At 40.0% G+C, this 72,089-nt stretch overlaps 1 pseudogene; it reads left to right on the top strand.

The window, feature by feature from the left end:
- The first annotated feature begins 15,590 nt into the window (after window positions 1-15,590).
- LOC119545147 lies at window positions 15,591-70,921 on the top strand (annotated as a pseudogene).
- Window positions 70,922-72,089: the final 1,168 nt, after the last annotated feature.

Below are 72,089 nucleotides of genomic sequence, written 5' to 3'. Positions count from 1 at the left end.
GATCTCTGAATGAGACCTGCTTTAAAAGTGCAAAATGATCTTCCTAGAAAGAACAGCCAGCATTCCTTAGGTGTGAGGGAATCCAAATCATTTCCCCTTACATATATCTTCCCCCCGTGTTAGCAAGTACTTCACATTTATCTTATTCCTTTCCCTCCTCCCTCACTGTAAGCATCTCAAGAACAAGCAGTTATTCTTCTTTCGTTGGTAGCTTCCAGCATATAATAAATATGCCATGAAACTTGGTGACAGATCACTTAATCACAAATTCATAGCAGGGTTCTACTTCCTAACGCCTGCAATAAACTCAGGCCCCCAAGCCCTCCTCACCAATTCTTCTTCCCAAACTTCTAAAGTAAATGATTATTAAAAATTTCTCCCTGTTTATCTGACATGGACAAAATTACACAATAAAGGGGGGGGGGGTATGAAAGGCTGAGTAGATAAGATGAGTGGGATGAGAAAGGGAAAACCCAGAAAAGGGTGGCACCTAGTGGATACTCAATAAATATTTTTGAATGTATGCATACATCCATGAACAAATGAAGCAGTCAATAGACTGCCAGAGGTGTATAAGTTAGGGCTCTTGTTTGGTTGCAATGACAGATACCCAATTAGAGCTAGAACATGAAAGGAAACGTATCGGCACATGGAACCCAGGGAAAGCCACATCACCACGCTGCACAGTGGACCGGGAGTGTGCAACTGTGCTGCAAGAGCAAAGGGGACCAAGCACCCTCTGACCATCTCTCAGATCTGCTCTTCTCCATGTCAGCTTCTTTCTTTCACCTTCTATTGACATTCTACAATGCTCTCCAACAGCTCCCAAATGTTACTTCTACAGCTTCATTCATTACCTGGAAAGAGACTGATTCTAAAATGAGCCCCGAGCCCAAAAGATCAAGAAGGTCCTCCTGGGCCCAGCTTGGGTCAGGTGTCCACCACAGGGCCAGTCAACTGGGTGGGTGGTGTAAGATGGAGCAGCTCCCGTGAGTTACCAGGAGAGTGTGAAGGAGGAAGAAAAGCAGAGTGGAGCTGCTGGGTGTACAATCCCAAAGGTCAAGAATTAACCAGAAGAGTAAGCCAAGATAGACTAAACAAAGGTTCTGAGGCTCTCCAGGATTAGCTGCATTTTAGCCTAATATTCTGCTCATATCAGATGGAATAAAGAAATGTCAACAGCTTGAACTTGGTGGGTTGCTGGAGAACCCACAGCACTCGCCTTAGGTGCCTTCCCAGATGCCTGGTTGCATAGGGGGTTGTGCTCATTGCCAAACCTGTCCACCTTCCAGGTCTCATGCTCTTTGATATAAGGAGATGTTGGGGAAAAGAGGTGATGAACAAAGGAGCAAGGAAACTACAGATGGAAGTACAGGGATCCTGAAGAGAAGAAAGAGGAGGTGGGGTGTTGGAAGCAGACAGAGTGGATGGATTTGCTGGTGGCCCAGGAGCAGGCAAGATCCTGGAATAGATCATCTTCTTAGGTTCCCTTGGGCTCTGGGACACTTAAACTTTTTCAACATCTCAAAATCCCAGCCCCAAGGTATGCCATAAGATAGGCAGTGATGTATTGCGAATCTATCAGCATTTGCACACACCTCTGGGCAAGTCATTGCAAATCCTTATTTTCAACTTCTTCCTTTGTAAAATCGTGGAGCACTCTATATATTTGCCATGGTTTCTTCCCTCTCTAAAGTTATACCTTTTGCCCCTGTGACAACAGTTTGCCTAGGCAGTTGGAAATATTAATTAATTAATAGGTAACCTTGCAGCAAAGAGACAAGCAAGACAGGACTCAATCTTTTTAAAAATCTCTTGAGGTCCCATTAAAAATCTATGCCGAGCCTGTCTCAGATAGCAAATTCTGACCAAATTTCATTATCACTTCATACCTGTGACTTGCTTCCTTGGTAGCAATAAAGAATTCTGAGGCCTTTATATAAATACTGAAATGATTTTGGCTCCGTGCGCTGAAGTATAAAAAGCACTGGTCCCACGGTGATTAGCTGGGTTTTATAGGCAGTGTTTCAAACAAGCGCTGTGCTGCATATATTCGGTTACTGCAGTTATGATTTCATTAGCTTCTCTGATAAATAATGCAACGGCTTTAATGATGCACTTCCCCTTTTAAAAACTAAAATCCACGATGGAAACTCCATTTCATAAAGCAAGGAAGAACAATGACTTCTGCTTAATTTTTATTACTTTTAAATTAATCTGTATGGTTTTAAGAAGGGAAAACCACCTTCAACAGGAAAAAAAAAAAAAAAGAAGAGGAAAGGAAAAGGTTAACCAGTTTTAAAGGGGTAATCATTTCTGGGTGAGTGCCGAATGGATATAGGTCAAGAACCAGCGTGAGGGCCCCTCCTTCCTCAATCAAGCCCTTTCTAGATCACAAAAGGAAAGTGGTCCTGCCAAATTAAAACCCTCCATAACAATAAAACCTGATTTAATGCTGTCATTATTTTTCCATTAAATCTGAAGATCATCTAATGCATGGATGTTATTTTAAACCAACCACGCTAATGCAAATCCAGCATTACTTGTAAATCAGACCTATGCACTCCATCAGTTGTCATTACCGCTATTGACAATCACAATACCTCATCCCCAAGGACACCGTTCCCTCACCCCATGACTCCAGAGAAGGGGGCAAGAATAAAGGAGAGGTATTTCAGTTTCAGAGGGAGAGCTGCGTACTGAAGTGGAGAGGTTGAGTCAGTAACACCCTGGAGGTCTCAGCTTAATTCTGTTCAACGTGTAACCCTTACTTTTCCAGGCCTCATTAAGCTGGGGGGTCGGGGGGGATGGAGGCTTGCATTAAAGCAACCAGGAAATGAGAAGCCCCTCTAAATATTTCAGACAGAGAGAATTTAATGCTGGGAATCACTTATATGGGAGATGGAAGTGAATGGAAGAACTGAGAAGCCAAACTGGAGCTGGTGGTTCAAGGCAGAGATTGGCAATAGCGGGGAACTGCCACAACCTGGCTGGAAAGACAGAGAGAAGACGAAATGGGAGCAGATCCTGTGGGAGGGTTGCTGGGAGGGTTTTGGAAACTCCAGTGGAATCTGGAGTCACAGACAAAGGAGAAAGCACCATTGCTGGAGATGCTGCCTGAGGCCCAGGAATGGAGAGAAATGCATGGGCTTCTCCCTTCCTCCTCTCCTGTCTCCTGCCAGTGCCTCCCATTAGCCAAATTCAGCTAGAAGCCAACCAACCCCTGGGAAATGCAACATCTGCCCCACTGTGATCTGGAGCAGAGCAGGAGAGGGTGAGGAAAGGGTCTGAAGGCAAACAGGCCCAGGGCCAACAGCAGTTGCAATTGCCTGAGTGTCTGGATGCCCATCTCTGTGCTGGGCTGCTTCAAGTCCCACCACAGACCCACAGGACCTTATGGAGGGTTTGGCCTCCTGGTATGACAGCTCCTTTCATCAACCTTAAGTTGTCAGACTTCCAGGTGCTATGGTTTCTTCAACCCCAAAGAATCTGTGGTGTGGTGGGTATGGTGGTCTGGAGTGATGTGCCTCAAGAAAATATCTTCTTAAACTTAATCCCTTCCTGTAGGTACAAACCCTTGTAATTAGAACTTTAGATGAGGTTACTTCAGGTAACTTGTGACCCAGAATGGGTCTTAATCCCATTACTGAAGTCTTATGAGGAAGGTTATATAGAGAGAAAATAGCCACAGAGGGAGAAGCCAGCAACTGAAAGTCAACAGAACCCAAAGAGAAGGAAAAAGCCACGAGAGGCCGCCATGTGCATTGCCATGTGACAGAGGAGCCCAGGACCAAGGATCACCAGCAGCCAGCCCCAAATGCCAGTCTTAGGGAAGAAAGTATCGTTATGATGATGCCCTAATTTAAGACTTCTCCTAGCCTTGAAACCATGAGCCAATAAATTCCCATTATTAAGCCATAGCGTGGCATTTGCTTTAGCAATGAGGAAACTAAAAGAGTGGATATCACCTCTGACTTCCCAGCACTTGGTCTACCCTTTGTGGAGAAGCCCAACGGCCTGGGAGGGATAGACTCCGCCCCCAGCTCCCAGGTTGGGATCTGATTGGTTCTGCTTATGTTGCCCTCTCCACAGCGACCGGTTCAGGGATGAGCATGCAAAACAGGGCTCAGCCAGTCAGAGTAAAGTGTAATACTGCCCTCACGGCAGTGGTTGATTCCAGGGTGGGAACTGTGCCCTAAGTGGGTTCAACTTGGGTCCTCCTTGGGCTTTTATTCTGCAACTTGGGGAAAGAGAAGCTACAGATGAGGAAACGTATAGCCCCAGGAACTGATGGCAGAGATTTGGCAATGAGGCCGAGGATGAAGCAGTCCCATGGAGAAAGGCAGTGCTAAGAGAATCACAGAGAAACCAATCACAGCCATGAGGACAGCATGGGTCTTGAGAACAAACAGACCCATCCTACCTCTAAGCTTTGCAATTACATCAGCCAATTCCTCCCCTCGTGGCTTAAACCATTTGAATTTCTGTTGCTTGCAGCAGCAGCCCTAACTGAGATAGGGAACCAGTTGGTTCTTCAAAGGTTGGGTGCATGGTAAGTATTAGTAGACAATTGTTTGCCTTTATTTTCTTGCATGGCTATTGAAAAATTAAAGCCAAGCTCCCCAGGGGCTGGGAATGGGGTGGTCTGGGGCTGTCCTTGCATGACACCTTGTTATATCTAATTCTCAATATTCCTAACCCTCCCTATACCTATCTCCAACACAGAGCCCACATCCCTACAAATCTTTTCACCTGTGGGTGAGTTACCTAACTTCCAAAGGCTCCATCATGCCGCACACACTCTTCCCTGACACCCGAAGCCTCCATTTTACCTTCTTCACTCAAACCTGGAGTCAGTTGATTATTGGATGTGAGGAAAGACACCAGTTTCATTTTTTGCTCATATTGAAACCAAACCCCAGTACCATCTTGTGAAAAATCCAACCTTTACCCAGTGAACTGCAGTACTATCTCTGTCACAAACAAGTATGCATACGGGTGCTTATTCTTGGGCTTTCTTTGTGGTCTATGTGTTTATCCCTGTTCCAGTATCACCGTCTCTTCTTTTCTCTAGCTTTTACAATCAATGTTGATATTTGAAGGGCTAATCCCCACCACATTCTTCTTTGTAAGACTATTTTGGCTGTTCTTGGCACTGTGCACTTTCTTATAAACCGTGGAATTAGGTTGTCAAGTTTCACCAAAAACAAAACACACACACACGCACGCACGCGCACACACACACACACACAGCCATGACAAAAAGAAAATCTAAGATTTCATGGAAATTAGATTGAATTTATAAATCAATTTAGGGAGAAATGACACTTCTACAATGTTAAATCTACCAAACCATGAAGATATATCTCTTCATTGATTCAGGTTTTCTTTTCAAGAAAGATTTATAGTTTTCTCCTTAGAGTTCTTTTTCCTTAGAGTCTCCTGAGAGGTCTTACAATAAGTTTGTTCTTGGTTACTTTGTATTTGTTGATGCTTTTATTTAAACTGTTATAACTTTTTTATTGTTGTTAGTGTATAGTGTACAGAATGGCAATTAATTTTATGTTGATTTTGAATACAGCAAACTTTCCAATGTGTTCTGTTAATTCTAGTAATTTATCTGTAACTTTCTTTGAGTTTTCTATGTAGACAATCCTACAGTTCTGCTCTTTGGTTCTAACCATTATACATATAATTTCTTTATATTGCCTTACTGCACTGGCGAGGTCATCTAGTACAGTATAGAAAAAGTAAAAATTGTAGCTACCCTTTCTTTTTCCCCTTCTTCACTATTAAGTAGGTTGTTTTCTGAAAGCTTTTTTGTATTAAGCTTTATCCAGTAGAGAACGTTTCCATCTATTCCTAGTTTGCAAAATATTTTTATCATAAATGGATGTTAAATTTTTATCAAGTGATTTTTTTCTATGTCCTTTGAGATTATCATATTGCTTTCCCCTTTGTTCTATTAATGTAGTGGATTACATTCATCAATTTTCTAATGTTAAACCAAATCTGCATGCCTAGCATACGCCAAGCTTAGTCATGAGGTACTGTCTTTTTTATGTATTGCTGAATTCAGTTTGCTAGTGTTTTGCAATGGATTTTTGCATTTACATCCAAGAGTGAGATTGGCGTATGATTTTCCTTTCTTTTAATTTCCTTTTCTGATTTGGTATCAAAGTTATGCTAACCTCTTAAAAGGAATTGTGGAGTGGCTCCCATTTCTATGTTCTTTGGGAAAGTTTATGTAAGATTGAAATGATCTGTTCCTTGAGTGTTAGACAGAACTCACCTGTAAAATAATCTAGGTCTGCTGCTTTCTCTGTGGGGAAGATTTTTAATTACTGATTAATGATTTCACAAGTCTTCTGGTTTTCCACTTCTTCTTAGTCACTTTTTATAACATTCCTTTTCTAAGGAATCAGTCCACTTTATCCAAATTTTTAATTTTTTATCAAAAAGTTGGTTCAAAAAATTCTCTCATCTTTTAAATCTTTAATGCAACTATAACTATCTTTTTCATTCATATTTTGTTTATTTGGCTTATCTTATTTTCTTGCTCTTCTTGCCATAATTTTGTCGATCTTACCAGCGTTTACAAAGAACCCACTTTCAGCCTTCTTGATTTTCCCCATCTTTATTTTGAATTTCTATTTCCACTGTCTTCAGGAGTATTCTTTTGCTCTTTTCCTAATTTCTTAAATTGGATGCCTACTTCATTAATTTTTAGCCTTATTTTTTCTTCAATATAATTCAATTTCCCTCCAAATTCTAGATTAGTTACAGCCTAGCTAACCTAGTTTGGATATGTGGTGTTTTCATTAATGTTTAGCTCTACATGTGTTACTATTCCTATTGTGATTTCTCTTTTACCTTTGGATTAATTAATCAGTGTGTTTTTTAAATTTCCTCACATGCAGCAGGACTGGGTTCGTGTTCACCTGGAGCCTCAGAGCGTGACTGTATTTGGGAATAGGGCATTTGCAGATGTAATGAGTTCAGGTGAGGCCCTGCTGGGTTAGAGTGGGCCCTGATCCAGTGTGACTGGTGTCCTTATGAGAGGAGGGAAATTCAGACCCAGGCTCAGGTGCAGAGGGAAGATGGCCGTGTGAGGAGGGAGGTAGAGCTTGGAGAGAGGCTGCCCCAAGCCAAGGAATGCTGGACAAGGCAAGGAAGAAACCTCCCCCAGAGGCTTCAGAGAGAGCCCCTGGCCCTCTGGAAACCTTGGCCTCAGACTTCTAACCTCCAGAACTGGGGGAGAATAAATGTCTCTTGTTTTAAACCACCCTCTGTAGTAATTTGCTACGGCGGCTCCAGGAAATTAAAACAGGAGGTTTCTAGTCATCTTTTTTTTTGTATTGATTTCTAATGAAATTCCTTTGTGATCAGAGAGCATGTTCTATATAATCTCAGTCCTTTGAAATTTGTTAGGACCTGCTTTGTGGCGTAAAGGTGATCATTTTCATAAATTTTCCATATTTGCATAAAAAGATTGCGTATTCTCCTCTTTTGGAGTTAATTAGAAACATGTCCATTTGATCAAGTATACTTGCACTATTCAAGCATTCTATAGGTTCGTTGATTTTTTTAATCCATCAATATTAAAAGAGGCCTGTTAGAAACTCATACTATGATTTTTTAATCTATCAATTATTAAAAGAGGTCAGTTAAAATCTCCTACCATGATGATGGACTTATCTTTTATTCCTTATGCCTTTATCAACTTTGTGTTGCATATATTTGGCTATTTTATTAAAAATATTCAAGTTTAGAATTTTTATTTCTTCATGGTGAATTGAATCTTTTTTTTTTTTCATTATGTCTTAACACAACCTATCTCTGCCAAATTTTGTTTGTTTCAGGTCTATTTTATTAATACAACTGTACCAGCTTTTCTTGTTTTACTGTTTGCCTGGTACATGTTTTTCTATCCTTTCAAACTTTCTTTTATATGTTTCTATTAATAAACAGCATAAAGGTTTTTAATCCAATCTGACAGTCTTTGTCTTTATCAGAATTGTTTTTCCATTCACATTGATTGAGATTGTTGGTATTTGGATTTATTTCTATCATTTTGTTTTGTGCTTTCTATTCTGATTTTTATTTTCTTTTCTTCCTCCTTTTTTTTTTTTTGTCATATGTTTATGTTGTCTTCATTTTGTTTTTTCCCATTCCAATTTTTCTCTCGAATAACTTGAAAATTATACAGGATTTTTTTTGGTTGATGATTCTTTCTTTAGAAATTTTAACATGAATACTTAGTCTAAAGGTCTAAAAAGATTCTTTGCATCAAAGAATCCAAAAAGACCAGAATACGTCCACTTAATCACCTCACCAATAACTTATATGCAACTCTTGTTCAGTGTTTTTATTCTATCTTTTTTTAGCTCAAAAATCAGACATCATTATCAGTGTTTTACTCAATCAGTATGTGTTTATATCAGCTTTTATATTTACAACTTTATGTGTTTGCCCTTCCTTCCATCATCTCAGATCTTCTATCTGGGATGATTTTCATTTTTCCCTGAAAAAGACACTCCCAAATTTCCTTTAATGGACATCTGTGGGTGGTAAACACAATTTTTGTTTGTCTGAAAGTATCTTTCTTTTTTCTTTAACTTGAAAAGACAATTTCACTGGAAATAGAATAGTAGATGGTTATTTTCTTCCAGCACTTTTAAATATTATTTCACTGTATTCTGACTTTATTGAAGCTATTAAGAAATCAGCTATTTATTGCTGCAGGGGAGAGGTTGAGCCTACTGAGCCTAAGAGTCACCTCCAGAGAACTTCTTTTGTTGCTCAGATGTGGCCTCTCTTTCTAAGCCAACTCTGCAGGTGAACTCACTGCCCTCCCCCCTATGTGGGACATGACTCCCAGGGTGTGAATCTCCCTGGCAACATGCAACATGACTCCAGGGGATGAGCCTGGACCAGGCATTGTGGGATTGAGAAAATCTTCTTGACCAAAAGGGGGAAGTGAAATGAAACAAAATAAAGTTTCAGTGGCTGAAAGATTTCAAATGAAGTCGAGAGGTCACTCTGGAGGGCATTCTTATGTGCTATATAGATATCCTTTTTTGGTTTTTGGTGTATTGGAGTGGCTGGGGGTAATACCTGAAACTGTGGAAATGCAACCCATTAGCCTTGATTCTTGGGGATGATTGCATAGCTGTATAACTTACGCAGTGTGACTATGTGATTGTGAAAACCTTGTGACTCACACCCCCTTTGTCCAGTATATGGATGGATGAGTAGAAAAATGGGGACAAAAACTAAATGAAAAATAGGATGGGATGGGGGGATGGAATGCTTTGGGTGTTCTTTTTTACTTTTATTTTTATTCTTTTTGGTGTAAGGAAAATGTTCAAAAATTTATTGGGGTAATGAATGCATAACTATATGATGGTACTGTGAACAGTTGATTGTACACCATGGATGATTGTATGGCATGTGAATATATCTCAGTAAAACTGAATTTAAAAGAAAAAAAAGAAATCAGCTATAAGTCTATTTCTCATTCTTTTGCAGGTGATTTGTCTTTTCTCTATAGCTTCTTATTTTTTTTGTCTCTGGTATCCTACAATTTCTCTATTTGTATCTAGGTCTGAATTTCTCTTCATTTTCATGCTTGGGATTATTGGGCTTCTTGAGTGTGAGAACTGGTGTTTTATGATTCTTGAAATACTAGGTCACTTTGGCTTTGAATACCATTTCTCCCCTTTCCTTTTCTTCTATTTATCTTGAATTTTCATTAAATGTATGTTAAACCTTGGTTTCACATTTTTCATGCCTTATCCTTTCTTTGCTTTGCTCTATAGAATTTTGTCAGCTCTCTCAGTTCACTTATTCTCTCTTCAGCTCTGTCTTATCTGATGTTTACACCATTCAATTCCTTTTAAATTTCAACTGTGATATTTTCTCAGTCCTAGAAATTTTATCTGCTTAGTGATTTTTAATGATCCCTTTTTCCATATTCAGTCCCTTTTTCACTTCTGTCCACCCCTCAGTGACCTTGTCTTCTATTTCTCTCATTTATTGATCCCACCTCAGCCGTCCTGACCTCCCTTCCGTTGTAAGCGTCCTCTCCCTTACTGTTGCCTCTATAGGATGCTTCCACCTGCCCCGAGATGCTCTCACCTCACTTTCTCCCTCCTTGAAGTCTTTGCTCAAATGTCATCTTCTCATACACATGCCTTATACACATTTCCTGCTTTATTTTCCCCTGTAACAATGTTTACTTTATAAGATTAGTTTATTTAATTTGAGTGCAAATATTTAAGGGAAAGGATTTTTTCTGGTTTTTTTTTTTTTTTCATTGATATATGCCCAGCCCCTGGAATAATACCTGGTATATAATGAACACAATAATCATTTGTGAATAAATGAATAGTAAATGTAACAACTTATCTGTCATGTTCAGTAATTTCGGTTCCTGCTAACTTTTATGCATGACACCTTGTTCCCTTGTGTGTTTTATTTTACTATGAGCTCAAGTTCCTTGGATTATTATTTCTGTGAATTCTTTAAAGCCTGGGTTGAAGGTACGTTAGCTCAGAGAAGATTTACAGTTTCTTCTGTAAGGCACCTTGGAGTACAATTAGCTCACTGCCTTAGCTTGAAGTTTTTCAGACCATATACAACATTGTTGCCATCAGAATGTAAATATGAGTACTTTAATATGCCTCCTTCATAACACATGCAGAAGTCAAAATACGTAAATATATAGATGAATTAATATATATATGAGAACTTACATTCTTGAATTGCAAAAATATGTTTATTTGTATATCCAAAATTAATCCAATACTTGGCCACAAAGAAAATCTTAATTTTTTAAAAAGTATCAATTCTAGAAGTCACAAGCTCCATCATAAACTATCAATAGTTATAACAAAACTAACAAATTTTGACTACTTAGAAATTCAGAAATACCCTTAACTAACCCTTGGATCAAAGATGAATTAAAACTGAAATTTCAAACTATCTAGAAAGCCATTAAAATGGGATAACATAATCTGTGGGTCACAGAAAAAGCTGTACTTTGAAAAAAATAGTAGCCTTACATAGTTTCAAAGGTTAAAGTTGAAGATAATTAGGGCTCACCTGGGGAGCCCCAGGCCCAGGGCCCAGGCCCAAGTGTCTTGAAGACTGCACACAGCAGTTTGCCTGACCTAGGACATTTAAAGTTTGACCTACTCTCCTTGTAAAATCAGGTTTCCAGTACTAAATGTAATCTATACCTCCTCCCTGAAACTCCCTGAGATATTGTTATCTACAAGACAGTCTATAATCCTCCCCTCCTCCCTGTTGATTACAATCAATCCCTCTCTACATTGCAAGATCCCTGCCCCTGCCTTATGCTCTCATACCCATTAGAATGTCGAGCCCTTATAACCAGCTTGTTCAGCCCCCAAAGTGCAGACTATTTCCATGTTGAGCTGTGAACTCGCTGCCATTCAGAGCAGCTCCTTAATCCATTCAGCGCAGCTCCTGAATTCAGGGCAGTGTGACTCAACTTCCCACCCTGTAGGTAAGCCCCAAAATAAAAGCTCATGTCTCAGAACGTGTCTGGTGTTTTCTTTAGTCCTTCAACTGCAAAAGCCCTCTTGGGCTGTGACATCATCTTAATAAATTAGAAAAATAACAATAAAATAAAAAAAGAAAGACAGAAAATATGTATTTTAAGTTAATAAAAGAAAGGAAAAAGATAAATAAAAACAAAACCTCATTCTTTCAAAAGGCCAGTAAAAAAGATAAGCCCTTGTTAATTTGATTAAGGAAACAGAAAAAAATATTCAAGATTGGGAATGAGAAAGGAGACATAACTACTAACACAGAAGAGGCCAAAATAATCATAAGAGAATATTCTGGGCAAATTGATGGCAATGAGTTTGAAAACATAGATAAAATATATAATTTCCTAGCAGAATTTCAGTAGCAAATTTGATTGGAGTGGTGACAATGGAAGAACTTGGAAAGGTGATTCAAAATCCTGAGAATGCAATTTTCAGCACAATAAAGCACAGCACTTCTTAGAGCTGAAAAAATCCACAAAAGGCTCCAGGGCAGTGCCAAAATAAACAGCCCTAGATGAGTAGTGACCCAAAATTCTTGTCTTAAACACTGTATAAATGCAATATGAGGATATTCAGGCCCAAGATTACAATATCACATTGGATCTTATTGGAAGCCCTGGATTCCAGAGCTAGCTCGGGTGCAGATTCATTGAAAGATGCTGAGAAGATCACAGCCCACAAGGACATTGAGTCCCTTTGGAATCAGGGTGCAGAACAGGTTATGAATCAATGTCAAGTAAATCCAGAAGGCTAGGCCTTCTTGATTCCTATGCCTGACTTGGAAATACCAGTCATTTCCCAAGATGTACAAATCGTCAAATCCAGGCTTGTCAAAATCTGCATTCCTGAGCTATTGTTGGTGTTGGCCATTCCTGGGGAAAGTGTCAACATCACGCTCATGTGATTACTGTTCAGATGGAAACGTTTAAAAACTCATGAAAGGAGAAATTAATGAAATGTAGTCTCCAAGGTCAGCGTCATGCATTTCAGTTAAAAGTTTACTTCCTTCCAAAACAAAAAGTGACACTGAACCAGTTTCTGGCGGGTATATGAGCATAGGGGGAGGGACAAGGGTAAGAGTGGGGGTTGAAGGAGTAATTCAAACAGCATATTTATCAAAATGGGCTGCAGAAATTATGTATTACAGGGGAATTTTTTTTCTTGACTATCATCTCACCATTGAACCATGAAAATTGCATCATCGTGCATTGCAGCCTGGTAAGACCATGAAGCAGAGAACCCAGCTAAGTTGGGCCTGGTCTTGTGACCTACAGAAACTGAAATAATAAATATGGGTGTGATTTTAAGCTGTTAAATCTGCGGTAATTTGTTATGCAGCAATAGAAAGCTAATACACACCCCTCTAATTCTCTCCTTAGCCGTTCACTGCCTGTACAGCCTTTGCATCCTCTTCTGCTCTCCATGTGGATAATTCATAGTCGCCCTTTAAGGCTCAATTTGAACATCACCTCTTCCAAGAAGTGTTCTCTTAACTCTCTCCCCTCCATCCCTCCTAAGTGAGGATTAGAAGCCTCTCCTCTGTGTTCCATAATACCTGTGGATACCTACTATTATACATATATATTACATTATAGTCTAATCATCACCGTCTTATTGACTAGATGTGTGCACCTTTGAAGCAAGGGGTTATGTCTTAGTCATATTTATATTCTCAATTGGAAGCATGATGTTCACCACATAGTAAACACTTAATAAATGTTGTGTAGTGGGTTTGAATCTAAGTCCCAAAACTCATTTTGAATAGATCAATGTAATTACCAACTTCAAGCCCCCACTTCACCAGGCTAGAAGGAAACCTAGCCTCATTCCTTCCTTAGTTTCCCAAGTACCCTTCGCCTTTTTACCTCCTCTGCCAAACTGAGCTCCCCAAAGCTAGGATTTTAGAAAACTATAGCCAGACAGCTTTGCTGGCTTCCTCTGCTTTCAGCCCTAAGGGAAATCTTCTTTGGAGCAATGAAGTACAGGCCAGCTACCTGCTTGGGTACGAGGACCACAAAGCAAGGAAATTATATAACTATACACCTCAAAATATTAACCGGTCTCACTTATGGGATGAATGTGTTAATTGGTTGATTGGCTAAATTAGAAAAGAAATGATAATGATGCAAGTGTATCGGAGCAGAGGGAGTGTGTTAAGTGACCTGGAAGTATTTAGTCTCCATCCTAAAGGAATCATTGGGCAACTCCGCACCTGAACTTAGCAGGAAGAACCGGAAAAACACGGGCAGGTAAAATCTATAGGTAATGTTGAAACCATTAGTTTACATTATCAATTTTAAACTCTCACATTGCAAATCCTTCTCCAAAGCTGCTGCTGACATATGAATGTCACCTTCTGGGGGACACTTTTTCAGCCCCCCATCTCAAGCTCACTTGATTTTAGTGCAACTGAGGTGGACAATTCTATGCCTTTCCTAGCCCAGTTTTCCAGCCTCAAGCCTTCCTCCCAAGCCTGGGAAGACAACTTGGACTTCTCAGGCTCATCCCAGAAGGAGAGGGAAGTAAGCACCCTTGAGGCAACACTCCACCAATGGAACACAGGAGCTAGTGAATAATGTCCCAGGCTCCTGCCATTCAGAGGGACAGCTGTGATGTGCATTCTTCCCAGTTCCCAGAAGTCCCCAGGGTACTGAGCCTGGGTTGCCCGCAGTGGTGACCAGCCCAATTACGCACATTTATTGACTTTCCCTCCTCCCCTGTCTTCCCCACTCCAGCACTGTGGCTTCCTGGAATCACCAAATTAACGCCCTGTTACAGGCTCTGCTTCTAGGAGAAACCAAACTAAGACAATCCTCTTTCCAGGGCAGCTTCCCCTGATGAGGACAACAAGCCCCAAAGCTGGGTTGGGTTGGGTGAGGGGGATGGGAGAGGAGGTGAATAGATACCCCGTAGAAGTAAACTGGATACTCAGCAAGCCATAACTGAGAATTGGTTGAAGGTCCATTGCTTCTGAAAATAAGAGGAAATCCCAGTGTTTCCAAAACCATAACTTTTCATTGTTCTGTCCTCTCCTAATGACAGTGAGAACACAGAAATCTCTCCCTGGTAATCAGTTCACATACAGAGCCACCATGATGAAGGGGCTGTAAATTGGCCAGTGTGAATTCAGCTGTGCCACGTCAGGACCAAGTTCAAGAGGAGGAGCGTGCTGCTTCCAGGATGAGGGTATTGACAGTTCTCTGACCGCAGGTGGATGCGAAGAGTGCAAGCTCAGGTTCTTGACAGCATTGCTGGAGCAGTAAACGCGGAGGCACCAGTCACTCTGTAACCTCACCCTCAGCCTCCCAAAGTGGGACAGCGAAAGGAGAGGAGTGCTTAGGCAGCTATCTGGGAAAAGGAATGATGCTAGCAGAAGCCACGTGGTGTAAGCAATGAGGCTGCTGGGAAAGACTAGAGCATCCAGAGCAAGTCAATGAGGTCAGACTCAGGGAAGGGGAGAGCCAGGGAGGGATGAGGTCAGGCATTGACAGAGCATGTCCAGCATACTCAGCACTGGGCTGAGAGCTCGACTTACATAACCTGGGCTTTCCAGGCCACTCCCCAGGCTGCAGCATTAAAAACTGGACACAGGTTGATAGTAAGAACCTCACTGAACCTGCTCTTGCCCCTACCTGCTATTGCAGGAGTTCCAGCCCCCTCCAAAGGCTTTTCAAATTTGCTTGGTCTGCCCAGAAGGGTCAAACGTGGGCTTGATATATCCTGGCATTCAGCATATGGCAATGATCATTTTCTTCCTCTCTTGCTCTAACCCAGCACTACAAAAAGTCTATAAAGCCACAGGAAGATGAGGGCACCACATTTAGCCATTGCTTCTGGAGTCCACCATCAAGCTGCCCCCACCATTGGGTACAACAGACAATGTGGCTGATTTGGTGACATACTGGTGCCATCTCTGCTGGCCCCACTCTGAATTACACTGGGATTCACAGTCTCTGTCAGTGACTACTTATGCCTCCTCCTTGGGGAGTCATATTACCATTGGGGGGCACCATGGACACTTCTGCCCAAGGTCAGCTCCCTTCCCATAGTGTCACAGCCATTCTCCCAGCTTCTGCAGGCATATTTGTTATCCTCAAGTTACTAATGTTCACTGGTGCTCAGCATCAGTGGAGGAAACATTTCTTTCCCCCTTCATTATTTTACATTTGGTTGGGGGTATTAGAAAAACAATGATGGCCAATCTTTGTTAAGCCAATATGGTAGGCACAACAATTACCCACCACCACCACCAAAAATGTTACCTTGCATGGCAAAGGGGACTCTGCAGATGTGATTCAGTGAAGGATCTTGAGATGGGGAGATTATCTTGAGTTATCCAAATGAGCCCAATGTTATCAGAAGGTGTGGAGCGAGGTGCTACACGGTGCATTGTGGGAACACAGACTCAGACACAACAGAAACTCTCAGGGAAGGCTGTGTAGACTGAGACTATCTGCAGGAGGGTACCCAGTGCTGGGACTCTCTCTCTCCTGATTTAGCCAACCCCACAGCCTCCTGTGCAGTCCCCTCTTTCACAAGCTCCTCGAGTCCAGGGCCCCACTCTTTTGGGATTCTCCACCCCTCTTTGTTTCTTCTTGTTGTCTTACAGACTATGTGCTGATGCGTCTTCTCTATGCTCTGTCCCTGTGGAATCTGGAGAGGATGTCTGTGAGCTCTGGCCACAGGGTGAAGACAGAAGGAGTGGCTGCCCAATTGCAGTCTGGTGTCCCCACCGGTAACCACTGTCGCTCATGTCCTGCATGTTAAGCTCATCAAGGGGAGCGTTAGTTGTTCACAGATTCAGCACTGTCCTGCTTCATATGAGAAGAGCTCCTTCTCTTAAAAGCAGAGTTGTGACTATGTAAATAAACTACCCTTCTGTCCTGGGGCTGAGTGTCCTTTGATGCTGTCCTGGGTCTGACAGAAGAGCCAACAGACCAGCTATGATGGATCTCCCTTTGGCATCCTGGAGAAGTGACGCTAACTTTGATTCCAAAGGAGAGGGGCACACGGGTGTGGGAAGGATGGTTTTTAGTTCATTGCAACCTACCTTTCCTCTGGCTTTTATTTCCAGCCTGGGCCAGGAGATGATCTGGGCTACACACCCTTTATGGGGGCACAGGGTAGGGGATGAATCCATGCCAGAGACTGGATGCCAACACCTGGAGCACCTGGAGCAACTTCTTACCCTCAGGCCTAAGCCTGGGAGAAGGAGTGAGTTCACTCTCACAGCTACTGGACTGGACCCCCAGAGTCACCCCCACTACTCCTAAGGTCCCCCTGATCCCAACCCCTTGCTTTGGACATGATTTTCTGACTTTATTCGGCATCTTCTCTCAAGCTTGACTTAGTCACCACAACCATGGTGGGAGTTGGTTCTAGTTCCCAACAGCAGCTGTGCTAAATTACCACCAACAACACACATTTACTCTCTTCCAGTTTTGGAGGCCAGAAGTCTGCAAGAAGTATCACTGGGCTAAAGTCAAGGTGTCTGCAGGGCTATGCTCTAGAGGAGAACCCCTTTCCTTGCCTCTTCCAGCCTCTGGGTGGCGTCCACTTTTCCTTACCTTCCTTGGCTCCTGGACCCCTCTTCCATCTTAGGAGCCAGGAGCATATCTCCTTCAGAACCCCCTCTGCTTCCATCGTTACCCCATCACCTACTTCCTGTTCGGTCCCACATCTCCCTCTGCCTTCCTCTTAGAAGGTCACCTGTAGTTGTATTTAGGGCCTACCTGGACAATCTGGGATAATCTTCTCACCTCAAGATGCTTAATTTAATCACATCTGCAAAAATCCTGTTTCCATGGCAAGCGACATTCACAAATTCCAGGGACTAGCACTTGAATATCTTTGGGGCCATCAGTCAGCTTATTTCAGAGACATCTCCCACTCCCTCTCAGGCCTGGGGAGGGGACTGGAGTCATGAGGGAGTTGGCTAATGCATGGAAAGTTTCAAATCTGGGTCTTTGATCCTCTGAAGCCCAGGCTTTTCCCATTCTTTCGTGTTGTCTTTCATGAAATAGTCGTGAACTTCTGGATCTAGGGTTACAGATTTGCCCAGGATCCCCAAGATGGAGATAGATTCCAGAGCTACAGAGCCATGTAGAAGCCAGAGCCTGCAGCAAGGGTGACAGGGACAGCTGCAATCCCTCCTCTCACTGCAGCCCTTTGCCAGTTCCCGCTATGCACATCACATCATTCCAAGCACTCTGGAGGCTGAAAAGGTGGAGGAGAGTACAGGCAGGTCAGCAGAGCATACAACTGGCATCAGTTATCCCAGTTATCCCAGGAGTATCATTTTCACAGAGAGCATGTTTATTGCATTATTAAAAAATACCTGTGTTGGGTAAATGCTAAGTCAAATAACCCTGCACCTCCAGCTCTGCCCTTTTTGTGTGTCATCACATGTAAATCCTACTTGCATTAATCTCACATGCATTTGGTGAACCACTTTCAGGTCTTCCCAGAGATGCATTTTCTCCTCATCTGTGTAAGTAAAGCAAACGCGAGCAGTGTCTACCTCACAATCACTTACAATTTCCAAATTGTAAAATACAAATGCATATGTATTTTAGGAATTTTTTTCCTGCTGCTTTTGGTGTACAAAATCAGTACAACCTGACTCATAAATGCTATTACCTAAGTCAACCTTCCAAGTGATGCAGGGAAGTGTTTTCAATAATATTCAATTTTTAATTTTTATTTTTTGCATCAGACAGGTGTACTTAGTTTTATAAGAGAAGCATTCCTAAAGAGTTGGCTGTACTGAATATTTTGTAAAGCAAATCTCATTTTAACATTGATTTCCATTATGTCAGAGAGGTTCTCCCAAATCTTTTGCTCTTAATGCTTAATTCTGATGACTACACAAACAAAGAAAGGGAAAGTATGAGTTTCTTAAGGGCCAGATGCTTACCTGGAAAGGATGCTCTAATGAACAGGGAGCTTCAAATTGTAGAACATTTCTGGGTCTCCTCTATGAAATGATCCAAGGTCAGTTCCAACTCAGACAACCTTCAGCTCCTCAGTTCTACCATGAATTTGATGGTGAGGCAAAAAAGGGGCATAAAAATGGACATGCCATGGGGAGAGACCCAAGCAAGGCAGATATTTGCTTCAGGAGAAGAGCAGGAGCTGGGCATGGTTGAGAGGGGCATGTGGGGCACCTGCCCCAGGGTCCAACTTTGTTAAATTAGAAAAGCAGGTGGACACAATGGAAATAAAACACTTGGAATTTGGTCAAAGCCTGGATGGATGTCAAATGCAGATTCTTGCCTCAGGCAACTCAAGTGTGTTTTTTGAGCCTATTACTCACTTGTAAAACAAGGGTAAAAATATTTGCCTAGAAGGTTGTTGTGAGGATTAGACATCATCTGGATGAGGGGTCAGCAAACCTTTTCAGTAAAGGGTCTGATGGTAAAACTTTAGGCTTTGCAAGTCCATTCAGTCACTGCCACAATTACTCAACCATTAGTGTGGAAGCAGCCATAGGACATATGTAAATGAGTGAGTGTGGCTGTGTTCCAATAAAACTTTATTAAAACAGGCAGCAGGCTGGATATGACCCAGGGGCCAGCATTGGCTGACCCTGTTCTAGAATGAGCCTAGTTCACAGCCTGGTCCGGGTGCCAGTTCTGGGCCAATTTGCCCTCAGCTCCATTCCTTGGCTTTCTGTCCACTTCTCTGGATCATGGGGAGGTGACAACTTCAAACCACACTTCCTGTCCTCCTTTGCCAGGTAGCTCTGGATAAGTTTGGCCAATGGGAGGTGCTGGTGGGCATTTGGGGAGGAGCTCACTGTTCAGGCAGCAGATCTGGCAGTGGCCAATGTCTGTGCCCCCTCCGTGGTTCCAGTTCCCACATGGCAGCCCCTCCCTCCATGGTCCCTGCTTCCAGCTCCTGCTGGGGGGAGCTGGCCTCTGGGCTCCAGAAGCACCATCTCTTTCCTTTCCTTCCACACACCTAGGGCTGGTGGGAGCTAATCTCTGGGGTGCCTCGCCTTCCCCTGTTGGCTTTCTAGCTCTTGCAACCCCTTTGTTCTCCATATTCTACTGCCTCTATTGAACTATCTGTCTTGAGCTAACTCAATTTCCTGACTGGACACCCCGGATAAAAGTGTTAGTTTTCCATAAATGGTGGATGTTCTTAAATTCATCTTAGTGTTATGGATATTTTTCATTTCATGAGGTAACATTTCTGCATAATAAATTCTGTAACTAGATTTGTCTACAGTTCCTATAAAGAGACGTGCAGAATCTTAGTCATTCCATCAACAAGCATATATTGAGCATTTACTGCATGCTATGCACTCTTCTAGGCCCTGGAGATACAACATTAAACCCAAGGGTGTGCTAATGAACTAGCTGATGACTTTTGCCATCACCCACTCCAACCCCTTCAGATTCTACACAAGATTTAAAAAAAAAAAAAGACACAAAAGATAATCATAACTAATGATTATTGGGAAGGTAATTTGTGCCAGGCTCTGGTCTAAGCACTTTGCATGGATTAATTTATTTAACTCTCATAACAGCCCAATGAGGCGGGTAGTAACAGAAGTCAAAATAACTCGTCCAGAAATATATATACCTAGGAAGTGGTAGAGCTGGGATTTGAACCCAAGCAGTCTGGCTGCACAGCTCAAAGTTCCTAAGCACACTAAGAAGTATACTGCTTCCCTCCCAAAATAGTGAATGATTTGCTCAAGGTCATGGTCATGACTAGAATCAGGTTCTCGAGTTCTAATTATATGTGCAAACTGGGAATTGGCAGTCTCTGCTATAATCACTAAGACAATAGCAATCCCCTAGAAGAAATAACAAAAAGTTATGATGTGTCACTTTATGGTTTTTAATAAACTCCATACAAGAAGACAGAAGTCAGTAATGATCCTGTCACACCAGCCATCAACAAGACACTTTGAAAAATATCCAACTGCTAGCAAACATTGGAAAATTCATAAAATCAGAATTTGGTAGGTAGGAGATCATCTAGTTAAGTGATTTTCAAACTTCCTTAAATCTTCTAACCCTTTCTTCAAACAAAAGCTTCTTGGGATCCTAGTATGTAAAAGAGTTCACAGACATAAGTACACCTGCCTTGGTTGGGTCAGATGAAAGATGCTAGAAGCCCCCTCTCCCTTCTTGGATCTCCACTTCCCAGCAGTCCTCCAAGCAAATTCCCAGGAGCACAGTTTGTAAACCATCAGTTCCAGTTAACCCCAGACCCTGTGAACCCCTGGCAGGTGGTGGGACTTGCCCAAAGTCATTCAGGGGTTGGTGCCAAGTCGAGATCAAACCCCAGGATCTGGCTCCACTGCCAAGGCTCTTTCCGACGTCACCTCTGTATATCCTTCTGACTTGGCTTTCTGGGAACTGTGAATTTCCTTGCAGCAGGCAACTGTGTGTGGGTTCTGAGCCCATCCACATAGCAGCAGCAGCAGAAGGCAGGGCTGCCTAGCAGGGGGAGAATAAATGGACCACAGCCTCTGCACACTTGATGAACTGCCCTAATTTCTGAGGGTCTGATCGTCTTCAGCTATGTGGCCCAGGCTGCATGAAGGTAATAAACAGAGAAAATAACTCCCTGATCTGCTTGGGGTAGCACTCAAAACCGACTCTGCAAGAAGCATTTCCCAAGATATCAAAAACCAGTGTTTCTAAGAACACTGCGAGTTGTTGATGCAAAATCTGTGTCCCCAGGCCTGCTGCTCACAGTTGTTTTGATGGCATAACAGCGGGGCTAAGACTGCATTCCAGCTCAGAATCAGAGGGGATCCACGGTCCCTCGGTGCTGCACCAGCTCACTGAGGCTTTCCTCTAAAATGACTGGCAACCTCCAGTGGTCACCAGTTAGACTCTTCATGGGGGTCCCAGATCTCAGTACAGAGAAAGGAAAGCCCCAGATGCTCCCAACTTTGAGACAGCCCCCTAGCCGCAGATGCCAACGACACAGAGAGACAAATACTTGATTACTGAGCAAGGGAGGGCTGGAAATAGGATGCAGGCTGGTAGATAGGGTCACTCAAACCCCTCAGGGGATTTGTTATCTGAGGATGCACATTCCCAGTTCAATGCCCAGAGCAAGGTCAGTGAAGGTCATTCATCATAAACCCAAGGTGGGGTTCTCAGCTCCAAAATCACCAGGCAGGTTTCACATCTGCTAGATACACACTCCTCTTTCTTCAAATTTCCTCTGCTCTAAAATAAATTATATTATCTAAATTTACTCTCTGCAGATGCTAAAATGAAGCACATTTTTCCTCTCAGTATTCCTTCTCTCTGAATGATTTAATTTCTTTGCAATTAAAGGCTAGTTGAAAACTCAGACGTCTTTCTTGAATTACCATCAGACCAAGTCTTATAAAGACATAAGGGACTGACAGTTTTCCGTTTATGGATTAGGCACTCTACTTTTCTGGCTTTTAACAGCTTTTCAATCTAACTTGTCATTCCAACGTTCTTCCCATTCCAAGATGACAGGCAAATTGGATGTAGACTGGGCACTTACAGCTGCCCTTCCAGAAACCCTGAGTACCTAATGGTCTGTGAGGTTATTGGCTTGTTTTTTCTAGTAAATCCTTTATGAAATTCCAGTAAATTGGTTAAGTTCATGTCTTAGAGAGAAAAACAAGTCAATGTCCTTGATCGTTGTCTCTCTTTTAGGGCAACCTTCTGTGGGATTGGGCAGCATCAAATTTGGCCAAGGGTCCAAGAACATTTGTCTTCTTCTGATAACTCAAATGGTCTCACTTTTTTTTTTTTTTTTGAAATTTGATTCTTTTCAGAACTCTTTAAACATGTGTTTTTAAACATTTTACAGAAGAAAAGAAAAATAAAAACAAAAAACAAAAAACATTCTTCTTCTCTACCTTCTGGGGCAGAAGTAAGACTTAATGTACTAGACAGCAGACTGGCTTCCACTTTAACCCCTGCCTGGCTCCTGCCCCAGGGCCTTCTTATCCTCCTAGTTCCACAGAATTTTTTCTGTAGTCAAGAGCTTGGCTTATGTATTTACTTTCAAATGACCAACTGTTTTCGTTTCCTGGCTACTGAAGCAAATACCATGCAATGGGTTCACCTAAACAATGGGAATGTACTGCCTCATGGTTTTGAGATTAGAGAAGTCCAAAATCAAGGCATCATCAAAGCAATGCTTTCTCCAGAAGACTGTGGTGTCAGTACTGGTGCCTGTTGACCCTTGGCCCTTGGCTCCTCTGTGACATGGCAAAGCACACGGTGACCTCTCCTAGCATCTCAGGTCTGTTGACTTCCAGCTTCTGGCTGTTTCCCTGTGGCTTTCTCTCTGTGTGTGATGTTCCCTATCTCTCTGTAACCTTCCCTGTGACCATCCTGATTTAGCTGGGCCACACCTTAAATGAAGTAACCTAATCAGAAGGTCCTATTTATGAGTTCACAACCACAAGAATGAAGCAAGTTTAAGAACATGCTTTTCTAGGGTACATAGCTCCAAACCACCACTCCAACTAATTTTTAAAAATTTTTTTTTTATTTTAAAAGTTGTAGGTTTACAGAAATAATCATGCAGATAATACAGAGTTCCCACAAATCACCCCACCTCACATACACAGTTTTCGCTATCATTAACATTTGCATTAGTTTGGTAATGTTGTTAAAAATGATGGACAATACTATTATAATTAAACTATGAATTAGAGTCCATAGTCTACATTAGGGTTCACTCTTTGTGTTGTACAGTTCAACAGTTTTTCTTTAGTAAAGTTTTTATTCTAGAAACACATCTAAAATTTCCTCTTGAACCACATTCAAATGCATAATTCAGTGCTGTTAATTATGTTCACAAAGTCATGGTGCTACCATCACCAGCTTCCATGACCAAAACCTTTCCATGACCTCAAATAGAATCTCTGTACCTATTAAGAATTAACTCCCCATTCCCTACCCCTATCCCAGTCCCTGGTCACCTGTATTCCAGTTTCTGACTCCATGAATTTGCTTTTTCTAACTATTTCTTATCAGTGAGATCATACAATACTTGTCATTTTGTGTCTGGCTTATATCCTCAACATGATGTCTTCAAGGTTCATCTATGCTGGTGCATGTATCAGAACCTCATTCCTTTTTATGGCTGAATAATATTCCACTGAATGTATATACCATATTACTTATCCATTCATCAGTTGATGGACACCTGGGTTGCTTCCATCTTTTGGCAATTGTGAATAATGCTACTAGGAACATCATTGTGAAAATATCTGTACAAGTTCCTTCTTTCAATTCTTCTGGGCTTATATATGCAAGTGGAATTGCATATATAAGCAATCAGTAATACTATACTTAGAAAAATTCCCCTCTCAGCGCTGCCTTTGCTGCATCCCATAGGTTTTGGTATGTTGTGTTTTCATTTTTATACACCTCAAGATATTTCCAATTTCCCTTGTGATTTCTTCTTTGGTACATTGATTGCTTAAGTGTGTGTTGTTAATTTCCATATATTTTGAATTTTCCAGTTCTCCCTCTGTGGTTGATTTCTAGTTTCATTCCATTGTGGTTGGAAAAGATATACTGCATGATTTCAATATTTTTGAATTTATTGAGACTTGTTTTGTGACCTGACATGATCTATCCTAGTGAATGACCCATGTGCAGTAGGAAAAAGTGTGTATTAGGCTGTTTGGAGCAAAGCTAGGTCTAGTTGTTTTATAGTATTGTCCAAGTCTTCTATTTCCTTATTAATCTTCCTTTAGATGTTCTATACATTATTGAAAGTGGTGTATGGTAGTCTCCTATTATTAATGTAGAACCATCTATTTCTCCCTTCTAATCTGTCACTCTTTGCTCATATATTTTGGGGTGCTATTATTAGATGTATTTATATTTATAATTGTTATGTCTTCTTGGATATAACAATTATAAATTGACCCCTTAATCAGGATATAGTTGATTGACCCCTTATTAGTATATAATAACTGTCTGTACCTTGAAATATTTTTTGACTTAATGTCTATTTTATCTGATATTAGTATAGCTACCCCAGCTGTCTTTTGGTTACTATGTGCATGGTATATTTTTTCCATCTTTTTGCTTTCAACCTACCAGTGTCTATAAATTTATGTTGAGTTTCTTGTAGACAGCATATAGTTCGGTTACACTATTTTATCCATTCTTTCCAATCTCTGCCTTTTAACTAGAGAGTTTGATCCATCTACATTTAAAGTAACTACTGAAAATGCAGGACTTTCTTCTGTCATTTTGCTATTTGATCTTTGTAAGTATTATAACTTTTTTGTCCTTCAATTCTTCTAATACCTACTTTCAGAGTTATTTGATTTTTTGCAGTGTACCATTTTCAGTCCCTTCTCATTTCCCTCTGCATATAATTTGCAGATTTTTTTTCATGGTTACTATGGGGCTTTAATTTAACATCCTAAATCTATAATAATCACATTTGATTTGATACCAACTTATCTTCAATAGCATTCACATACACTGTTCCTATGACCCTCCATCCCCCCACATTTTTGTTGTACCTGTTACAAATTATATCTTTATAATTTTATGTCCAGAACCATAGATTTCTCATTACTTTTTATGCATTTGCATTTTAGATCCTGTGAGAAGTAAAAAGTGGAGTTACATACCAAAAACACAATACAAGATTACTGGCATTTATTATAACCCATATGGATACCTTTACCAGAGATCTTTATTTTTTTATGCCTCTCCAACACACTGTCTAATGTCCTTTCCTTTGAGTCCAAGGAACTCTTTTTAGTATTGCTTGTAGGGCAGTACTAGTGGTGATAAACTCCCTTAGCTTTTGTTTATCTGGAAATGTCTTAATCTCTCTGTCATTTTTGAAAGACAGTCTCACCAGACATAAAATTCTTGATTGGCAATTTTTCTCCTTCAGCACTTTAAGTATTGTGTCCCACTGCCTTCTTGCTTCCATTGTTTCTGATCTGAAATTGGCACTTATTCTTACCAGGGCTCCCTTGTGCATAATACCTTGCTTTTCTGTTGCAGCTTTCAGAACTCTCGCCTTGTCTTTGGCATTCAGTAGTTTGACTACAAAGTGTCTGGGCATGGGTCCCTTTGAATTTATCCTGTTTTGGATTTGTTTGGCTCTTGAATGTGCATATTCATGTCTTTTGTTAAATTTGGGGAGTTTTCTGCCCTTATTTCTTTGTATAATCCTTCTGCCCTTTCTTTCTCCTTCTGGAACTCCCTTAATGCATATACTGATGTGTTTGTTGCTTGTTGGTGTCCCATAGGCCTCTTAGGCTCTGTTCTTTTTTTTTTTTTTTTTTTTTTTAATTTTTTTTCTCTCTGCCTCTCAATTGCCTTGTCTTTGAATTTACTGATTCTTTCTTCTTAATCTTAATGATTAAGTCTTTCTTCTGTGACCGCCAATCTGCCACTGAAACCCTCTCTGTAATTTTTCATTTCAGTTACTATGGTCTTCAACTCCAATATTTGTGTTTGGCTCCTTTTTAGAATTGTATCTCTTTGTTGAGATTCTCATATTGCTCACTCATTGTCCTCCTGATATTTTTTAGTTTTTTCTCCATGTTTACCTTTATCTCCTTGAACATGTTGAAGGTCATTTTTTTTTAAGTCTTTGTCCAGCATGTCCAAATTCTGGCCTTCTTCATTCATGGTTTCTGGATTTTTATCTTATTCCTTTGGATTAGCCAGCACTCCCTGTTTCTTTGTTAGTCTTTCATTGTTCAGTGTACATTTTAATATTTTAAAGTGTTAAATCTGGGATTTAGTCATTTCCTTAGGTTTGTATCCAACTAGTGATGTGACAGCTTTTCTTGGGTGCCAGGAACTAACAATAACAAACTACTACCAAAAAAAAAAAAAAAAAAACACCTTTCATAATCTGTGCAAAATGGCTGAGCTTGGGCTGATAGTGTCCTCAGGGTTTAGCCCTCTTATCAAGATGGTCAGCCTGGGGCAAGTGATAAGTGCAGGTTCTGCTCAATCTTTTCTGAGCCTGTGCCTTGTCCTGGGCTTGTACTTGCTCGTGATCTCAGGAATTCCCCTGCTTACAGGAATTCAAATGCCCTCTCTACTCCCAATGAAATAGATGTTCTCCCCTTTCTGGGTACTTTATTGTATAACTTAAAGCAGTTAATTCTTTGTCACAGATTACTTTAACTTAATTGTTTCTTACACTGCTTTGGCTGTTTGCAAGCTGTTTCTTTCTACAGGAAAGTTCCAGGACAGCAAACCCCAGATGAGTTTCCTGGTTCATTCTTTCAGGCTTTAACCCGTAGATTGGCACCAATATACAGTGTGTGCATAGGGGTTACTCTGCTCCCTCCAGAACAGGGCTGGGAACCCACAGTGGCAGCACAGGCCAGCTCCACACTGCACCAAGGAGGAAGTAAATGGCAGGCCAGTAAGGGTTCCATGAGTTTCCCTACTATTTTCAAAGCTGTTTTCTTTATTTGGTACTTGCCCTGCTACTGCAACCCTTTAACTGCTTTCTGGAGTTTTGAGGGAAATGATCTGCCAGTTTTTGCAAGTTGTTCAAAGAGTCTGCAGGGGAATGGCTCCCAGGAGCATCTTATGCTGCCACCTTGGTCTAGTTTCTCACAGTCTTAATGATTAAGACCCTCATTCAACAGCACTGACTGAGGCCCCCAGAGTGGCAGCCCCTCCTGTGCTATCTGAGATGCATTCATGTTCATCATTAAGTTTCAGGCTCCTCCCTTTTTAAAAAGGTGGTCATGTCTAACTAGCAGGCTTTGTGTAGATTTTAATCCCCCTCTCCTTTTACTTGTATTTCTAAGTCTATCACATATTTCCCATGGCATTTTTAAGAATAAAGAGGACAACTATCCTTATTTTTGTGATAATCATTCCCTCATGTTTTGTTCTGGTTTTAATCCCTATTTATGTAGCTTTAAGCAATAAATTTCTTAGTTTTGCCTGTTTTGAAACTTCATATAAATGGAAACATGCATATTTAATTTTTTTTTTTTTTTTTGCAGACAGGAATTGTCTAGAACATGTTGTCCAATTCAGTAGTCACCAACCACTTGTGACTGTTGAGCACTTGAAATGTGGCTAGTCAAAATTGAGATGAACTGGAAGTGTAAAATGCACGATTTTGAAGACACACTTTAGTATGAAAAAAGCAATGCAAAATAGCTCATTAATACTTTTATATTGATTACATGTTGAAAGGATAATATTTTGGATATATTGTTTTAAATAAAATATATTATTAAAACTCCTTTACCTGTTTCTTTTTTCCCAATGTGGCTGTCAGAATATTTAAAATTATATATGTGGCTTGCATTATATTTCTGTTGGATGGTGCTGGTTTAAAAAGCTTTCTGAATTCCTTACATTCAAAATTCCCATAAAAATACTATTTTTAACTCTGTTTGATGGTTGTTTTCTGTCCATTCCAGGTCAATAATTTTGCTGTGGTTTTTTTTCTTTTTTTTTTTTTTCCATTTTGACTTCCTCTTAGTCTAACCCCTTACATTACAAAGTTCTCCCCTCACCCCCCGCCTTTCTCCCCTACTCTCCTACCCTTGATGCAGATGACTCTTTTGACCTTACCACTTTGTCCTAGCACCCTCACTTCTCCCCACATCACCTCTTCATTCCTGCACTTCAAGGCCTGCACTCCCCACCCGCTCCCATCCTCTCACATCCATGGGACAGATTGTCATGGCATCACTCACAGCTGCGTCTTAATTCCAAGAAAACCTTTTATTCCTCATATCATAAAAGGCCTTATGTGTATGGGAAAAAAAAACAAAACTCAGCATCATTTCTATGTCACGGGTTCTTTGAAGAGACAAGGAAACCATCTTGGTTCTCCTGAAATCAAAATGTGATATACAGGGAAAAACACCGGCGTTAGGGCCAGAAGACCTCTCTTTGGCCATGTATGTACATCTGAGCAACTTGCTTCTCCTCCCTGGAGGGCAGAGTCATCTGTGGTCGGAGGGTTTTGCACCCAGTGCTTTCCAGGGTTCCCTCAGTAATAATTTTCTATGTCTCCATCAGACAGACGTTGATTGGTTTCGCTTATCTAAGTCTCAATGTCATCAACAGCAAAGCTAGAACAATAGTAATTTACCTCATGTATAATGCTAAGTCCAGTGTTGGATACTTATTATTTCAGGCAATCAAGGTGGTTTGTGCAAAGACCCATAATACTCACTTTGAGGACATATTTACCCATTTTGATATATATTTCAGTAGTTACTACTTTAAAAAGATGTTCTGAATTTATTTTTACTTCTTTGGATCAAGACTTCTCTCAACATCCTCTCTTCCTGGCTGGTATACAGTCAGTTTCCAATGACAATGCTCAGGCAAGACTCTTTTCGGTTCTCCTCCATCCACCATTACTTCTCTGCCCAATATCTGTCCAGATGTTTTCCCAGCAGTGAAGACAGAATCTTAACTCTCCCTCTTATTCACTTTGGAGATACTGCATCAATTTCTTCATGGAGTCCTACCATTATCTGATATAATTTCCATCCCATCATAGATCCTACAACTGTACTGTACAATATGGCAGCCACCAGCCATATATGGCTATTGAGCTCTTTAAATGTGACCAGTCCAAATTGAGATATGCTAATAAGTGTAAAATACAGACTGGGTTTCAAAGAGTCATTGCAAAAATAAGAAAAGAATGTAAAATATCTCATTAATAATTTGTATATTGATTACACGTTGAAATGATAATATTTTCATATATTGGATTATTAAATGAAGTACATGATTAAAATTAATTTCACCTGTTTCCTTTTACTTTTTTAATGGGGCCACTAGAAAATTTAAAATTGCATATGTGGATTGCATATCTTTCTATTGGACAGTGCTGCCTTATACAACGATCAGTTTTTCTTGCTTTCTCCTCTGGAGTAATATCACAGATGCCCACCTTTCAAACTGCTGCAATCAGTAGGTTGAACAAATGGATAGAAAAAAGCAGTTGTATTTTGTTCATTCATTGTCCCTTAACTTTGCTTGGTGGGGCCAGTTTTATCCCTGCCTCTGGATGAAAACTTGACTTTTTGGTCTCTCTAAGGTTATAGAAAATCTTAAAGTCATTTAAGTTGCAAAACATCATCTCAATCTGTATTTAGAATCCCAAACACACATATTAGTAAAAGCGTCCAACTTCACTCAAAGATTCAGCTGCCCTCCCTTCCCTGGTTACAATCTGCTGTAAAAGAAAGGAGAGGAGAGTGGACAGGAGGGTCAGAGAGTTGTCTCCTACCTCTTCCTTCCCTAGCCCCTCCTTCCCAAGTTGCTAACCAGGGTTTCTGATTTCTCCAGAGTTGGAGTGCACACAGGGAGGGAGGCCTGGTCCATCCTGCTCTAAGTGCCCCACCAGCGTTTAAAGCTGGCTCTTCCTCTACCGGGAAATTCCATAAGCTCTTTTGCAATCCCCATCACTGGTGGAGACAGCTCTTCTGCAATTTCTTCCTTGTGGTTGATGTAGTCTCCTTCAGCTCTTTGTTTACTCCTTCTGAAGCCCTGAGAAATGCAGGGAAAACTTCAACGTTTCTCTCATGAGGTCTCTTCACTCTTCTCTTAAAAATAACTTTTTATTAAAGTTTAACAAACATGCAAGCACAACTGTCGTAAGTGCATGACAAATTATTTCAAAATGAGTATGCATGTGTAACCACCTACTAATCACCTAAGTCAATACATAGTTCGTTCACTTTTCCAGGCCCCAGAGGGCCTCATGCCAGCTCTTCCTCCAGTGTGGCTGCATCTGGTTCTGGGGAATACTTATTCATTCACCCTTTGCCTCCACAAATTCGGGAGGGTGTGCCCAGGATGGAAGCAACCCGTCCTTCACTCCAGCAACCAGAACAGCAAGCAAGCTTAGGAATCTGACAGTTTCCAGGGATCTATAGCAAACTCTCTGAGTGGACTTGTTGGAACCTCTCCACTTGCTTTAGTGTGAGGGAAAGCCACCTCTCACCCCATTCCCTTGGAGGAGGGCATTGGAACTCACAGCATACCAATGATTCTCTCCTAAGAAAGCCTCTCCAAAATTCCTTCCTTCTTCTCCACTCAATGCTGGGGGAGCGGGGGTGGGAAGGTGGGGGGTTGTTCTAGCTGGATCTCAGCTGCCTACTTTGAATATATGATTCTTGATCTGCTACCTCATTTGGTATTTTATATCTATCATCTTAAGAGTCTCAGCCAGAATGTCCATTTTAACATCCTATTTCACCACCATGGGAACCCAATCATCTTCTCTTCTCCATTCTCTCCCTCAACAATCAAAAAAAAAAAAAAAAAAAAAAAGGTGGGGGTATGGAATTTCAGTCTAAGTAGTATATTTAATTCAAAGCCATGGAAGGTAAGTTTCTTTCCTTCTACCTTCCTACCACATTCTGCTTACTGTGGGAAATTCAAAAGCCACCTCTACTAGGTCAAGGCTCCCACCTGCAACTGTTCATACAGCAAGGGCTTTGGAGGATGCCTCTTTGGTGCATATCCCAGCTCTGCCATTTCCTGGCCCCTTAAAGCCCTGGTTTTCCTAATGATACACCTGCTAAGGGTGGGGAAGAAAGGAAACAGAAAGTTCCCTTTGCAATGCCTGGGAAAGGAATGAACAGGAAACCTATACAACTTTCCATGATTTCTCTCCTTCATAAGAAAATTCTCTACTCCCAAATCCCTTCTTATGGCACTCACTTTTTGCAAAACATTCCATGACTCTTCCCCATTGAAAACCCTCCTCCTGGGTCTAAAAAAGCGGGAGAGAAAAAAATCTAAAATAAGGAAAAATAATTTGAAACTCTTATTGATTTGTGTATAGATCCAAGAGCTGGAAAGACCTTGAGATATCATCTCTCTGATCCTGGCCATGATCGTGAAATGTGTCAAGTTCATTCTTCATTTTCAGTATCGTATGAGTGGATATCACTGCCCCTAAAACTCAGATATTCTTTTTCTTTGCCAAATATGCATTTTTCCAAGCAGACTCATTTAAAACTATACTGCACTCAAAAGGACTGATACACGGGTATTGGGGATAGTTTATACAGCAATCTGAACTTGCGGGAAGTTTTCATTGTTGCTGTTTTTAATTCTGGAACTGAATTCCCGTGATTGTTTTTTCTTTTCCTTTTTCTTTTTTTAAGCAAAAGAAAATGCCTCATTGTTATCTATCTTTACCACTGACTTACATGTTTTTCTAAGGATCACCACCATCCTCAACTTCTCAGGGCTGATTCTCAGACATGTTGATCTGCAGATGCAGCAGAATAGCTGAGCAAACAATGAAGAGGCTGTTAAGGGAGCAGACAGGATGCAGCGCTTGGCGTCTGGTACAGGACAGGGAATGTGTTATGAAGCTGCCGAGCCTATTCTAGAATCCCGCACATGTTTTCCGAGGCTCATGCCTAGATAATCCCATTGCAACAGGAAAAATGGTGGCGAAGCTTGGTGTATTCTGACAGCTCAGTGCAAAAGTCTACTGTGGAAAAATCTACACAGGGAAACTCTGTCCTCGGTCATGGACCTTGGCCAGAGATCTTGCAATGTGTGTGGTTAGTTAAAAAGGGACAAGGACAAAAAGTACTTAAGGGTCATATGACCCATCCTCTTGGTTGGGAAAACAACTGATGTAGCAGTCTCACTGACAGTGGGGCATCTCGGGAGGGAAACTTCCCACACCGGGCAGATGCATTGCTCATCCAACATGGGTCTTTTCAACCACCTCCACACGCCTGGCTATCAGGTTTCATCAGATGCACCATCAGGAATATGAAAGGCCAGATATAATAGACACCAAAGCATCGCTCCCTTGAAAGAGAGAATAATGTTTCAGAAGCACCACAGAGTTGCTTCTTGTCTAGGCCAGAGGCTTACTGTGCTGTATAGAAAAGGAAAGTGTCTGTTACTACCTACAGGACATGAAACAGGAGCTATAAAACTGGAATCAGCACCAAAGGATCCATTGTTATAAAATACTACAAAATATTCCCGTTTGTTCTTTCAGTTTCTAGACAAATCTCAGAGCAGAAGCAGCTGTGGTCTTGCCTTTTGATTTCTGACATCCTAAAGCAATTCCTTGACTCCTGAATGTTGCCACATCCTTGCCTTTTGCATCAGATGGATATCCTACATTTGTGTGCAAAAAAAAATTGGGTGAATTTCCTCTTTCCACTCTGACTCCAAATGCCTGAAACAGTTTTGCTACATCAGAAGGAATAAGCAATGGATTCTCTAACAAAATAGTTAGACCCTTTCAAAATATTTTAAAAATGTATATATATACATACATACATATATATATATATACACACACACACACACAGTTATAAATAAACACCTATATACCAGGCTAGGCCTAAAATCCCCAGGGCAATGGAGAACATTTCCAAACTCAGCCACCGTCTGAGTAATGGTAGCTTTTTAATTAAAACAAACCCCTTTCATACTTCACATAGTGATATAATGACAGATCCTTGTGGAAACTGTGTGACATGCAACAACACATGTGAAATGGAAGTAAAAGAAAAGATTAAATGAAAATACATATTTGAGCTGGTTATTAGGAACAGTAACATTTCCAGGAATGGGTCGCTTGGGGAAAGAATTGATTTGGCTGGGAATAAACAGAGCCTCTTAGGTGTGCCCCAAGAAGACGTGATCAGAACTTAATTTTAAATCCGAGGATTGTAATAAGAATTTGATTATTTAAAGTCACTGCCAAGAAAAGGGAGCAAGTATAAGCCAGACCCCAGCGGATGAACTGCAAAATGTATCATGTTACCCTTGGGGTCAGAAGGAGGCTCAAGGACTAGTTAAATATGCTAAAGCTAATTTCTATTGTCTTTTCCAATGCTCTAGCAACGTGAGCCCTTTGATTATACATGCCTCTGCCACAGAGAGTGCAACCATGAGCTCCTGAGAGCAGCGTTCACATGGGGGGCAAAAGGCATCTCTACCTGTTTGTATATATTATGTCCCCCAGAAAAAGCCATATTATTTGATGCAATCTTGTGTGGGCAGACATTTTAGTGGGGATTAGACTGTAATTCTTTGATTGAGTGTTTCCATGGAGATGCAACCCACCCAACTATGGGTGATGACTCTGACTGGATAGTTTCCATGGAGGTGTGACCTTGCCCATTCAGGGTAGGTCTGAGTTAGTTCACTGGAGCCCTATATAAGCTCAGACAGGAGAGAGCTTGCTACAGCCAAGAGGGACACTGAAGAATGCACAGAAGCAGAGCTGCAGATGAGAGACAGTTTGAAGACAGCCACTGGAAGCAGACTCTTGCTCCAGAGAAGCTAAGAGAGGACAAACACCACAAGCACAACTAAGAGTGACATTTTTGAGGAGCTGCAGCCCAGAGAGGAACGTCCTGGGTGAAAGCCCTTTTGAAACCAGAACTCCGGAGCAGACACCAGCCACGTGCCTTCCCAGCTAACAGAGGTTTTCCGGATGCCATTGGCCACCCTCCAGTGAAGGTACCCGATTGTTGATGTGTTACCTTGGACACTTTATGGCCTTAAAGACTGTAACTGTGTAACCAAATAAACCCCCTTTTATAAAAGCCAGTCCATCTCTGGTGTTTTGCAAAAGGGCAGCATTAGCAAATCAGAACAGCATCCCACTAGCAGAAAAAAGTCCTCCAACTCCACTGAGAGCACTCAGTGGAGATGTTTGTAACCCGATGCTTTTGGTCTTCATCTTCCCATTTACAGGCCGATTTTACATTGCTGGACACTCACTGAATCCCTCCTAGACTGATGTCGCTTTTGCAAAAGAGAAGCTATATCATAGACGACATGGCCATTCTGTTTTGGCCCAGACTGGGCTCTAAAATGTGAAGCAGCTGATGGTTTCTTTCTTTCCATAAAGAACTAAAGCACAGCTTTGGTACTTAAGCTTGGTGTTCCACCAACAGTGTGTTCAAATGGTCATATCTGAACATTGTGAAGGGAGGGAGTTGAATGGCCAGGCATGACAAGCCATTTTCTGAGTCCATGCCAGGGAAGACACCCCAGGGTAGGGAAACATCCAGTCTTCAGTACTTGGAAATGAAGAATTTGAAGTTAACAGCCCCTTAGGGATAAATTTGATGTGGAGAGAAGGCTAACGAAAGGGTGATTTTACCCTTTATGTCAGATTCATCCAAAATTAGCTAGGGTCTTAATTTTATATATTGTTATGGATTGAATTTTGTCCCTCAAAAAGACATGTTCAAGTCCTAAGCTCCAGTCCTGGGCACGTGAATTTACTTGTAAAAAGGATCTTTGAGGATGTTCTTAGTTCCGATAAGGCCAAAATGGATTAGAATGAGCCCTGATCCAGGATGACTGGTGTCATTGTAGGAGAAGAAGTTTGGACACAGACAGACAGAGAGAGAGACAGACAGCCCTGTGACGGAAGCAGAAGTTGAGTTACGCAGATTCCTGGCCACCCACCAGAAGCCAGGGGAGAGGTGTGGGACAGACTCTCCCTTTTAAGGGGGGGTACAGTCCTGACCCCAGAATCATGAGTTATAAATTCCTGTTGCTTAATCCAGCTAGTCTGCAGTACTTTATTACAGCAACCATGGGAAACTAAGGCACATATTATCATAAAGTCTACAAATAAATTATGTCAGGTTTAAGCTTCCTGGAGATTAAATTTCAATGTTGTAATTTCCCTTTAAATTATCTTATATTTCCCTGGAACACAAAAGAAAATGCTACAAGTCTCAAAAGTATGAAATTTCAAGGTCAATTGATACTGTGTCACTCAAGGCTTCCCAGATAACAAATAAAAATTCCATTATTTTGTGTGTGTGTTTAATATCTGTCTCCCCTTTCCTGACTACAACTCAATCACCTTCAAATGCAATATCTATTGTTGCAGTTACTTTCATCTTTACCTGAGTGAAGCAGAATCAATGTTCCTGTCCCACAATCCCAATTAAGCCACTACAGACAACCCTGCTGAATCTGCAGGCTTTGAATTTATATTGAATTAATGAGAGCTGAAAGGGCTTCCCATATTACAGCCACACTTAATGCATCCTTGTCAAAAGGAAATTTAATTACAATATTGCACATGCATCGTAGGTTGATCAACTTAAGCAAGGTGACAACCATGAATTGATCATGTGGGTGTGTCAATAAAAATTACAGGAGCTATTAGGTAGTATGCCACTTTTAGATTATTTAATTCCCTAGAGCCTGGATGGTTCAGATGATTGGTAAAGAGATAAACACTGAGAGTCACTTATTTTCAGCTCAATGGTTTAAATAGATCTCTTGGTAATCTCAAAGGCTACTGCCCCCTATCATTTAGTATTTTTGTATTTTGACGGAACTCAGGTCTCCATCTAACAGTTTATTTCCATGTGGATAAATCCAAGGAAAAATGTCTTTTTAATATTTATGTTTGATCTCTGGAGTAAAAAAAACAAAATCTTTTCTGAAAATAAAAGGAAGGGAATTGATAAAAAGGAGTAAGCAAAGCAATATTTGGATATGCCATCTGGGTACTTTCCTGACCTAGGCATTAGACATGCCTTAAAGCACTACCTTTGATGGTCAACTCTAATACTCACTTTTGACTTAGTGGGTTTAACTGAAAAGAAAAAAAAAATAAAAACTTTAAAGTGGTAAAAAAAAAAGAAAGAAAGAAAGACAATCACATCTGCTTATATGAATACTGTTATCAGTTAACCCACATAATAATCTTGACATCATGGTCTGCAAACAACTGCCTTTTATCATCAACAACAGTATATGTTAATTTCTTATTGAAGACAGTAGAGAAAAGATTTCTCAATTCCCTCTTGTCCCCCAACCTAACCAGAAATAAAAGAAAAACTAGGGAACACCCTTAACCCTGAAAAAGCTCTGCCTAGTGCCCTGGAAACTGTGTTCCGGGAAGGAAGGACTTGGAAAGAGAAGACTTGTCTGCAGATCTTCAGCTAACTCAGAAGTCTCCAGAGTAGATGGCACATGGAGTGGAAAAAGAGGTAACTTGCTTAGAGCAGCAAGGCCAGGGTGTATGGACAAGTCAGGTGAGTTTCCCACAGAGGGGAAGAGAAAGAGGGGAAAAGTGAGGAAACATGTAGCCAAGTTATTTTTGCAAACCAGCACAAAGTTGATGAAAAACATAGACAACTGTCTGTCTAAAGTGGATGCCACCACAAACCCAGAAAATTGAATTTTACATTGTCCATTCTTTTCAAAGTCATAGATAGTTCTTGCTTGTATTCATAAAGGTGTTGGGAAAGAAATATTGATGCTATAATCTTACTGCATTCTACCTGGCTCATTTGGAAGAACATAAGAAAATTTGGACAGATGGCATGCGAAATGAGTAAAAACAAACCCATTTTCCCTTTGAAAAGCTTTTGGTGTTAACCACACATTCTGCCAAGAATTAATCACGACATTGCTTAAGGAAATGTAGTTTCAAAGGCATGAATTCTAGAATCAGGTGCATCTGGTTTGACTCCTGCTTCTATTACTATCTGTGTGACCTTGGACAAGGTACTTAATCTCTTTGAGACTTGATTGCCTCCTCTGTTTAATGGGAAAAATACATAACTTACAGAATTGCTGTGAGGCTCAAGTGAGATAGCATGTATAATAGAAATTCAATAAATGACCGATGACTAGTCATCCCGCAATATCATTCTCTCCTTTCTCCTCAGTAATAGAACCCCCAAAGTTTAGCTGGACATCTAGTATGAAGATTATTATTTCTAGCTTTTATTGTAGGTGGTGTGGCCATGTATTTAAATGCTGGTCAATGAAATGCAACAGGAAGAAATGTGAACAAATTCTGGGAAGTGTAGTTATAGGAAGGGGCATGCCTTTCTCCTCCCCTTTTTCCTGCTGGCTGGAAGATGGGCCTGATGGCTGGAGAAGGAGTAACTGTCTCAGACCTGAAGGTGACCTTGGAAACGGAAGCCACACAGTGTGTTGGAGATTGAATCACACCCCCCACAATATTCGAGTCTTAATTGCGTTTCTGTGGGTGTGAATCCATTTGTAAATAGGACCTTTGAAGATGTTATTAGTTCAAGTGTTGCCAAACTGAATGAGGGTGGGTCTTAATCCAATATGACTGAAGTCTTTATAAGCAAAGAAAATTGGAAGCAAGAGGTCAGAAGAAGCCAAAGAATGAGGCAGATCGCCATGTGACAAAGGTAGAGATGCAAGCCAAGGAACCTCAAGAATTGTGACAAGCCACCGCCAGGATGCCTCAGACCCCAGAAGAAAGCACAGCCTGTCAAGTCCTTGAATTCGGATGTCCAGCCTCCAAATCCATGAGCCAATAAATTCCTGTTAGTTAAGCCAACCAGAGTTTGGTATTCTCATAGCAGCCCTGACAAACTAAAACACAAGGGTAAAATAGTAAGATAGAAAGAGCCAGGGTCTCAGATGCCATGGGATACTATAACAACCGTAGACCAGGGAAAACATAAACTTTTTTTGTCTTGTTTAGGCCATCATTATTTGACTTAGACAAACATTGGCCACTAGCAGCCAAATTTAATCTAATGAATATGCCCTTTGTTCTTTGTTCTTTAAAAATATAGAACAAATTGTTGGCTGGGATGGTGGAGCTATGAACCGTAGCATTCTTTAGAGTTTGCACTATGGCTACTTTTGGGTTACACTTTGGAGGTTATCATCTTTCTGTATATTTCCTGTATTTTGCAGTGGGGGGATGGCTGAAGTTGTGGAACTGTGGCCCATAATGTTCTTTAAGGTTGCCTATGTGACTGTTGGATAGTGCTTTGGGAGTTGTCATCTTTCTCTGTGTGTGTTACATATCACAGTGAGGAGGTGGCTGAGGTTGTGGAGCTGTGGCCCAAGGCATTCTTTGAGGTTTGCTCTCTGGCTGCTTTTTGAGTCATACTTTGAGGGTTGTCACTGTTCTGTATGTGTGTTGAATTGCACAGTAGGAAATGTATTAAAATAAATAAATAAATAAGTAAGTAAAATAAAAACATGTTTTGCTCTTTTATTATATGTTTCCTCTAAGAAATTTCAAAACAATTGTAAAGTACAACTGGGATTGCTATTAATTTAAGTAATCTTTATCCAAATAATACAAGATACTCCCTTACAGGTATGCTTAATGATTAGAAGAGAGGTTGTTGGTTAATATGTTTTTATACCCAGTTATATTTATACTGGTACTTTCCCTCTTCATTCAATTTTAAAACTTTATAATAATCCTAGGTTTTAAGCACTGTGCTAGGCAACATTTTCAGTGCAATGAAGAATAAGAGACATTTCTTTCCCTCATGTGGTCACAGACTGGAAGAAAAGACATGCAGGTAAATTTAAATCATCATCCAACATAAGGACAATCACAGATGTATGTTATGAGAAACCCTTAGTAATCCAGGAACACTAATTATCATGGTGTCAGGGAAGGCTTTGTTAAAAGAGAGAGAGAGAGATGAGGTCTGAGCTAGATCTTAAAAGACAGAGAGTAAGATGGCAGACTGGTGAGCTGTATGTTTTAGTTACTCCTCCAGGAAAGTAGGTAAAAAGCCAGGAACTGTGTGGAATGGACACCACAGAGCAATCTGTCTTTGGGCATACTTCATACAACACTCATGAAAACGTGGAACTGCTGAGATCAGCGAAATCTGTAAGTTTTTGCGGCCAGGGGACCCGCGCCCCTCCCTGCCAGGCTCAGTCCCGGGGGAGGAGGGGCTGTCAGCTCCAGGAAGGAGAAGGGAGAATTGCAGTGGCTGCTCTTATCGGAAACTCATTCTACTGATTCAAACTCCAACCATAGATAGACTGAGGCCAGACACCAGAGACTCTGAGAGCAGCCAGCCCAGCAGAGAGGAGACGGGCATAGAAGGAAAACAACACGAGAAGCTCCAAAGTAAAAGCAGAGGATTTTTGGAGTTCTGGTGAACACAGAAAGGGGAAGGGCGGAGATCAGGCCTTGAGGCGCATATGCAAATCCCGAAGCAAGGCTGATCTCTCTGCCCTGTACACCTTTCCTTAATGGCCCTGGTTGCTTTGTCTATTAGCATTTCAATAACCCATTAGATCTCTGAGGAGGGCCATTTGTTTTTTTTTTTTTTTTTAAATCCTTTTTGCTTTTTCTAAAACAATTACTCTAAGAAGCTCAATACAGAAAGCTTCAAAGAATTGAAATTTGGGCACGTCAAGTCAAGAGCAGAACTAAGAGAGCTCTGAGACAAAAGGCAATAATCCAGTGGCTGAGAAAATTCACTAAACACCACAACTTCCCAAGAAAAGGGGGGTGTCCGCTCACAGCCACCATCCTGGTGGACAGGAAACACTCCTGCCCATCGCCAGCCCCATAGCCCAGAGCTGCCCCAGACAACCCAGTGTGACGGAAGTGCTTCAAATAACAGGCACACACCACAAAACTGGGCGTGGACATTAGCCTTCCCTGCAACCTCAGCTGAATGTCCCAGAGCTGGGAAGGGGGAGCAGTGTGAATTAACAAAGCCCCATTCAGCCATCATTTGAGCAGACTGGGAGCCTCCCAACACAGCCCAGCAGCCCAGAACTGCCCTGGGGGGACGGCACTCACCTGTGACATAGCACAGTCATCCCTCAACAGAGGACCCGGGGTGCACAGCCTGGAAGAGGGGCCCACTTGCAAGTCTCAGGAGCCATACGCCAATACCAAAGACTTGTGGGTCAGTGGCAGAGACAAACTGTGGCAGGACTGAACTGAAGGATTAGACTATTGCAGTAGCTTTAAAACTCTAGGATCATCAGGGAGATTTGATTGTTAGGGCCACCCCCCCTCCCCGACTGCCCAGAAACACGCCCCACATACAGGGCAGGCAACACCAACTACACACGCAAGCTTGGGACACCAATTGGGCCCCACAAGACTCACTCCCCCACTCACCAAAAAGGCTAAGCAGGGGAGATCTGGCTTGTGGAGAACAGGTGGCTCGTGGACGCCACCTGCTGGTTAGTTAGAGAAAGTGTACTCCACGAAGCTGTAGATCTGATAAATTAGAGATAAGGACTTCAACTGGTCTACAAACCCTAAAAGAACCCTATCAAGGTCAGCAAATGCCACGAGGCCAAAAACAACAGAAAATTATAAAGCATATGAAAAAACCAGACGATATGGATAACCCAAGCCCAAGCACCCAAATCAAAAGACCAGAAGAGACACACCTAGAGCAGCTACTCAAAGAACTAAACATGAACAATGAGACCATAGTACGGGATATGAAGGAAATCAAGAAGACCCTAGAAGAGCATAAAGAAGACATTGCAAGACTAAATAAAAAAATGGATGATCTTATGGAAATTAAAGAAACTGTTGACCAAATGAAAAAGATTCTGGACACTCATAGTACAAGACTAGAGGAAGTTGAACAACGAATCAGTGACCTGGAAGATGACAGAATGGAAAATGAAACCATAAAAGAAAGAATGGGGAAAAAAATTGAAAAACTCGAAATGGACCTCAGGGATATGATAGATAATATGAAACGTCCGAATATAAGACTCATTGGTGTCCCAGAAGGGAAAGAAAAGGGTAAAGGTCTAGGAAGAGTATTCAAAGAAATTGTTGGGGAAAACTTCCCAAATCTTCTAAACAACATAAATACACAAATCATAAATGCTCAGCGAACTCCAAATAGAATAAATCCAAAAAAACCCACTCCGAGACATATACTGATCACACTGTCAAACATAGAAGAGAAGGAGCAAGTTCTGAAAGCAGCAAGAGAAAAGCAATTCACCACATACAAAGGAAACAGCATAAGACTAAGTAGTGACTACTCAGCAGCCACCATGGAGGCAAGAAGGCAGTGGCACGATATATTTAAAATTCTGAGTGAGAGGAATTTCCAGCCAAGAATACTTTATCCAGCAAAGCTCTCCTTCAAATTTGAGGGAGAGCTTAAATTTTTCACAGACAAAGAAATGCTGAGAGAATTTGCTAACAAGAGACCTGCCCTACTGGAGATACTAAAGGGAGCCCTACAGACAGAGAAACAAAGACAGGACAGAGAGACTTGGAGAAAGGTTCAGTACTAAAGAGATTCGGTATGGGTACAATAAAGGATATTAATAGAGAGAGGGAAAAATATGGCAAACATAATCCAAAGGATAAGATGGCCGATTCAAGAAATGCCTTCACGGTTTTAACATTGAATGTAAATGGATTAAACTCCCCAATTAAAAGATATAGATTCGCAGAATGGATCAAAAAAAATGAACCATCAATATGTTGCATACAAGAGACTCATCTTAGACACAGGGACACAAAGAAACTGAAAGTGAAAGGATGGAAAAAAATATTTCATGCAAGCTACAGCCAAAAGAAAGCAGGTGTAGCAATATTAATCTCAGATAAAATAGACTTCAAATGCAGGGATGTTTTGAGAGACAAAGAAGGCCACTACATACTAATAAAAGGGACAATTCAGCAAGAAGAAATAACAATCGTAAATGTCTATGCACCCAATCAAGGTGCCACAAAATACATGAGAGAAACATTGGCAAAACTAAAGGAAGCAATTGATGTTTCCACAATAATTGTGGGAGACTTCAACACATCACTCTCTCCTATAGATAGATCAACCAGACAGAAGACCAATAAGGAAATTGAAAACCTAAACAATCTGATAAATGAATTAGATTTAACAGACATCTACAGGACATTACATCCCAAATCACCAGGATACACATACTTTTCTAGTGCTCATGGAACTTTCTCCAGAATAGATCATATGCTGGGACATAAAACAAGCCTCAATAAATTTAAAAAGATTGAAATTATTCAAAGCACATTCTCTGACCACAATGGAATACAATTAGAAGTCAATAACCATCAGAGACTTAGAAAATTCACAAATACCTGGAGGTTAAACAACACACTCCTAAACAATCAGTGGGTTAAAGAAGAAATAGCAAGAGAAATTGCTAAATATATAGAGACGAATGAAAATGAGAACACAACATACCAAAACCTATGGGATGCAGCAAAAGCAGTGCTAAGGGGGAAATTTATAGCACTAAACGCATATATTAAAAAGGAAGAAAGAGCCAAAATCAAAGAACTAATGGATCAACTGAAGAAGCTAGAAAATGAACAGCAAACCAATCCTAAACCAAGTACAAGAAAAGAAATAACAAGGATTCAAGCAGAAATAAATGACATAGAGAACAAAAAAACAATAGAAAGGATAAATATCACCAAAAGTTGGTTCTTTGAGAAGATCAACAAGATTGACAAGCCCCTAGCTAGACTGACAAAATCAAAAAGAGAGAAGACCCATATAAACAAAATAATGAATGAAAAAGGTGACATAACTGCAGATCCTGAAGAAATTAACAAAATTATAAGAGGATATTATGAACAACTGTATGGCAACAAACTGGATAATGTAGAAGAAATGGACAATTTCCTGGAAACATATGAACAACCTAGACTGACCAGAGAAGAAATAGAAGACCTCAACCAACCCATCACAAGCAAAGAGATCCAATCAGTCATCAAAAATCTTCCCACAAATAAATGCCCAGGGCCAGATGGCTTCACAGGGGAATTCTACCAAACTTTCCAGAAAGAACTGACACCAATCTTACTCAAACTCTTTCAAAACATTGAAAAAAATGGAACACTACCTAACTCATTTTATGAAGCTAACATCAATCTAATACCAAAACCAGGCAAAGATGCTACAAAAAAGGAAAACTACCGGCCAATCTCCCTAATGAATATAGATGCAAAAATCCTCAACAAAATACTTGCAAATCGAATCCAAAGACACATTAAAAAAATCATACACCATGACCAAGTGGGGTTCATTCCAGGCATGCAAGGATGGTTCAACATAAGAAAAACAATCAATGTATTACAACACATTAAAAACTCGAAAGGGAAAAATCAATTGATCATCTCAATAGATGCTGAAAAAGCATTTGACAAAATCCAACATCCCTTTTTGATAAAAACACTTCAAAAGGTAGGAATTGAAGGAAACTTCCTCAACATGATAAAGAGCATATATGAAAAACCCACAGCCAGCATAGTACTCAATGGTGAGAGACTGAAAGCCTTCCCTCTAAGATCAGGAACAAGACAAGGATGCCCGCTGTCACCACTGTTATTCAACATTGTGCTGGAAGTGCTAGCCAGGGCAATCCGGCAAGACAAAGAAATAAAAGACATCCAAATTGGAAAAGAAGAAGTAAAACTGTCATTGTTTGCAGATGATATGATCTTATATCTAGAAAACCCTGAGAAATCGACGATACAGCTACTAGAGCTAATAAACAAATTTAGCAAAGTAGCGGGATACAAGATTAATGCACATAAGTCAGTAATGTTTCTATATGCTAGAAATGAACAAACTGAAGAGACACTCAAGAAAAAGATACCATTTTCAATAGCAACTAAAAAATCAAGTACCTAGGAATAAACTTAACCAAAGATGTAAAAGACCTATACAAAGAAAACTACATAACTCTACTAAAAGAAATAGAAGGGGACCTTAAAAGATGGAAAAATATTCCATGTTCATGGATAGGAAGACTAAATGTCATTAAGATGTCAATTCTACCCAAACTCATCTACAGATTCAATGCAATCCCAATCAAAATTCCAACAACCTACTTTGCAGACTTGGAAAAGCTAGTTATCAAATTTATTTGGAAAGGGAAGATGCCTCGAATTGCTAAAGACACTCTAAAAAAGAAAAACGAAGTGGGAGGACTTACACTCCCTGACTTTGAAGCTTATTATAAAGCCACAGTTGCCAAAACAGCATGGTACTGGCACAAAGATAGACATATAGATCAATGGAATCGAATTGAGAATTCAAAGATAGACCCTCAGATCTATGGCCGACTGATCTTTGATAAGGCCCCCAAAGTCACCGAACTGAGCCATAATGGTCTTTTCAACAAATGGGGCTGGGAGAGTTGGATATCCATATCCAAAAGAATGAAAGAGGACCCCTACCTCACCCCCTACACAAAAATTAACTCAAAATGGACCAAAGATCTCAATATAAAAGAAAGTACCATAAAACTCCTAGAAGATAATGTAGGAAAACATCTTCAAGACCTTGTATTAGGAGGCCACTTCCTAGACTTTACACCCAAAGCACAAGCAACAAAAGAGAAAATAGATCAATGGGAACTCCTTAAGCTTAGAAGTTTCTGCACCTCAAAGGAATTTCTCAAAAAGGTAAAGAGGCAGCCAACTCAATGGGAAAAAATTTTTGGAAACCATGTATCTGACAAAAGACTGATATCTTGCATATACAAAGAAATCCTACAACTCAATGACAATAGTACAGACAGCCCAATTATAAAATGGGCAAAAGATATGAAAAGACAGTTCTCTGAAGAGGAAATACAAATGGCCAAGAAACACATGAAAAAATGTTCAGCTTCACTAGCTATTAGAGAGATGCAAATTAAGACCACAATGAGATACCATCTAACACCGGTTAGAATGGCTGCCATTAAACAAACAGGAAACTACAAATGCTGGAGGGGATGTGGAGAAATTGGAACTCTTATTCATTGTTGGTGGGACTGTATAATGGTTCAGCCACTCTGGAAGTCAGTCTGGCAGTTCCTTAGAAAACTAGATATAGAGCTACCATTCGATCCAGCGATTGCACTTCTCGGTATATACCCGGAAGATCGGAAAGCAGTGACACGAACAGATATCTGCACTCCAATGTTCATAGCAGCATTATTCACAATTGCCAAGAGATGGAAACAACCCAAATGTCCTTCAACAGATGAGTGGATAAATAAAATGTGGTATATACACACGATGGAATACTACGCGGCAGTAAGAAGGAACGATCTCGTGAAACATATGACAACATGGATGAACCTTGAAGACATAATGCTGAGCGAAATAAGCCAGGCACAAAAAGAGAAATATTATATGCTACCACTAATGTGAACTTTGAAAAATGTAAAACAAATGGTTTATAATGTAGAATGTAGGGGAACTAGCAGTAGAGAGCAATTAAGGAAGGGGGAACAATAATCCAAGAAGAACAGATAAGCTATTTAACGTTCTGGGGATGCCCAGAAATGACTATGGTCTGTTAATTTCTGATGGATGTAGTAGGAACAAGTTCACTGAAATGTTGCTATATTATGTAACTTTCTTGGGGTAAAGTAGGAACATGTTGGAAGTTAAGCAGTTATCTTAGGTTAGTTGTCTTTTTCTTACTCCCTTGCTATGGTCTCTTTGAAATGTTCTTTTATTGTATGTTTGTTTTCTTTTTAACTTTTTTTTTCATACAGTTGATTTGAAAAAAGAAGGGAAAGTTAAAAAAAAAAAAAAAGAAAGAAAAAAGACAAACAAGGAAAAAAAAAAAAAAAAGATGTAGTGCCCCCTTGAGGAGCCTGTGGAGAATGCAGGGGTATTCGCCTACCCCACCTCCATGGTTGCTAACATGACCACAGACATAGGGGACTGGTGGTTTGACGGGTTGAGCCCTCTACCATAAGTTTTACCCTTGGGAAGACGGTTGCTGCAAAGGAGAGGCTAGGCCTCCCTGTATTTGTGCCTAAGAGTCTCCTCCTGAATGCCTCTTTGTTGCTCAGATGTGGCCCTCTCTCTCCGGCTAAGCCAACTTGAAAGGTGAAATCACTGCCCTCCCCCCTACGTGGGATCAGACACCCAGGGAAGTGAATCTCCCTGGCAACGTGGAATATGACTCCCGGGGAGGAATGTAGACCCGGCATCGTGGGATGGAGAACATCTTCTTGACCAAAAGGGGGATGTGAATGGAAATGAAATAAGCTTCAGTGGCAGAAAGATTCCAAAAGGAGCCGAGAGGTCACTCTGGTGGGCACTCTTATGCACAATTTAGACAACCCTTTTTAGGTTCTAAAGAATTGGGGTAGCTGGTGGTGGATACCTGAAACTATTAAACTACAACCCAGAACCCATGAATCTCGAAGACAGTTGTATAAAAATGTAGCTTATGAGGGGTGACAAGGGGATTGGGAAAGCCATAAGGACCACACTCCACTTTGTCTAGTTTATGGATGGATGAGTAGAAAAATAGGGGAAGGAAACAAACAGACAAAGGTACCCAGTGTTCTTTTTTACTTCAATTGCTCTTTTTCACTCTAATTATTATTCTTGTTATTTTTGTGTGTGTGCTAATGAAGGTGTCAGGGATTGATTTAGGTGATGAATGTACAACTATGTAATGGTACTGTAAACAATCGAAAGTACAATTTGTTTTGTATGACTGCGTGGTATGTGAATATATCTCAATAAAATGATGATTAAAAAAAAAAAAAAAAAAAAAAAACACACACAAAAAAAAAAAAAAAAAACAGAGAGTAATTTGCCCAGGCAGAAAAAGAAAGAAAAGGTATTCTTAGGTAAAGGAATCATTTAAACTGAGAGTCAGAAGCAAGAAAAAAGAAACTGCATTGAGAAAGGAAAAGCTGTGCTATGGTTGGTCTAGAATTAGACAGCATGAAATGGAAAGAATAGGAGAGAGAAGGAAGATATGGGTGAGGTCATAGAACTCTTGGACACTCATGATAAATCTGGACTTTTCCCTGAAGGCAGGGAGAGAGGGATGAATAGGTGGAGCTTGGGGCATTTTAGAGCAGTGAGACTATTCTTTATGATACTATAATGGTAGACACATGACATTATGCATTCATCAAAACCTGTAGAACTATACAACACACAAGTGAACTCTAATGTAAACTATGGACTTTAGTTAATAATTGTGTCAATATTCATTCATCAATTGTAACGAATGTACCACATTAATGCAAGATGTTAATAATAGGGGAAACTGTTGGGGAAGCTATGGGGAGGGGAAAGGAGGTATATTTGAACCCTCTACCTTCTGTGTAATCTTCATGTAAACCTAAAACTTCTCTAAAATTAAAGTCTATATACAAATTAAATTGTGTGCTTACAATTGTTCATTTCTTCTGATTGAAAGACTCTTCCACAGACTCATTTTTGGTTCCAAAATGTCAAACCTTGTTTCTCCTCCACTACTCATATCCTCCCTGTGTCAGGCACTATCAGACACATTCACATCCAGCTATAATTTCTGGCCTTGCAATATTGAATCAAAATGCTAGATAGGTGTCTTAGTTTGCTAAAGCTGCTGAAATACAATATACCAAAACTGGGTTGGCTTTTACAATGGGGAGTTATTAACTTACAAGCTTACAGTTCTGAGGCCATGAAAATGTCCAATTCAAGGCATCAACAGGCAATGCTTTCTCCCCAAAGACCAGCTACCGGTTATCTGGGACTCTCTGCCACCCGGCAAGGCACATGGCGGCATCTGCTGGTCTCTCCCTTCTCTCCCAAGTTTCTTTGCTTTAACTTTTGGCTGCTGTCTCAGCCTTTCTTTCCCAGCTTCCGTGTTCCTCTCTAGCTTCTGTGGCTTTTTCCCTGTTGCTGGTGAATTTCCTCTTCTTATAAAGGACTCCAGTAAGAAGATTAAGACCCACCTGCAACCTGCCTCAACTGAAATAACCTAATCAAAAGGTCCCACCCACAATAGATTTAGAGTCACAAGAAAGGATTAACTTTAAGAACATGATCTTCTGGGGTCAATAAAGCCTCCAAACCATCACACTGCATCAGCAGAGAAGGAGTGTCCCTGGACATCATTTTTACGGAAGTGACTGTGAGCCACTGAAACAAACTCCATACAGAGTGCATCTACAACTCAACTTCCCTTAGCCAGATCCCCAAGATTCCTGCTGCCGATTTTATCACCACCTGAAGGGAGAGGAAGTATGATGGATGAAAATCTGAGTGGAAAAAAGATAGCAGTCTTAAGAATTTTGATTAGTTTTGTAAATTTTTAAAATTTTACAAAAACACATGACCATGTTAACACATTGCTAATGCTCCTCTTGAGCCTCGGAAAGGATTTTTACAAATGAGGGGCCCTGAAGTTGAAGTTCTATTACCTTCTTAGTTCATATGCCTCCTCTGGACTCCGTTTAAAATAATAACAATAATAATAATGTGTAGAAAATGACCGAAAGAAAATACCCTTGAAGTATTAACAATGTATGTTTTGTTTTTAAGTGATACATTTATGGGTGAATTTTTTTCTGTCTACTCTTCTTTATTATCCAAATTTTCTTTAAATGACTATCTTTTGCTTTGACATTAAAATAATTAAATTACTTTAGGCGATATTTCTTTGGGCTTCAGCTGTTCAGAGGGCTGCAATATTTTGACTAATTTTTTTTTTTTTTTACTCCAGAAAAGGATCATGAAAGGTGCGTTAGTTCCCAAGGAATTTTCAGCCCTTTAACAGGATGCTATTTCCAGCTTTCGAAATGTTTTTTATAACTGCTCAACCATTCTTTTCTAAAACACTACATAATTGCATATATAAAGTTGCAATGCTTACAACCTCATTGATAATCAGTAATAAACAATAGCAAAGCAAGATCTTGTCAGTACATTGCCATAATTCTCATCCATTATGAAATAAATGCATATGCATAACTTTCTCGTCAGACATAGGCATGAAACATTTAAAGAGGAAAACGTGCTCTCAAATTTTATTTAGTGAAACATAATCATATCCATGGTCAACTACGTGTAGCAAAGTGTTCATGGACAAACCCAAGAATAATTTTATTCAATTTTTAAATTACTCTTTTTTTCCCCATTTAGACCCTGTTGCTTAAACCATGTAAAAATGGTTCACATTCCCATCATGAAAACAATAATAAAACTTATGAAAGTCCAACTATGATCATCCATTAGCAATGGAATTAGAGCAAATATCTCAACTGGTGTTCCATGGAATATCCTCTCAAAGAGTATTTACAGGTATGGTGTGAAAAAAAAAAATCTTCTCAAAATATGTGGTAAACATCATGAAAAATTGTATATATATGTATCTTTTTTAGTCCTCTTTTTCTAACTACCCAACTAACTTTAATGGGTAAATAAGCATTGCAAATTTTCAAGAGAAAATAGAGTATGCTGCATTTCCCAAACTCATCTAATCATGGAACACATTTTTCTTTCTATAGCCATCAAAATCTCAATGAATTTTTTGAAGACCATCATTTGGGAAAAGGCTGACTTGGATTTTTATGTTTGTTCCAATATTTGTATTCTATAAAGTATGGTATATGGAATAATTGAAAAAGTTGGTGATTTCTCAAGATCAAAAGACTAAACAAAACATTGCTACTGGGAAACTGGTTTACCTTTGCTTGAAGGCAAATTCCTTATTTACATTTTTAGCATAATTCAATCCAGAACATTGCAACACGGGAAGAAAAGCAACCACCCCAGGGTGGTTATGGAGATCTGTTAAATAAAAGGGAAGGGATGGGGTTGTTTGTGGGAGAGAATTACAAAAATATTCAAGATAAAATTGTAAAAGCCAAGTTCACAAATACATTTAGTTAAATAAATGTCCACAAGTAGCAGATCCCTTCAAATAAAGAGCAAAACATTCTATTTTAAAAATGCAGGGAAAAAAAAAAAGGATTCCACATTTATCTTCTCCATGTAAACGCTGTGTCCCAAGCCTGTCACTTTCTTAAATAATACAGCACCATTGACGACATCAATTTAATGTTCGGCAAAATGTTGTGATATTCTCCTATGAAAAAAATAAAATAATCATACCATCATAACTACAAAATGAATACACTGATAAGTTAAGGTAGCTTTGAGGTCAAAAGTATTACATTAGGTTATAAGACCGCATGTGCTATCATGTATACATAAAGCATAAACCATAAAAATGGCATATACTTGGTTGGCAGAGCAGTTCTTGGAAGGCAAACACATACCAGATGGAGGCAGCAAACATAATTCCAGTAGAAAAAGGATTCTGCACATTGGAAAGATGGAAAACATGCACATAGTCTTGGAAACCACTGACTCACAATTTTCTAAATAAAATTTTAAAATAAAAGCTAGACATCCCAGTAGAATAAAAAATTTAAAAAAAATTTTTAAAGAGTAAATAAAAACAACCATAGGACTATCCAACACAAACAGCGAACCTTAATGTAAACTATGGACTTCATAGTTAATAGTACAATTATAATAATATTCTCTCCTCAGTTATAACAAAGGTACCAGGCTAATGAAAAATGTTTAAAATGGGGATGGGTATATGGGAGTTCTGGATTTTCTGCATAATCTGAAAAACTGCAACCTCTCCAAATTAAAAACAAAAAATTTTAAGTTAGACATTCCCTTCAAAATTATATCCCTGGAGTGGTAACCGCTCATCTCTGCAGGCTGTAGATGAAAGAATGCACGAGGCTGGGTTCAGTTCTTTCCTGCAGCTGTTGCCTGTCGGAACCCACACAACTCGCAAGCACAAGACTCCCAAGCTTGTCACTGTTGTGTGCCTGCTAGATATGTTATTGGACCGATTGTTCTTTGAACTTTGAAAATCCAGTTTCAAAATGACCTCTGATCATTAACATAAAAATATCAGTGTCTTATTTTATGTGGTCCTCACACAATGTCATCAGTGGTGTGCTGAAGACTTCGTCCATGTTTAGTGACATTAATGCAGTGACAGCTTGAAATCGGCTGTGGTGGGAATATTTGCACCACAAAAACTGGCAAATGCCACAAACCAAGGATTTTGTTTTCACAGAGCCAGTTGTTAAATGCTTACCAGCACAATTCTGGTAACCTCCATGAGTGTTTTGCAATTCTCTTGATTGTTATTGTTAGTTTCCATTAAAATATTCTACCTAGACTCACAGGGTGGCAGATGACACTAAGGTATAACAAGTTGCAATGAAAGATCTGGGCTTGCTCCGGGACATGGGCTGGGGGACCCTTGTAAATGGCTTACTTAGCACACACATATAATCTAGTGCAGAAATTCTCAAACTTCGTTCACAGAGCCCAATTTCTAGGGGAATTCTAGTTATCAGTGCCTGCCCAGGAACGGAAGCACTCTGCATAGCTGTGTAGCAACCAGGCTTTTTGATAAAAATTCTGAAAATACCATCGTTAAGTTCTAACAACATGCTAATTGTAGTTTAGTTGATAAATACCAATCACTAGTAAACTTAGTTTGCCAGGCTGCTATGACAAACACCACACAGTGGGTTGGCTTAAACAAGACTTTACTGGCTCACCATTTCAGAGGCTAGAAGTCTAAAATTAAGGTGTCAGCAAGACCACACTTTCTCCCCAAGGTCTGAAGCGTTCTGGCACTGGCTTGCCAAGCAACTTGCGAAGTTGCAGGGCTGCATCTACTAGAACAAAGAGGCATCTTCCCTCTTAACAGTAAACTGCCTTTGGCTGTCGGTGAAAATAAAGAATTATAGAATTGGAAGTCTTTCCAATATAATAAAAGCATAAAAACAACAACAACAAAAGATGTGCACTTTTCAATCAGGAGGCTCCTACTAAACCAGCAGGGACTGCTTGGGATACTTTTCAAAATTATGCTGAAGAATTCAAGCCAGGCCACTCTGTAACTTCAAGTTCTGACACCCACTGCCACTCCAGTGCCCAACAATGATAGATTTTTAAAAAATGGAAATGGAAAATAAAGAAGTCACAACGAGATTCCAACACAAGACAAACACGTTTGTGCACCAGAAACAAAAGAGATTAAAAACAATGAGCAGAGCTGGAGCCATGGCAAAACAGTGCATACTAAGGGAGAGAGAGACATACATGGACAGATAGAGGGGCAGATGGGCTGAGAGACAGACAGCTAGATATGTGCATAGAGAGATGGTACAAAAGGTAAAACCAAAACTCTAGACAAAAAGACAAGACAGGTGGCATTCACTGAGGGGATTATGTCCCCTCTGACAGAGGGGCAGAACTATGACATAACTTTACATATTGTTAGAAAAGTATATTGTTGAATATATATGCTGCAATGCTAAGGGTGACTACTGGAAAAAAAATTAGAAATTACATCTCTGGCTTTCAAACCAGGCAGGGGACCAAAAAAGAGAATATGGAAATATTTATCAATGCATCAGAAGGCAGAGGAAGAGAAAAAAGGAACAAAGTAAAAGAATGCAAAAGAGCAAAAAATAAGTTGGCAATCAATAATTCCAGCCTCACTGGTGGTCACAAACTCCCTAGTAAATAAGTCTGCATTCATCTGAGTGTATTAAAAATTAAATTCTGTGCTGGTTACAAAAGGCCTACCTGAAGCAAAATCATACAGAAAGGCAAAAAATGAGGCAACTGAAAAAGTATATATGTGTGTGTGTGTATATATGTATATATATAGAGAGAGAGAGAGAGCACAAAAATCTAGCCAAAACAACACCATTATACCATTATGATTAAATAAAATGGATTTAAGGCAAAAAGTAGTAAGAGGGACAATGAGGAGCCCCACATAATAGTGGCAATAACAATCTACCAATCATGAACAGTCTAGAAAAATTATGAATTTGTATGCAACCAATAGCATAGCTCAAAATACAGATCAAGCCAAAACCAACAGGATGACAAAAAGACTTCGACAGATAAATAATCATGGTGGGCAATTTTAACATCTTCTAATAGAAACTGATAGAACAAGCAGACCAAAAGTTTAGTAAAGATATAGAAGGTTTAAACAACCAAATTAACAAGTTTCATCTTCTCAATATATACAACCCTGCGCTTGCAGAGAAGATATAATCTTTTCGAGAAAATATGGAATATTTATAGAAACAGATCCTATGTTAGGTCACAAAGGACACCTCAACACATTCTAAGAATAAATGTCATATAGGCCATGTTCTTTGGCAATGAGGCAATTAAATTAGAGAAAAATAAAAAGATAATTTTTAAAAAAGGAAAAAAAATCAGTGCTAATGTGGGAAGAAAAATATGAGCTCTGGACTCTGAGAGATAATGTATTTGAATGCCAGGACCAATACTTGCCTGCTGAGTGTCCTTGGACAAGTTACTTAACCTCTCTGGGCCTTGGTTTCTTCATGTGCCAAATGGGTAAATAACACCTCTCTCATAAAATTGCCACCCAAATTAAATGATGTGGTATCTGTAAAAGCACACATACTGGCACATAGTGGAAACACAAATGCTCCTTCCAGACCTTTCACCTATCATGTGTTCAATAAATACTGATTTAATTAATAGACCCATAAATGAATACTGAGATGAGTCAAATATATATTCCCTTGCAAATGGAATTTAGAATAGAATTTAATTAATCAACAAGGTCCCATTTTAAACACGGACAAGAAAAATTTGGCATACTCTATGTTTTTAATTATCCTGTGATTCGAAAAGAAAGGAAAGATTTTGTCAGGGCCTCTGGAAAATCTGATGCCACATCCTGTTTGTCCCTCTCATGTTGATTTTTATAATCAGTTCAGATCATGAGGTCTCATCATCCAAATAAAAAGAGGCTGCACTTGTGAGAGAAGAGATGCTTAGAGGGCACTGTCTGGTGTCCCCAGTCTCCACTGCAGAGGAGAGAAAGCTGCAGGCACCGGTTCTCAGTGGGGACCCAAAAAAGTTCAATGAGCATAAGTCAGATAGATGTAAGAGAGTATTTCCTGACAATAAGGGTTGCCACTCAGGGGTTTGTGCGATTTTCAAGTTGACATTTCCGGGTATCCTGAACTTGATTCAGGCTGTGCAGTTGGCTGAGGTCAACCCAGCTCACGCCCGCAGTAGTTACTGAGGTGTGTGCAGTGACGGGGCACAGGCCCCATGGCTCTCTGTATTCTGGTTGGCTTTCTTTCCCAGAAGGCTTTTCACCATGCATCCAAGCCGATTAGCTGTTTTCTGGCTTCATTTCTAAGGGACTCAGAAGAAAGGTTTTCTGCTCTTCATTTTTCACTAGGGCCATTTTTCACTTAGTTGTTATGATGGAGCATGAAGTTCACAAGTCCAAGATTAAGGCTCTGGTCAAAGAAAACTTTTCCAGATCTGACAGAGAGATGGCACTGGAGGCAGAGCTGACAAGAGGATGGAGGACAGTTCAGGAATGCAGCACCTCTACCTGCAAAACATCATGTGGTTTCTCTTCCGTGACCAGTGCATTCTGGTCATTAGTTTTATTTACAACTGAAAAGTACATGCTGGCTTTTTATCCCCACTGAAAGTACTAAACATTTTGGAAGGGAAGAAAATAGGACTAGATAGATCAGTCCTTTAAGTCTTAAACCAAAAGAAATTCCAGGAAGATTAAAAACTTGAACGTGAAATATAAAACAATGAAAATATAGGTGAATGCTTTAATAATCCTAATGTGAGGAAAACCTTCATAAACTTGAGATTAAATGCTGACCCTAAAGGGAAAGACTGACATATTTAAATACATAAAACTCTTAACATTGGTACAGTTAGAAAATCATAAACAAAGTTAAAGACAAATAACAAGTAAGGAAAATAACAGTTTTAACATATGGGACATTTAGTTCATACTTGTTCCGGTTTGCTAATGCTACCATTATGCAAAATACCAGAAATGGACTGGCTTTTATAAAGGGGGTTTATTTGGTTACAAAATTACAGTCTTAAGCCCTAAAATGTCCAAGATAATGCTCAACAACAGGGTACCTTCACTGAAGGATGGTCATTGGCCGGAAAACCCGTGTTAGCTCGGAAGGCACGTGGCTAGCATCTTCTTGCTCCCAGGTTGCGTTTCAAAATGGTGTTCTCCAAAATGCTGCTCTTGGGGCGTTTTGTCCTCTCTTAGCTGCAGCTCCTCTTCAAAATATCACTCTCAGTTGCTCTGAGATCCTTCTGTCTGTGAGCTCCTTTATACGACTCCAGGGATCCAATTAAGACCCACCCTGAATGGATGGGGTAACGCCTTTATGGAAATTATCCAGTCAAATGTTTCACTCACAATTGATTGAGTCACATCTTCATGGAAACACTTAATCAAAGGATTCCAAACTAATCAAGACTAATACGTCTTCCCCCACAAGACTGCATCAAAGAACATGGCATTTTGAGGGACATAATACATCCAAACTGGCACAATACTCTTAATACATAAAAGCATTTATAACAACAACAAAAAAAAAAGAAAATAGGAAATGGATGTGGTCACATCATTCTCCTCAAAAGGAGAAATACAAGGAGCCAGTAAACAGATCTAAGAAAATTTCAACTTTATTAGTAAACAAGAAAATGCAAATTAAAACAATGAAATACATTTTTATTATTTTTATCTATTTATTTTTAACACATTGGTAAAAATTCAAGCAAATACCTATTGCTGACAAATATGTGGGGGAACGAGCATTGTCCTAAGGGCTGATGAGAGTAAAAAATGGTACAGCTCTCACGGGGGTAGGGGGAGGGAAGAGATGGAAATTGACATAATCCATTAAAATCTTAAAAAAAAAAAAAAAAAAAAAAAAAACAGGCATACTTTTTGATCAAAGAATTTTATTTCTAGGAATTTATTCCAAAGAAATAAACAAAAGCACACCGATGTACTTTAATCATCCCAGGCTTGTTTATAACAGCACCAAATCAGAAATAACCTAAGCATCTATCAGTAGTGTACCTGTTAAATAAATTGTGAAACATAAGTACAATTAGAAACTTTGTAATCATTAAAAAATGAAGATGTGGAACTACATCTATTAATATGGGAAGATTTATATTTATGAGCAATTTTTCCCCAAAACTTTTATATATATATATATAATATATATATATATATAAATAATATATTTATCCATCCAAAAAGTAATGGAAAAAAGTCTAAGAGGCTATACAATGAAGTTTTCACAGGTACTTCTCTCACTAATAGGATTACAGGGGATTTCACTTTCTCCTTTGTATTTTTCTGATTATCTGATTTTTTAAAAATTTTTACAATAAACATGTTTTATAAGGATCAGAAAAATCATCAGATAATTTATATTGAGGAGAATGAAAAGAAGAACACCATAGTTTAGGCCAAGAAAGTCTAGATTTAGGAGCTTCTAGATTTTGCTATGGAATTTATTCAACCATTGAACTTTTTGTCATTATCTCATAGTATCTTGTAGTTCAAGAACATTTTTCTCCCACTTTTCCAAGGGAAGAAAAGGAATTGCTTTTCACTAGGCAGCAAGTCTGTGTAGACATTCAATATGCATCCTCTGATTTAGTCCCACTAACCATCTTTAGGACTGATGTCAGCATTCCCAGTTCAGCTATAAGAAAACTCTCTGAGAGAGGCTATGGAGGTGTATTTCGGCTCTGACAGCTGGGGAACCTGCCTGGGGTGGGATCGGCAGGGAGGGGTCACCAACCCCTGGTAGGTGAGGGAGCACACCCATAGGAAGCTCCACCCTTGGCTACCTTCTCTAGAAGCCGTACTTGGTGGGAAGTTTGTCCCACAGACTCAAGCCAGACTGTCTGTTTTCAAATCCCAGCTCTGTCACCCACAAGCTACATTGCCTTGGGCAAGTTATTTTACCTCGCAGTGTTTCCGATTCCTGATCTGTAAAATAAAATGATGAAAATGATACCTACTAGATTAGCTTGTTGCCAAGGATGAGCATAGAAAGGCACGTGGGATGTTGCCCACACATCACAAGGGTTCTGCATTTGTTACTTGGTGACTATTCTCCACGTAGCACACAGCCTCCCTGCTCTGCTCCTTGCATCCAGCTTAACAATTGCCACATCCACCTATTAGCGTAGAAGTATTGAAAAGGTCTACTCTGGGGGAAAGTGCTCAAGGGGGTTGCTCCCCCAGTTTCTACCCTTTTCTCCTCTCAACCACCCTTGGGTTGTTAAATAACCGAATTGTAAGCTAATGGTAATGATTTGCGGGAGTCACAACTCAAAGCCACCTCTAGCTGCCTTCTCTCTACTCACCATCTATTTTGTCCCCTTGGTAAAATGCTAAGAGGCAAAGTATATTATATTACTAGGTTTACCAGGTCAACAGAGATGAAAATAAATAGGTCCACTGGTTTTTACTGCCTATCTTGTCCTGGGCTCATTTTTATTCCTCATGGCACTTTATGTTTTTACCTTAAAGAGGTCATACTTGTAGAACTATCAGATAAAGGCATTTTCCCTACGAAAGTGTGATAAAGAAGCAGATCTGCAAAAGGGGTCAGAATTTCTTTAAAAAAAAAAAAAAGCAGCCTCACTCTTACTGCCTGCAGTTCCCTGAGAACCGGCACTTGTTAACAGCTGATCTATTTTTTTAATACAGTTTTATTGAGATATATTCACATACCTTACAATCATCCACAGTATACAATCAACTACTCACAGTACCATCATATAGTTGTGCATTCATCACCTGAATCAACTTTTGAAAATTTTTCTTACTCCAAAAAAAAATTAAAGAAAAGTAAAAGAAAAAAGAACACCCAAAACATTCCACCACCCCCATCCCACCCTATTTTTCATTTAGTTTTTGTATCCATTTTTCTACTCATCTGTCCATACACTGGACAAAGGGAGTGTGAGCCATGAGGTTTTCACAATCACACTGTCACACCATATAAGCTACATAGTTATACAATCATCTTCAAGAATCAAAGCTACTGGGTTGTAGTTCAACAGTTTCTAGTATTTCCTTCTAGCTATTCCAATACACTAAAAACTAAAAAGGGGTATCTATATAGCACATAAGAATCCCCTCAAAAGTGACCTCTCAACTCCATTTGAAATCTCTCAGTCATTGGAACTTAATTTTGTTTCCTTTTGCTTCCCCTTTTTGCTCAAGATTTTTTCAATTCCACAATGCTGGGTCCAGATTCATCCCTGGGAGTCATATCCTGCATTGACAGGGAGACTTACACCCCTGGAGTCAGATCCCACATAGAGGGGAAGGTAGTGAGTTCACCTGCCAAGTTGGCTTAGCTGGAGAGAGAGGCCACATCCAAGCAACAAAGAGGTTCTCTGGGGGAGACTCTCAGGCACAATCATAAGTAGGCTCAGCCTCTCCTTTGCAGCAACAAGCTTCACAAGGGCACGCCCCAAGATCAAGGGCTCGTCCTACCGAACTGTCAGTCCTCAATGTTTGCGAGAACACCAGTAACAACCCAGGTGGGGACATCCAACATTTCCACATTCTTCCCCAGTTCCCTAAGGGTCCCTGCAAATATATCCTCATTCTCTGCCCAAATTACTTTGGGATGCATCGGAATTTCACACCAACCTGTACAAACCTACCAGATCTCACTTCCTATTCAAAGTTCCATGTAATGATGGTGTTTGAATAAACTGACCAATCAAGTTAAATAATAGCTGATCTTTTATCACTATTGCCCACGTATGCTCACCCAGGAGCACGCTGGGTCCTATTTGGAAACTCTGACCCTTGATATTTTGCATATTGTGGCTTAGTCTCCAAAAGAGATTTTGATTCATGTTCCGTGTTAAGAAAAAATCAATGCAATCTACAGATTTCTGGGGGCGGGGATTCTAGTTTGCCTTAATCACACTAATCCCCAGTACTGTTCACAGACACTTGTTCTATCATAGAAAGACCACAGCTTCCAAGCCAAAAATCAGGGCATGTGGTCTGACAAGCAGGAGCATATTTAAGGGGACAGAATATTTATTAAATCAGAAACTCCAGGCCAGATATATACCATTAACTATATAGATGGAATGATACTTGTGAATAATGTATAGCTATACAGAATGGGTAATGGCCCTTAACTGTCCAATGCACATGAACCAGCTTCCAGAGGTCAACAAATTGAGCATCACTATGTTGATTCTGCTCTCCTTCCCAATTGCTCATTTAATTGATGTCAACTGTGTTCGTTCGGTCGGTTAATCTGACAAAATGATTGATCATCCTTGTATTTGCTCTTCTCAAAGGCAAATATGAAGTTATTTTTAAAATCCTTTAAATCTGCTAAGACTCACAAAAACTATGAAATAAATATGCCATTAGTTTGACAACTATGATTAAAGGAATATTGCATTCATTTGCTGATTATCAGTGGATTTGCCTGGAGGATCTCAAAGGCACAGACAGGCTCTTTGCTGTCCTCAGCCGAGTTAGGCACACAATTTAATGGAAAATAGATGTGCCTGGGTGTGTTAAGCCCATTTCTCTAAACAGAGATAGATGCCTATTTGCAAAAAAGCAGGGAAGCTAGATGTGAACCAGGGAACACTAACTAAGAGTACCTACCTCATTGGGCTTTTTGTGGATTAGGTGAGTTTATATTCATAATGTGCTTACGGCAATGCCTGACATATGGTAAAAACTGTATAAAAACTGTTCAGCACTGTTGGCCTTAAGATGGGACTGCTAGCTTTCTTTTCAAAAGTTATTTTGAAAGACTTGTCAGAAGTTTTAACTGAAGTTTATTTTTTGATACAAGGTATTTTCTACTTTTAAATTATAAAGGCTGTAGATTAATCATCATGGACTAAAACTTATGACCTATTTGCACTTATTTATGGGCTTTCTTCTTGCCACCGTGTGGGTGATGGCCCAGAACGAAATCTCTGCCTAAACACGATCTGCTGTTCCTCTTATTCTAGCCAATATGACCTGTCAAGACACGACAAATATGCATATGCATGTTTGTGAACTCTGAGAAAACATGACAAACATCTGAAACCTAGAATACATAAAACATGTTTGGCTATTACAATATAAACAGGCTGAGCACCATACTCCAAAGTTACTGATTCTTCCAGATGATCTGAATAAAGTTCAGTCGAAATTAAGGGAAAGCAACTTAGCTATTCACAGGGCTGAGATAGATGGGCCACAGAGAAGACTCACTCAGTGTGTTTCATGCTGGGAGAGGACTGCCTGAGTCTGTCTGATAAACCAGTGGGGAGCAGCCTTCCAGAAAAGTCTATTCCAGGAGAGACTAAACAGTTTTATGCGGAAGGATTCTTAAAGAAGCAGCAAGACAACTTTGAGTTGGCAGTACAACCTAGCATTGTGTTACAAAGCTCTGTCTCCAAACCATATTCTGTGTCTGAACTGCATGTGGGTGTGTGAGTGTGTGGGTGAGGAGGGAAAGTTGCAAAAAGCAAAACCTGCAAATGCCATTTCCTCAAGCATTCTAAGATACTGAGACATGAGATTGCACAGCTTTGCTACTTCTCTAACAAATTTCACTTAAAGATGCCTGCTTTACCACTTCCCTGCAGAATACCACCTGCTCAGGCAGCTTAAGGTGTCTGTACCTCTTTCTAGGTAGCATCTAACAGAAGCAATTGAGGAACTAGGTGGGATCCTGTGATGTGCAAGTGTAGCGATTTCCGTAGGACCAGGCAGATGTAGCAGAAATGCCCAGAAGTGACCACGTCTAGCAGAGGAGCCTAGAATATGACCCATGAGACATAAGCGACATGGTCCCCAGTAAAACAATAGTCAGGAATCCACGGAACACATAACTTGCTCTTACATTTAAATATGTGTGTGCAAACATTTTATACAATAAATGTGTTTCTAAAAATAGATATTTTAGAATTGCACGTGAATTGTGTTTTTAACTTTTTAAATATTATACTTTGCCAATCCCTATGAAGAGAAACATGTGGAGTGAATGAAAAGTTTTAACAGGCAATGCTGCAAATGATTCCACCTAAAGTAACTGCAACTTGCCTTGATTAGCCTGAATGAAACTGCCCACAAACGGCAATCTCACAACCTGCCTTGTTTTTTAATTACAAACCAGCTACAGGAAAGAGATCTGGAGAAAAATCACTTTTTAAAATCAGCTGTCAGTGGTCACCATTAAAATACCAACCGGGAGGGGAATCTGCAGCTCTCCCTGTTTTTGTCACCCTCCCTGCACGTTTCTGCTCCAACGTTGGCCCCAAGCTCACCTCCTCCAAGCCATGAACTTGGATGGCAGTGAACTTCAGCATTCTAACACTTCAGCAAGGTAGGTAGGTATGCCATTTTTTTTTTCTTAGAATACTGAAATTTTGCATTTTCCACTTTTTGCCACTGATTTCTAAATTCTTGACTGCTGTGCTGTCAGTTTGAGGAGAAAGCATTCCTGGCACTGAATTCTTCCCCATTCTCCTGACTTGGAGCAACAAAAGCTGTCCTTTTAATTCCTCAAAGATGGAGTTAGAATTTTTTAAAAGTAATGGTTTACTCTAACACCAAAGGAAAACAAAAACAGAAACGGAAGCAGACGCACCCACAGAGTATTCTGTCACAGTTAGATGCTGCCAGGCCAGTATTCTCTGAGTCTGGCTGACAGTGAGCGTGGGTTGACAAACTCAGAGACAGGTGTAACGGGTTGGAAGCAAGTGAAGACGGCGTTGGTGTGAATGGCTGTGCCGGGCCAATCTACTAGCTCATGTTTATAATGACTTCTTAGTGTAAGAATAGAATGAAGTGTGCAATGCTTTTGTTTAAAGCTCTTGCTCCATATGCCTTTGCTTGCCTTTTAAAAAAAAAAAAAAAATTTATTGTAATAACATAAATACAACTCAAAATTTCCCATTTTAACCATTTTGAAGTGTATAATTCAGTGGTATTAGTTACATCCACAACTTTGTGCTACCATCACTAATTTCCATCACCAAACATTTTCATCATCCCATTAAGCAAAAGCTTCCTCTTGCCCCCACCCTCACCCCCTAGTAACCTGTAATCTACTATCTGTCTCTGTGAGTTTACTTATTCCAGGTATTTCATATAAGCAAGATCATGCAATATTTGTCTTTATGTGTGTGGCTTAATTCACCTACCATGATGTCTTCAAGGTTTATTCATGTCGTCACATGCATCAGAACCTCATTCCTTTTGACAGCTGAATAAGATTCCATTGTGTGTATACACCATATTTTGTTTATCCATTCATCTGCTGGTGGGCACTTGGGTTGCTTCTACCTTTTAACTTTTGCGAAAAATGTTGCTACGAACATTGGTATACAAATACCTGTTTGAGTCCTTGCTTTCAATTCTTTGGATATATACCTAGAAGTGGGATTGTTGGGTCATATGGTAATTCTACATTCAATTTTCTGAGGAACCAAGTGAGTGGATTTTAAAATGTGTGCTTAGATAAACTAGGGGCATAAACTGAACAATGCAGATGGAGCCAGGAAAATAATCACCAGGAACATAAGGGAGTTTGGGTGGGGGCAAGGAGCTATCCCTTTCCATTACTCTCCTTCTAGATGTAACCAACAAAAATATACTTGTGAGCATTTAAATTCTATTTAAAAAAAAAAAGAGTCTAATAGTAAATGAATTGGAAGGAAAAACTCTGAACAATTTTTTATTCATTTTAGACTGTCTCTGTAGCTTCTGATATGATTGTTTTTAACCAATAAGTGAACAAAAATAAATAATAAAAGAAAAGATTAAAAAAGGAGGGGGAGGGCAAATTTGTATTTACAGTCACACGTGGTACTTGCTGTGGGAACTGTTTGTATGAGGAAGTCACAACCATTGATCTTTCCCTTTAAATCTCCCTCCCCCAACGTCATTTCACACACATAAAGCAGGGCTGTCAATTCTTAATTATTTTGCTCCAGATTTGTTACAACTCAGCTTCCCTTGCCCTACTTAAAATACTTCTTGTCTGGGTGTTTTGACAAGCTTATCTGTAAGCATTTCCCTTGAATTGGCAGCACAGCACATTTTGTCACAGAATCAGTGACAAAAGACAATTGGACACCAAGAGTCCTCCATGGACAAGAAGACACCCTAAGGAGAGGCAGGAGCCCACAGACCTAGAGTGGAACACAGGCCAGACGAGCGGAATCGGAGCTGGGATTTTCTGGGGGTTCACTGGAAGATCTCGGTGAAAGTTCTTCCACCCCAGATGTTGTGATCCAAAGGTGTTTATTTTTCTGGATGTGTCCAGAGCACAAGTGCCTCACCTTTTGCTCACACTCTGGGTATTTTGACAACCTTTCCTGCCAGGTAATTTATCACTGAGGTTCAACGGACCATTCTCCACCATATCGCCTGACACTTGTCCTTGCCAAAGCCCTAGGTGGTATGAAAAAGTCACGCAGACAAAGTGACCAAATCGAGCATTGCAGCATATTTTCTTCCCTTACTCTGCTGAATTTTCTTACTGCCGTTTCACTGACTTACCTTCTTGTCATTTCCAGGGAAACATTAACTCATCTTTTGGAAACCTCTCCAAAATCAGTAGCTCCTGGCTCCGGTGATGGTAAATGCATTCCATTTCATACAAAATCTGTTTTGAAACTTTGTCAAGGAATTCAGTCTAACAAGAGCCAAGTTGCACCATCGACCTCCTTCCAGCCGTTAGTACTTGTTTGGTCTTGTGGAAACAGATCGAAAGAAATATCCTTCCCTGAGAGTTTTTTTTATTAAGTGGAATTGAAAATAATTATTTTGTCTCCCTTTGTGCCTCTCTATCTCAAGATCATCACATGACTGACTCTTGTCTTTCCTCCCCCAATTCAAATGCCACTTCTCCAGAGAGTCCTTCCCTGACCACCAAACATAGCTGCCCATTTACTTTGTCATATCACTGTTTTATTTTCTTCATAAAATCATCAAGATTTGAAATTCACCTTATTTGTTTATTTACTTGCTATTTTTGTCAGTCTCCATCTTCCATGGAACATAAGCTCCATGACAATAGGGTCCCTGACTCTTTTGTTCATTGGTTGTGGGAGTTCACCAGGACTTGTTCCAAATTTCTGGTTCTCCTCCTTCTCCACATGTGGGATTACATGTCCCCTCTATGACTGAAGTTTGCAATGGCCTTTCCATTTGATTTGTTTTGACAATGAAATGTAAGCCAAAGTAATCAAGAGGAAGGTTTATGGACAAGTGTGCAGTGTGTCACATTCCATCCCTAAAGATGAAGTGATTATTCAAGCGTGTGACAGTCTGTGTTACTAACTGACAACAATGAACAGAGCCTCCGGCTAACCCTTGCTGGACACATACAGTGAGTAAGAAATAAAGTTTCCTGGTATTAGCTCAATGAGATTTGGGGATTGTTTGTTACACAGCAGACTCTAGCTATGCTGACTAATACAACAATGAATCCATCACACCTGCAATAATACCCAAGATACCAAAGGCCCTCCATTAATAATTGGATAATGAATGAATGAAGAGACCACAGCAGAACAGCAGAGCATAGAATAGAATAAAATACAAATAGATTTTTTTTTCTAGTCAGCATAATTTAGAATATAGCTCCAGCCTAAAAAATACTGTAGGGTGGTGAGATGCCTCTTTACGTAAACATCACCATTTCTTTGCCTAAAAATCATATTGAGAGAGTCTAACCACAACCTTAAAAAAAAATGCTGGTTGAGATGAGCTACCAGCATCACTTTTCCACATCAAGGTATTTTGTTTTGTTTAATTTTTTCTGTCTTTCCTAATCCTCATTATTCTGAGAGCTTGGGAATTTTCCCAGCTAGGTCAGGTGAGACACCACAGCCCCCACACCCTCCACCCTGCCCCAGAGAATCCCGACGTCCAGGGTGGTGTGGAGGAAAAAAACAGAGGATTTTCAGCCAGGCATACCTCGGTTGGAATCCTAGAGTCATCATTTTAAGTGTCATGACTTTGACATGTAAATGACCATTTGTCTCAGTTTCCTCAATCCTAAAGGGGTGTAGGGTACATAATATCTCACACCATTGCTGAGACAGTTCCATGAGGTAATATAAAACTCCCCTAAGGTGCAGCACAGAGCAGGCACTCCCTAACAGCTCTCTTCCTCTCCTTTCTTCCCCTTCAGCTACCATCCCCCTTACACCAGAGACAGTTTGATATATACTATTTGAAACTGTCCCTCCCCCCATTGTCTGTATCTGAGGAATAAGAAGTGATGGCTTCTCCCTGGAAGAGGAGAAGTTTGCACCGTTTGTGAAGCCATTACTACATCATGCATTACAGTGTGGTCAACGTGTTCTGTAATCGCATCATTGTCATCAGCAACACAGCTAACATTTTTGAGAGATTGTGGCAAGAATTGGTCTAAAGTACCCTAAACCTATCCTATCCATGTATTTAATACAGCAACCCTTTGAGTTAGTATTATTATTTTTATTTTTATTATATTTATTCAAAAGTCACAGATCCAGACAGGTAGATAGGTAGCGTGACACCAGAGCCCCCACTCCCAATGGCCATGCTAAACCCAAGGGATCTACAATGTTCTATGGGCCAGGAGAGATGTATCTTCAGTAAGCCATGGGAAAAATCAAGAGACAGATGCAGTTAGTAGCTTAGGTCTGACCTGTCTAGCTCATCCTCAACCCTGCCAGCTGTTCAAGAGCAAAACAGTGAGTGAGAAGCCCATGAGTAACATGGGGGGTAAAGCTAAAACAAGGGGAAAGTATTTTAGCATTAATATTAAAGTGTCTTTTGCATTTGTCCAGAGAACCAAATAAAATGACATGTAAGCATATTGCAGGAAATCAGGAAGACACATTAGAGGAGAGGCAAAAAGCCAGGCTGCAACATCAACCCAGACTTCTGGGACATAGACTGTATTAACTTAGGGTCAGAAAACTGCACCTTCAAACTTAGATTCAATCACATAATGTGTATTTTCAAAAACATTTTCTTCTTGCCTTATGTCTTTTAACAAAGTTTGTTTAGGAGATGTTGGCCTGTCTCAGCTGACTAAAGGGTATGACAGGAAAAGACTGGACTCTGGAAGAGGTGAAGTTGGGAAGGAAACATCACCTCCTGTGCTCACCACCTTTTAGCAAGTACCTTTCTAAAGCCCTTCTCTACAGAAACCTTGGCCCAGCTGGTGATAGTGAGTGTCTGTTTAAACAAGGGGTCATCTGCTGATAACCTGCTGCAGTGAAGGGGCTTCTCTGTGGGTCTCTTCAATGATATTCTCCATGACCCCATTGAGTTTCTAGCTCATTCTTGTGCCACCGGCCTCCAATGTTTGCCGGAAGTATAGCCATGGAAACGGCCAGCTGCCCTAGCCAAGTAATAGTGAATGATGACAAGTAAAACAACAGCTGATTTCATTTAGTGAGCTTCCCTGGGAGAACAGGCGACGAGGACAGAAAATTTTAAAGGCTCCGTAATTGTTTCAGTGCCATCCATTTGGGAGTCGCTCCTCCAAGAATTGCAAACCTTCAAAGAGTAAGGACAGTGCCAGGAAGCACAAAGTCTCGTGGAGTCACCCTAACTCAGATCAAGGTATTTCCAATGCTCCTTTGGCGACATCTTCCTTGAATCAGTCCTCAACTTCACATTCTCTCAGCAAATTGTGATCTAAGTCTGTTTGTACATGTATTTGCCAGGAGCCGTGCAACTGCTCTCTTGCTGGGTGTTGCCAGTGTTTTTAATGTGAATACTGTGGTAAGTGAAGGAAGGCTACAAATTCTCTACTATTCCTTCCATTGAGAGGTGGAGTCCAATTCCTGTCCCCATGAATCTGAGCTGGCTTTAATGATTCAGATGTGGAAAGACTTCTGAGACTAGATCATAAGAAGCTTTGCAGCCTCCATCCAAATGTCTGGAATGCTCCTCCAAATGTCCACCTCACCCGAGGCTGCCATGCTGGAGAAGTCACACGTAGGCAGACAGCCCCACCTGAGCCCACCTTTCAGCCATCCTTGCCAAGGTGCCAGGCTTGTGGGTGAAGCCTTCTTGGACCCTCCAAACCAGCCTGTCACCAGCTGAGTATCACCAAGTAACCTCATTCGATGGCACATGCCCTGCCCTAATTCCCGATCCACAGAATCATGCGGTATAATGAAATGGTCAATGTGTAAGCTACTGAGTTTCGGGGTGGTTTGTTACACAGCGATAAATAACCAAAACAACAATCTAATCAGCTGGAAATGAATGGAAACGAATGAATTTTACTTTCTTTTATTTTCATTTTAGCTGGTTTTACCCCGGACTTACCTCCACTATCTTGTACACCAAATATCCTGCTGTTCAGCAAAAATGAGCTTAATCAATGCTTCTGGAATGAATGTATTTTAGTCTAATCTGTTTCTGTTTTATTAAACAGCTGGGAAGAACCCTCTTTTTTATAGTTGGCAGATTCACTTCAGGTATCAAAAAAATGTCATTTAATTTTCCAATATCTTACGTAGTTTAGAGATAATCAAAAGATAAAGCTTGTGGGTTTACTATTACCATTATCATTTTCACAATGCCTTCCTACAGAAAGTTATGTGACTTTTATACATGCTCTACTTCTCTCACATCATGCGGGTACATTTGAAAGCCAAGTCCCATGGCTGACCACAGTGCAATAAAACTTGGAATTAACAAGCAAAGGATACTGAATGTGGCCAAAGTAATGGCTGCTTTGGGGAATTTAATAAGATTTCCCTTGTGCCTACTATTTAGACCAGTACTCAGCACATCGTAAGCACTCAATAAATGTTAACTATCATTGGTATTACAGACATGTAATATTCAAACTCAGTTTTGGGTCAATGAGAGATAACTAATCCACTCTGCTGAGTTAAAAAACTTACAGCCAAAAAGCTTAGAAAAGTGATGGTTTGGTAAGCCTCATCAGAAAATAGTTAGTTCTGCTAGACTGTTAAAATACTGTAAATTATATGAGCGGCTCCTCGTAAGTCCCAATCACTAACATACTCAGTCCTTTATTTGTATGTGAAGAAATCAAGTTCCAAAGACGAGTAAGAAATTTACCGTGAAATGTTCTAAAAATGATCATGGTGATGAATACACAAATATGTGATAATACTGTGAACTATTGAATGTATACTTTGGATGAACTGTATGGTGTGTGAATATATCTCAATAAAATTACAGTAAAAAAAAAATTTTTTTAAAAGAAAGAAATTTGCCCTGAGTCACACTGTTTTTATTATTAATGAATTGTAAGTGGTTTTTTTTTAATCTCTCTTTTCTTTTACAATTCATCAATAATATGACAAACAACTCAGATGTTTTTACATGGGCAAAAGATTTGAATAGACACTTTCAAAAGAAGAGATACCAATATCCAATACACAATGAAAAGATTTTCAGCATCATTAACCATGAGGAAAGTGCAAACTAAAACCCTAATGAGATACCCTTACATACTCACTAGAAAGGCTAAAATAATAATGGCTGGCAGTACCAAGTGTTGCTGAGGATGTTCTTATACATTGTTGGTGGGAATGTAAAATGGTATAACAATTTTAGAAAACTCTTTGACAGTTTCTTATAAAGTTAAACATACACCAACCATATGACACAGAAGTCCTACTCCTGGCTATTTATTCAAGAAGATTAAAACATACGTCCACACAAAGACTCATATACGGATCGCCACAGCAGCTTTATTTGGAATCCCCAAAGCTGGAGAAAACCCAGATATCCATTAAAAGTAAATGGAAAACCACAACAGTAAAGCAATCTCATTGGTACCACTTAACAACAAGAAAGGAAGAAAGTACAGATAGACCATGGTTGAATTGCAAAAGCATTGTGCTGAGAGAAAGAAGCCAGACACTAAGGTAACATATTATATGATTCCATTTATATGATATTCTAGAAAAGGAAAAGTTAGTCTGTAGTGACAGAAAGCAAGCAAGATCCAGGATGGGTGGATTGGGTGCAAAGGGATGAAAGGACTTTGAAGAATAATAGAAATTTTCTATTTATTGATACTGGTGACTTCACAAGCATATGCATTTGTCAAAACTTATCAAGTTGTATGAATTATACCTCAATAAAGGTGATTTAAAAATACTATAAGTGATAATATTGTAGATGTCACAAATATTGCCATAAGGATGAATTCGGAAAATTTTTTCAATATTATGAGGATAGTGCTTTTGGTTTAGGATAAAATTACCTGCGGCGATATTTTAGATGAATTCCAAAAGTTCTCTCTCTCAAACAACTTAAATCAAAAAGAATATGCTGAATAAAAATAGTGAGCGAAACTTTTATAGAGTCTCAGATAGGGATCCGGGTATTCTTTAAGGTTTTCAGGACTACTGTTGACTTGGGCTTATCGTATTGTGGTCATTTGGCATAGCACAGGCATAACCTCCAGGACAACCTCCTGACTCCATTTGAATTCTCTTAGCCACTAAAACCTTATTTTTGTTGCCTTTCTTTTCCCTGTTTTGTTCAAAAAGGCATTCTCAATCCCTTGATGCCAGAGTCAGGCTCATTCCCGGAATCCATGTCACACATTACCAGGAAGTCTCATTCACCTGGGGGTCCTGTCCCACATCGGGGGGAAGGTGATGAACTTATTGGCAGAGTTGGGCTTAGAGAGAGAAAGTCCACATTTGAGCAACAAAAGAGGTTCTCTGGAGGTGACTCCTGGGCATAATTACAGGTGGGCTAAGCCTCCTCTATATAGCCATAAGTTTCACCCAAGCAAGCCTCAATATCGAGGGCTTGACTTATAAAGCAGGGGTTTCCTAAGTTCCCATAGCGTATGTTATGTCCACAATAATCTAACCATAGCTCACATTATCATCACTTAGTTGTATAATCCTCATCACTCTCCATTTTAAACAATTCTCATGACCCAAAACATCTCATAGTTCTTGTCAGCCCTTTATTTGTCCCTAGTATTTGTGTAATGCTAGTATGGTATTCCTATTGATTATAGTCCCTACAGTGTATATATGTTATGTTTTATAATAAGGAAATAACTGGAAAAAAAAAAAAAAAAAGAATGTGCTGCACCAGCTTCCCCGCCGCTGGCCAGCGTGGGTGCTCAGTCTTCTGCTGTGATTGACACTACGCAGCGAGCAGAGAAGCAAGCGGCCTCCAGTCTCCAAACCCTGGTAAATCCCAACACCGGAGTGCTGGGTCACCCTCATGAAAACGAAGACTCGTTAGAGGCCTTGGCGGCAACGGTGGCGGCCTTGAAGGAGGTGAAGGAGAAGAGGAGGAGAAGGCAGTGCTGCCGGCGTGGGCGTCAGTTCATTTTAACACCAACACTTCTGGGATGGATGAACATACATCTAGAAGCTATGAAGACTTTGTGGACTTTTCTGATATCTACCACTCTAATAAAGAGTATTTCAGGAAACTAGAAGAGCTGAAGACTGCACACATGGAAACTATGGCAAAGTTAGAGAAACTGTACCAGAATAAATTAAGTTTAAAGGGAATTCAGCCACTGATCATCAGGGAAGGTGCTCCTAGTATGTCTTCCAGATCTGTATGGTAAAAAACTTCCATCACCCCGAATTTTTAATGCCATCACATTCAGAGTCTGATTTAGGCCAGTCTTACTCCTCATGTGAGTCTTCCTCAGAAAATTAGTTGCCCAACCTAGAAAAGGAGCTCCCGGAGAAAAACAAAATGATGGCCTACACCAGGGAGCTCATCAACATATGGACAGATTTTCCTGTTGAAGATTATATTCAGCATGAAGATCCTTACTTCCTAGCAGTTAAAAAAAACAGGGAAGAAACTGAAAGAATGGGTGCCAAAGAATACAGTACCTGAGCCCTTTCATTTAGAGGAAGAGAACAAGACATAAGAAAGAGTGAAAAAGAAAGGATGATAGAATACCGCCAAGAACTGAAGAAAGAAAAGAAAAATTTAAGAAGAGGCCACTACTATTTGAAAGAGTTGCTCAGAAAAATGCAAGAATGGCAGCAGGAAGGCATTATTCTAACACCTTAAAAGTACTAGGAATGTGTGATGAGTTTGTTTTAAAGCAAGGCCAATGTGGAAAAATATTTGAGTACTTCAGCAATCAAGAGATGAAAAGTTTCACTGAAGAGGCCTCTCTCTCTAGCTAAGCCAACTCAGCAGATGATCTCACTACCCTCCCCCCTACATGGGACCTGACCCCCAGGGGTGTAAATCTCCATGGCAATGCAGGGTATGACTCCTGGTGATGAACCTGGACCTGGCATCCTGGGATTGAGAACATCTTCTTGACCAAAAGGGAGATGCAAAATGAAACGAAATAAAGTTTCACTGACTGAGAGATTTCAAATGGAATCAAGAGGTCACTCTGGAGGTTACTCTTATGCACTATATAGATATCCCTTTTTTGGTTTTGTGTATTGGAATAGCTAGAAGTAAATACCTGAAACTGTGAAATGGCAACCCAGTAGCCTTGACTCTTGAAGATGATTGTTTAACTATGTAGCTTACATGGAATGACAGTGTGATTGTGAAAACCTTGTAGCTCACACTCCCTTTACGCAGTGTATGGACAAATGAGTAGAAAAATGGGGACAAAAAGCAAATGAGTAATGGGGGTAGGACAGTTGTGGGATGTTTTGGGTATTCTTTTATACTTTTATTTTTACTCTTATTTTTTGGAGTAATGAAAATGCTCAAAAATTGATTGCGGTGATGAATGCACAACTATATGATGATAACTGGAAAATTGTTGTACACTTTGGATGATTGTCCATTATGTGAATATATGTCAATAAAATTGCATTAAAAAGAAGTTTCACTGAAGATAAAGACAGCTTTAATGAAGAAAAAAGAGAGGAAAAAGAGAATGGGAAAGAAAATTATTTTATTGGTATAAACAGCCAGATTCTTGCAAGGAAAAAGATGAAACCAATGAGGAAGAGATAGCTGCTGAATGTAACTGAATCAGCAAGGGTCCCTCCCCATGCCCTTGCTGTTTGTTGTTTGCAGCTTCAGGTTGTCATCATCTGCACTTGTGGTGTTAAGAGCAT

Source organism: Choloepus didactylus, chromosome 10 (genome assembly GCF_015220235.1).
Source record: "Choloepus didactylus isolate mChoDid1 chromosome 10, mChoDid1.pri, whole genome shotgun sequence".
Classification (NCBI taxonomy): domain Eukaryota; kingdom Metazoa; phylum Chordata; class Mammalia; order Pilosa; family Megalonychidae; genus Choloepus; species Choloepus didactylus.
This window is presented reverse-complemented; position numbering and strand designations above follow the sequence as displayed.